The sequence below is a fragment of the Corvus moneduloides genome, chromosome 6 (assembly GCF_009650955.1).
Source record: "Corvus moneduloides isolate bCorMon1 chromosome 6, bCorMon1.pri, whole genome shotgun sequence".
In the NCBI taxonomy this organism is placed as follows: domain Eukaryota; kingdom Metazoa; phylum Chordata; class Aves; order Passeriformes; family Corvidae; genus Corvus; species Corvus moneduloides.
This window is the reverse complement of record NC_045481.1, coordinates 59,800,215-59,872,303: the sequence shown is the minus strand read 5'-3', so window position 1 is coordinate 59,872,303 and position 72,089 is coordinate 59,800,215. Positions and strand designations below refer to the sequence as shown.

Here is a 72,089-nt window from a genome sequence, read left to right as displayed (position 1 = left end):
TTGAAAACTGGTCTTGAAAGCTTAGAAACTGAATTGGATTTAAGCAGACGGGCTGTTGTTAGCCATTATTAATCAGCATAGAAGAGGAGAGAGACTGCCATGGTTGAGGCTCCCTGGATTCCTGTCACAGCCCCACACGCCTGGATCTGGTCATCCTGACAGAGCTCCTGGGCTAAGCTGGCTTTTGATGTGCATCTGCAGCTGCCCGAACCCATGGCTGAGGAAATGGGCTACTGCTGTTCTTCCTTATGATTTACTCAGACTGCTGAGTAAGGAGATAAAGCTTGTTTATCCCTCCTCCCATATCTGAAGTGGCAATCTAGCCGCTAGTACAGAAAACTTAACTTAATTTGATACAACACTGAACAAAGCTTGTAGAGTAATATATGCCCTGAAGTTGGCGAAAGTGGTTCAGGTCCATGTTAACCTGGCATGCTTTCTACTTTCTCATAATTCAATGTTGTCTTCAGCTTTGCTTGTTAGGCATAAGAAATAATGTTAATTATTTTTACAGTGGCAAGGAATATTCTAATCCATTCAAAACTACAATGAAATGCAGCAGTAACACTGAGCTGACATGGCATTGTGATTCCCTGATGCTAATTTTGTCTATGTTGCATTGTGGACAAGACTGGCTTTGCTTTAAAACAGGAACCAAACCTTGGTTCCTACATCAAATAATAAGCAGTCACCTCCCCCATGCTACATGCTGAGCAACCTGGTCTAGTGCAAAGTGTCTCTGCCCATGGCAGGGGGATTAAAACAAGATGAGCTTTAGAGTCCCTTCCAACCCAAACCATTCTGTGATCCTATCCTGCTTATGGCTGTTTTGTCTGCCTCTGGAAAAGACATCCTGGGCTCCATTCACTCTTATTAGAAATAAGTTGTTTTCAAGGATCAGAGGAAATAAATTCCCTTGCATTGAAGGGTGTTCCTATATTTGGTGCAATGAAATTTTCTTCCTTACATCAGATAATAGACGCAGAACAAGGTTCTGATTAGGCTAGGAAAAACTGCAATGAAATGAATGAAGTTGCTTTAGGAATAGTATAGTTGTGATGCAAAGCAGAATATAGCTTTATCCAGGCCCTCTGTAATACATGTACTGAATTATAATGAACGATGATAAGTTCTTTTATCTTTAAGCTGATGTCCTGTAGGTCCAGATGTGGGACAGACACAGAGGTCAGAATAAAGAACAATTAGTGCTACTGTGATTGTGCTATATTTTGCACTAATTAAGTTAAAGGGTCCACCTTTATTCAGCTTACTTTCTTCACAGTGGTACATTCTGTCAAAATAGTGCTAAATAAATATTATATGTATTAGAGTGGCAACCGCTTGAAGAGTTTGTTGATGTAACCAATGAGATATGAAATTGCTTCACTGTATTTCACTGAGATATTGACTGCTTTTAAATTCAGTTGGCTGGAGACAGGCAAACAGTGTTTTCAGATTCAAGACAGAATTGGATCCATGCACTGACAGAAACTGGGATAGTACTGGTATTCGTTGTATTATGACAGGCAAGATCCAGTCCTTATTGGCATGGAATACACTGATAAGCCAAAGATGTGCCCTTTGATGTATGCACCCTGTGACCTTACCTGGGTTGCTCTCTGGCAGTTTGTGGTTGACGTCAGGGCAATGTGTCCTTGCAGGATGGGAGGATTTTCTGCCGGAGAACAGCCTGTGACTGCAGGAACCCCAGCGCTGACCTCTTCTGCTGCCCAGAGTGCGACACTCGTGTCACCAGCCAGTGCCTCGACCAAACTGGGCACAAGCTCTACCGCAGCGGGGACAACTGGACCTACAGCTGCCAGCAGTGCCGTTGCCTGGTATGAGTAAAGCAGTTTGGGTAGGAGTAAGAATAATAAGGATTATGACTTTTAGAAAAACAGACCTGGAGGCAGGCTCACAGCTATTTCTTCACCTGCTTTTCAGACTGGGGGTGATGGTAAAGCACTTACCGAGCCCCAGAGAACTGAAAGCTACACCATCAGTTTTCGTCTTACTGCTGAATAAGTAGGTCTAATGAGCAAAATGAAAAGCTTGAGAAGAGCTTGGAAACCTTGGCACTATATTAATTTTAGCATTAGTCTACTTTTGAGAACTTCTGTAAGGTTGTCTGATCTTTAAGTGACATTTTCAAACCTTTTTCGCATGCGATGGAGTTAGTTGGAGAAATTTCAGTTTTTAATTATGTCTGGTGGGCCTGTCTTGTCAAAAAGGGACAATGATTTTTTTATTATTTATTTATTTATTTATTTATTTGAATTCTGCAAATCTGGAAACATGGAGTACCAGTGCCACTGTGTAAATTAGAAAAAAATAACCACATAAAGAAGGATAAAGAAGACTGAAATTACTAGAAAAACATACAAAATAATGAAAACTTATTTTCTCATTAGACACTATAGATTATTCCCTTAAAGCTTTAAGTTTTCCATAGATATACTAATTAGTCCATCAATGAAGTTCATTAAAATTACCAGTTTTCCATTTATAGCTGCCTGTATAATATGGTCTATATGTATGTTACTAATCAAGAGGTGTCTGGGCATCAGGAAGGAAATTAGATTTGAAGCTAAGTTATTGTCATGAGGTAATTATCCATCATGCATAGAGTAAGTATTGAGGTTGTGGCTTACAGTTTCTTGCCTAATTTTATGATTGGGATAACATCCAGAGCTGTAAGACGGTGATGCCCTAAATCAGTGTTGTATTTAAGTTTCTGTGCAGTGTGTGATGTTCCCAGCATCTGAAGTGTTTACAGAGCAGTATAATGCAAGTTATTGAAGCCCTTTCCAGGTTAAATTTAGTCATACAGAGCAATACTCTGCAGAAGTGACCTGATGTTTCTGTCTTCTCCATGTCTCTATCTACTAAACTGTTGCAGATTTTTTTTTAAATAAAAATAATAATAAAAATAAGTAAATAATGGAATAAAATGAGTCAGTGGAGCACAAATGGTATTGCTCTAACAATTCCTTTAGGAGCTGACAAAGTTGGTATTGGCTGTTGCTGCTTAGATAGATGTTCAGTGCTTCTCAAACGTACTGACCTACATCTATCTGCAGTGTCAATTTTCTATTTAAATGTTTGCTGTGATCCTGCAGAGATGTTTATGTGACCAGGAGTAAAAAGAGTGCATGAGTCTGCAAGGCAATCACAGCAAAAATTATAGTCTGTAGAAAATACTACTACCCAGTATTTAACCCTGCCTTCAAAAACCCCAAAGAACTCAAGTTCCCCTGCTACGATGATCACAGTGTTGTTGTTTAGTCAAGGATCAACCAAATGCTACATTTAGGAAACTTCAGCTCAGTATTCAAACATGTATTTGTGTGATCAACCAAATGGAGATCTGAACCATTCAGTTTATTGAAATTTTTGCAAAACAATGATTTTCCATTCAAAAGCGTACAAAGTTACTTGGTGGTTCATAAATGGCAAGTTCAATGACACTGGCTTCAATTTTTATAGGAAGGAGAGGTGGATTGTTGGCCTCTTCAGTGCCCGACTCTGAACTGCGAGTACACAGCTATCTCAGAAGGAGAGTGCTGTCCTCACTGTGTCAGTGACCCCTGTCTGGCTGACAACATCACCTATGACATCAGGAAAACCTGTCCAGATGGCTACGGAGTCACGAGGCTTGGTGGCGCTGTATGGACGATGGTGGGATCTCCTTGTACAACCTGCAAATGCAAGGTACCATGGGCCAGCTGGAATGGTCGTGGAATGTACCTGAATAAAATAGGGGTCCCTTTCTGCCCTTGGAGGCTCAGATTAAGATCTTGGGGAAGTAAATGAGACCTGAGAGCCTGCAGAAAACCCTTGTGTTTTCTGTCTGGCAGAGTGTAAGCAAAACAATTCTCTCCTTGTTGAAAATATTGAGCACAGATATGTTAATATCCTAGTGCAACCTTCAGGCATTCTCAGTATGAGTCAAGGGTAACATTTCAATAATTACCTAGTGTGGATGTTCATGAAAATGTGTATTACAGAGCTGGTAAGCTGAGGGAAAAACACTAACATAAAAGTTTCACCAGCAAGTACACAAGTAAGGCATTGCAGCTCCAAGAGAAAGGCACTCCCACAATAGTGATGGGGAGGGAATGTCACGGTTTCTGTTCCCTGATCTCATGAAGATGTGTTTTATCCAATGGCTCTCATGAAGGAGTGCAGTCTATTTCCCTTGCTTTGTGCAGTGATGACCCCACTGCGCCAATATCAGAATTATGTTGTTTTGAGTTATATAAAATGTTCTTTTGTTCACTCTGGGAAAGCAAGCTATTGCCCCAGGGCTTTGAATTATTGAAGGTAGCTTTACTGCCATTTTTTTGAGGTTTTTTTCTGTAGATTTGTGATGGATTAGAAAAAGAAAAGTAAAAAAAAAAACTCATTTGGGATTTTAGTGGTTGCTGTACTTTTTTATTACATAAAGTAGCTTTATAAATGACTGGATGTTAGAAAAAGTTACCTAACAATGGATTAAATTCCAAAGCTGTGTGGTGTTTATGTTGCCCCCATCCCCTCCATATCTGCCATGAACCAAAATCCTGAACTGTTTGCTAATTTCAGACAAGCAGAAAGCTTTCCTGTGTGGATCACATGAAAATTCTCTCCATTAACTTCCTTGCATGAGGGAAAAATGCAATCATCTTTGTTGCCATTGCTGTGCTGTATTTTATTATGGGGACCACATTCAGGTTTCAAGTTCCTGTGGTAGTTCAGGCCAGTTCAGTGCTATTTGGCAAAGTCGGCCTCCTCAAAGAGCCACCATTGGGAGCAGTGCTGACACTCTGGATGCTGGGGGCAGGTGATTTTAGGTGGTAGATGTGCCAGGGATACACCTATCTCTGCCTGCCGCCAGCCCTTTGCTCTTTGTGACCTGTTCTGCTTGTTTGTCTGTGCAGAATGGGAATGTCTGCTGCTCGGTGGATTTAGAGTGTCTCAACAATAACTGACCTGGTCAGACTGGACTGTGTCGAGGGAGGAAAACTACTGGAGTTCACACCTGAAAGGAAGCTGTATGCATTGGCATTTTATACAACAGACAATTACCAAAGTCTCCAAGCGAGGAAGATGTTTGGGAGTTGCCTTTGGGACCTATCACGATGCTCATCCTTGCTAGCCTTGTCCGGGTGACTTCCAGTACAGCGCATAGAAATCAATGGTTGCTACAAGTTTTCAGTGTTGTATATTACACACCTTTCCTGTCAAGAAATTTGCAAATATGTTTAAATTATTTCATGGGTAAACTAATGCTGTATTTTTGTTTTAATTTGTGTATTGACAACATTGATAGAATTCAGCTCTTCTTACTTTGAATCTAGATTTTACAAATAAGACAGCCTGTTGTGATTTTGTCCCATGATATTACATACTTGGTTCCAAGGTCCCTGTTAGATGTATTTATGAAAATATGTATGTATGTACAGTCAGATTGCATAGTACTTATATTTCACAGCTGTCCAACATTTTAAAGCATTCAAAGGTATGGACAGAATAAAAGTAATCAAAATAAGTCTGTCTTAAACTGTGAAATTAAATGCCATGAACTGAATGAAATGGCAGAATAAGCACTTTCTTCTCCAAACATGCAGAGCAGCAACAAGACTCCTATAGTGAGAAATGGAACTAAAACCCCATTTCACTGCCAATTCAACACATAATCAAGAAAGAATCACCAGTCATTATCAGTGTTCTGTTGAGTATAATTCCTCTGGATTATACTGTGAGTATATAAGTAAAACAGTCAGAGACCCTTAAGATGATATAGTTTAAGTTGACTAGGTTAGAATTTGCTTGCATTTGTAACATCACTGATGAGTTCAGAATTTTTCCTCTTTTGTATTTGCAGTAATAATGTCTGTCGTCCTCAGTTACTGCTGCCATAGTGACAAAGTGCAGAGGCACCTGTTCCAGCAACATGCAGGACAGGAGACCTTAATGCTTGGTAACTTCCATTACCTAATTAACAGCTCAGAAACAGATTTTATCTTTTCATATTTTATGACAGTCAAAAATACTTAAATTTACTGTGTTGTTGAGGACCTAAGTTTAGACAGAAATATAAATTAAGACTCTTAGCCCTATATGGAGTTTAGAGCTTAGATTCTCTTCAGCTAATGTCTATTTTTGTCATGAGGCTAGAAAGTTTGTGGCATTACAACAAGAATATATTTCTATGGCAATGCATCTACAGCTTAAATGTCACATTTTTAATGTGCTGTTGTGTTTTGTTCTGCTCATTCGTGTAGTAGTTTTTTTTCTTTTTTTTTATTTAATTAAACACACTGAATATATGGAAAAGATTGCAGAAATAAGTATAGTGGCTACAGTTTGGAAAGTCTACATTTGTGAGTTTTTCATAGTTTCATGCAGAAAATGTGAAACTGATTAATAAGAACGATGTGTGACTATACAGTGAAAAAATCAGTTGTCTTTTAAATGAATTACTATTACGTTTATAAGGGAACAGTGGCAAAGAATATAAAATTACTTTCAGTCATTCAGATAACTTTATTCCAATTTTTTAAACACTTTTTGTTTTAGTTAACATCTCTGTGTGGTAAAGTTAAATTTATTTTCTTAAAATGCCCCATCATTTTCAGCTACTAATGTATTGACTCTATTTGCATTGCCCTGATGACTGTATAATAAGGGAAAGAGTTGTGTTTTATATGATAATCAAAGGATGTTTGTAAATCATAATTTCAGCTCATTTTGTATATCACATTGTAAAACCCAATGGTAATTCAGTTGGATAAGATACCCAGTGGGCTGAGATACGAAGGGGAATGATTTAAAATTTGTGGGCATCTAAATAAACTCCTATGTACAGATTGCTTTCCCTTAGTTTTATTAGCAGAGTTCTAAAGCACTGAACAATGTCCTTTCCAGCTTGAACTCATGATGTTGCAAAAAGGAGAAAAAGTGTTTGCCAAGAGGTGAAGTATCAGAGTGGTAAGAAATATGTCATTTATAGTCAGACAGAATCATATATTCCAGTCTGTCATACTTAATTTCTGAAGCTCTGTAAATGGATTAAAGACAGTGCAAGCTCTGAAAATCATTATTTTCCCTTTTACCATGTAGTAGTGAAGCCCTTTCCCAGGATGCCTTCTGGAAGCTCCAGGTCTTGTTAGGATCATATTTAACAGGACCACAGAAGACTGCACTTTTCCACTGCAGACCAATTTTATTCCAGAACTCAAATGCAAATTAATTCAGTAAAACCCTTTCAGAGCATTTTATACAGCATTATGTGTCATTATCTCCAGAGTGATGCAGCTTGAATTGTTTACACAAAGTCAAAATATTGACACAGACCTGTTTATGTTGCATTTTAAGCAGTTGCCCTGACTGTGATGAACTTTTCCTTATGAAGTAATTTGATCACTAGTCACATCACATGTACCTTCAGAGTACTCAGAAGCCCCAGCCCAAAGAGCACATTATGGAGGAAAACTTAATTTCCTGTGTGACCAAGGTAAGTAAGAACTTTCAGAACTTCTTTCTTGATGAAATTCCCTATTCCCTATAAAGATATAGGCACTAAAATTAAAATGCTGAAAATACCAATGTTTATTATAATAATTTTAGAAAATGTTTCTTTTTGTTTGTGATATGGACATTGTCTCTGCTCAGTAGGATGTATATATATGTTGTATATGTAGTGTATATTTGTAGTGTAGTATTAACTTGAGGAGGGCTACCACTACCTTCTGTGAAAGGAAACTTGCTGCTAGTTAAGGGGCTTGGTCAAAGCTCTGGCTACAGACAGTTGGAATTTTTAGCTGTTTGTACTTACTTATCCTGTGAAAGAGTATTTTCTCTGTAACCCTTCTGATGACAAAAAAAAAGTAAATGAGTAACAAACAGAAAATGAAACTTCCAGCTCTGGTAAAATGTGTTTGCCCTCCTCCTTTTGGTCAAAACCTCAGCCTAGGTTCTCTAAACCAGAACCGCGTGTTATGTTTTGTGAGGACCGTGACTTTTCAGCTCTGCTCCCTGTGTGTTTGCAAACTCATCTCCTGAGTTAAAGCACATGCAAATATTCCTTTGTAGTGGTCCCTAGAGTCATGGACCACTCTGAGCCAAGGCAGTCACTGTGAAAGGCCAAAGCTGAATTATTCCCCACAAATGCTGAATAATACCAGCCTCACGCACAGGAATGTGTGTGGGATTTATTAGTGCCTTGGTGTTGCCTCAGAGACCTAAGTAACAACTGTCTTCCAGTAATACATCTTCCCTCAAGAGCTGTCAGTGAGTTTTCAGGTATAACTGTGTATAAGATTTAATTAATAACATCTTTTCAGTCAGATTGCAATGACAACCAAAATACCATATTTTTTCTTTTCCTGTGACAGACAATAATGTTTTACAAAACAAAAGGTAAAATGGCAGGAGTGATTACACAAATGGTAGAGTAGATTTTAGCAGAATTAAATCATAACTCCTACGAGCAATATGGGAATGTCTCACATCTAATGGTACTTACATAATCATCATTAATGAGGGGTTTTTAAAAGGGCCCCATGATACAGTTTGATATAAAATTTTAAGTGAGTGTTGTGATAAGACATAATTGTTTGAGGAACACATTCTGCCAGCAGAAAAATGTGCCTGCCAACAGCTCCTCTTCTTTTTAAGGTACATCTTTGGAGCTCACTGAAATTTAAACTGGTGTAAGGAAGATTCATGGTAGTAGAAATTAAAAAAAAAAAAGGAAATTAAAAATACCCAATTTGGGGTGTCTGAATGCTTCATATCCAGTTCTTCTCTGTTACTGGTAGAAGTCAGCAATAATTCTGATTCAGCTGTCATTGACCTCGGAGGTGTTACTGAACTGCTGGTATTGCATGTAATCTGCAAATTACTTGCAGGTGCTAACAGGATTATTTTTTGCTACTAGCTGCTAGTGGATAGTCCCCCATGCACAGGGTTAGGTGTATATCAATAAATTTATCAAATGATAAAAAGGGTCAAATTCAGGGGGTTTTTTATGAAATCATCATCAGGAGGTTGACAACATGTGGATACATGATGCCAAAAATCAATCCCAGTCAAAAAAAAAGTACAAGCAAACAACCAACCAACCTAAAATAAGGTTCCCCAAACCATGTATCTGTCATTTAAGTTTTTTTACTGCTACTTCAACTGTGCAGTATGAGGGATGCACTGAATTCTCATGGGTGGATTTCTGACTGGGAGCCAAATCTTTGCTTCAGCATCACCTTACACTTGAATTTTTAATTTCCTCCATGTGTACGTGAGATTGTTTCATTTAAGTGTTTTGATTGAAATTGAGTGGTTTGGAGAAGTAAGTCTTAGTTCTCTTTGAGACAGAAGTAGCTGCAACAGGATCTGGACTGATTTAGGCTTCTTTCTTGTATGTGCCTCTGCCCTCATGGGGAGAAACCCCTTTGGGAAAGGGGAAAGGGCACAGAGTTACCTGGCCAGGGGCCTGGTGTTCAGGTGGTTCTGTGTTTACAGCCACTGGTTCTACAGGGCTGAACACTATTTTACAGGAGATAAACAAACACGCTGATAGTTGTCCTTCTCTCTTCTGTAACTTCTTTCAAAATGACTCCTCACGTCATCCCTACACATATCCCAAAGCTCTTTATTATTGAGTGCCTGGTGGTTATTCATGGAGATCCACTTCAGTGAGGAAAGGCTTAGAGGTTCTGCAGCCGATCACACCATCACTCAAACACAAAACAGAGCCAAGGCCTTTTCAGAGCTGAAAAATCCTGCCTTCTAATAATGCAGTTGATTGATTGCCATTTGATTAACTCTAAATCTACTTTTCCTTGAGCAAGAATTGGAAATGTATTTGATGTAATCCAGTGCTTCTTTGCACTGGTTTTGACAGATTCCCTTTGGTAGTATTAAATATGCAGATTTGTTTTCCTACCTGAATATTATGCCAAGTGTTCATCCAGGTGCTAGAATGTGTGGTTTTGCTACTGCTGTGTCTCTAGAGTCAAAATAGGAAATCCTTACTTAATGCCTATGAAATTAGGATCAGAGAATCACCAAAATATGTTCAGGTGAGCACTAATTTTAATGGTAAGCTTACCTGCTAAGGTTAAAGAAAACCAAATACGTATTTTTAAAGTACATTTTCAGCTGGAGAGGTGATTTTTCAACCTGAAGACAGTTTTGTCCATTTACTCATGTTTGTATTAAATAGTTAGCTGATTATTTCACTCATTAGCCACACAAATTTAATTTATGATTTGCAGAGTAGAAAACAGCTTTGAGAACTGCTGCATGAAGTCACCTCTTGTGCAGGTTTCCATACAAAAATAGTATTTGTTAGAATCTACGGCCAGCACTTTCTCAGAATCAGAAGGAAATACCTCTTGTGTGGTCTTAGGCAATGTACTTCACTGTATTTTTCTCTTTTTCTACTGTTACAGCATTGAAAGCCTTTGGAGAATGTCTGGGCTGCTGAGACTCAAGCCATCAGCTGCCACTGCCGGCAGAGGGGTGGTGGGAGGAGGTGGGTGCCGTGGGCGGGATGTGCTCAGGGTGGGATGTGGTGGTCGCAGCACTGGAGCGCCTGGAGGATGCCCTCACAAGTGAAAGCAACACTATGGCAGCAACTGTGTTCTCTGTGGGTGAAGCAGAGCAGGGCAATGAGCTTGATTCCTCTGCATCTTCCCAATTAAAATCAGGAAAAACTCTTTGGAAGGTGTCTTCTGCTGGTGTCTTAAAAATGCCAGAAATGCCAGGAATTACCTGCTTTTCTTAGTGTTTTGGACAGTAGTGGTTAAGGATGAGCTTCCCAGGACCAGAGGGTAAGTAAATGTATAGCAAAGCAGTTCTTACCTCAGTGGGCTAATTAGTAATGTCAACAGGTATTACTATATTTTCTTTTGAATTTGGAAGTATTTTAATTCTACTGACAACAAAAAGTGATTGTTATTGTTCCCTTCTTTACAGTTTATTTTACTTTCCTTGATTATTTTGCTGATCTCTCAGGCTGTCTTACAACCTGAACAGGGACTGAGCAGATAATGTGAGGACTAAGCAAAAGAAGTTTGGGGGGGGGGGGTTTAAGCCTATAGTAAAAGGAAATTTGGAACCATAAGTGTTTGGGGTTTTTTTTTTCATTTAAATGTCACTTTGTTTTATACTACCCATACCTAGAATTAATGCAGAATCTGGGCCTCAGTCTCAAAAAATCTGTTTTTACTATTAAAGGAAGGCAGTTACCTGCCTTTCAGGCATCCTTTTTTTTAATGATGTCTTGCTTAAGTATTTACTGTCTCAGGGAACAAGGGAACTGTATCTCTGGCATTTGAAAGAGTGACTCCACACTGTCCCTGAGAATGGTCTGTTCCATGTCCTTTCTGCCTGGAGTTCTCAGAACTGGCTCAGCAGTATCCAAAAATTCATGTAGTAAACCAAGAACACAGTTGTATCTGAAGACATGTTGATAGACTGGTAGAAGGGAGGACAGATGAGCCTGAGAGCAGTCTCACATCAATCCTTAACAAAGCCTCAGGCATCACCAAGAAGTATTTTGGGACATGCAGGATGGTGTAAATCACAAATGTTGGCCGCAGTTCTGTAGGCCTGTGGAGTTCAGGGGAGTTAAGCTGAAAGTTTCCTATGTCTAAGTATTGCTCAGCATGAAAGTTCAAAGCTATTTCTCTTCCTGAATTAAAGCATTCCTGTAAGATAGATGGGATTATGGTGTGCACATATATATCCTCTAGAATTGGGGAAAAAAGAAATTATCCCCAATGACTTTTTCACCTGAGTAGCCATCTCATTCTAAGTCAATTGTCAATGTTTGAGATACTATTTACAGAGGAGCTTTTCTAGTGTGAGTAATACTATTTCAAGTGAAAATAGATGGATGTCATCTATTTCAGATGAGTTGATCCAGTGCAAGGATAGCAATGAGAAATGTCAGTCCTACATGTTCAAAAATTATACCCCAGCTGTGCTAAAATTAAAAGCTAAGCTTTAGAAAAATGTATGTGTTTGAAAATGTACATTTTTCAGTGATTCGGGATTGTCAGTGCTGAACTTACATTATTACTGCCAGTAACTCTACACCCTGCCAGTGCTGTGGGCAGATGCCCAAGGAGGCAGGTCCAGCGTCATGAGGGGATAGCTGGTGGAACAAGCTGATATATAAGTGTCTTATTGCACAGGGAAATAGTGACAGGACAAGGGGCATGGTCTTAAATTAAAAGAGGAGAGATTTATATTAGATGTTAGGAAGAAATTCTTTCTCAGTGGGTAGCAAGGCACGTGGGAACAGCTCAGTGGGAACAGCTTGCACAGAGAAACTGTGGCTGCCCTATCACTGGAAGTGCTTATGGCCAGGCTGGGTGGGGCTTTGAGCAACCTGGCATCCGTAGGTGGTCCCTTTCAACCCAAGCAAGCCTTTCTATTATTTCTCTGAGGATTTCTTTGGTGTGTGCCTCTCCCTTCATGTCAGCAGAATAGCTGAGGAGAGCCCAGGTTCCAGGGGTGGGCTGAACTGGGGGAGCCCAGCTGCCCCCCCAGGCAGGCAGTGTTTGGGCCACTTAAGGAGGGTCCAAAAGATCGATGCTTCTGGTCCAGACCAAGCTCAGTGTGTGTCTGAGCTTTCATTGAAAATAAGGGGTTAGAATCTAACTCTTTTTATGGGAGTTTGAGAGCTTTTGGGAGGCAGCTGATGCTGGAGATGGGTCTGTGTTTGGAAAGCAGTGGTGCCTGTACTGACCTACTTCCCTGTCAGTGTTTTTGCCCTGAATTTGTGCCAAAAGGTGGCCAACCCTGGTGCCTAACTGTAAGCTGGAAAAAAAGAACCTGTGAGGACCCTGCCCCCAACACCCAGAAAATAAGGAAGAGACCCAAAAGAGAAACACATTAAGCCTTTAGCACTGAATAAACAAATACAAAAGTGTGTACATTTAGTGATTTTAGTTCATAATGGGAATGCCATGGTCTAGGAGTAATGCCAAATTCATAGCACTAGCTCTAATGCAGAAAAACTACTCACCTAGCACTCCTGCCATTAAGTCATGGTGGGGTCTAACTGCACCATGGCCTGTTGTAACAGTGCATGCAGACACATTTTTATGCAGAAAATACATCCTATCCAAAATGCATCTTTCAGCAAGTGTAATCAAAGTGAAATAGACTGATCAGGAAAACAGTAAATTTATAAATTTGTGATGTGTGACTGGCCTGTGTGATTATCAGATTGTACTTTAAAACAGATAAAATGATTTGTGTGATAGCTTAAAAATAAGGAGAGGGTTAAGAGCTTCAATGAAGCCTCTCAGTTCAGAGGTGGTCAAAAATTGCAGCTTTTACAATTGCAGAGTTGTAAGAAAGATCCTGGTTAATGAAATTTTCTATATATGTAGGGTGATGTTTAGTAATTGAGGCAAAAGAAATCATTAAGTCAAAGCTTGCAAATGGAAGGAAGAGAACCAAAAAGAAAACAAAGCATTATGTCAAGTAAGCAGGAACTTCAGAATGAGATTTCTGCATTTTTTATGACATGAGAGTACTGCCTATAGCAAAAATAAATGGTTTATTAAGCTTAGGCTGGCACCAGATGCAAAGAAGTGGTAGCAGTTCAGGAACTGGAAAACCATTATCAAGTATGTAATGGGACATCACTGAGTAATCTAGGTTATAAACATTCCTTTGGCTTTCTGCATGAGAGAAAAGTGAAGCTAAAATCAAGCAAATAAAACTAATATTACTTAATGTTGAAAATACGATGTCATTGGGCAGTTTAAATGGGAAGAGGAGCATGCAAGAGAAACACATGGGTGGAAGAGCCAGGTGATATCAACACAGGCGATGATGCTTTTAGCAAAGACAAATGAATTTGTGAAGCTGGTGACACTAAATGTGGAAGTGATTTATAGGAAAGGCTCCTAAGCCAAGGAAGCAAAGAAAAGGAATCCAAAGGAGTCAATACACTAAATACGATTCGATTTTTTTATTTATTTGTCTTTAGAATGTGGACACACAAGATTGGAAACTACTTCTGCCTTTTATGATTTTATTTAGAAAAGAACCTGATCCTGGCCACTGGGAGAATGTCCAAGAGCAGGAACGTGGATCTTGGAGCTGTGACTGGCCAATGAGAGTGGGGCTGTGCCAGGGCAGGGGGCCGGGAAGGCAGAGCAACCAGCCAGCAGCATGGCATTTCCTGGCTGGAGTTGTAAAGACAAGATTTATTGCAGAAGCAAAGGGCTGTGGGTAAAACAGAGCAGGACTAGGATCCCAAGTCTACACTGCCCGTTTCTTTCTAATGAGCAGCCAACTCGATGACTCTAGTGGCAGCCTAAAAGTGATTACTGGAGGCTTGGAGCTTGGTGAACTGCTTGCAGTTCTGCCTTTCCCACCCCACATCCCCACTTTCATCCCCAGTAGAATGTTTCTTGAACATTCTGTGGGATGCATGAGACTTTACAATGACAGTATAGTTCTTCCCAAGTTGTTCTCAGGTGTTAGATATTTAATGAAACTGTGCCTTGAAAGAGTACCGGGAGCAGGAGCTCTTTGGAGTGAGGTTGGAGCACATTGCTCTCAGCTACACATCTTGAGCTTGCTCCAATTTTGTGATAAATGGTAATAATAAAATTGCCATGTAGGATCTAATAACATAATAGACCATATAATCATAAACTCTGAGTTTGAAAGGTAAACAAACTATTTTTCTGGCAAGGGTGTAACAGGGAGTTACAATTTATCCCTCTCTGCAAAATCTCTGTACAACCCAAACATTCCATTTATTTCAATGGTGAGGCGATTAGAAAGCTTTTGATACAACATTGTCTTTAGATATTATAAAGCAAATTGTTTGTTAGTATGGCAGTAAAGGCTTTGCTGCAGCAGAGCATGCTTTGCAACGATAGAAGCAGATGGTTTACAAAGTTACAGAATAAGAACTGATTATCGATTTGCTATCCTCTAACAACATCAATGTCTAGTGCTAATGTACTCTACTGCTTGTTACTGAGTAAATAGCTATTTTTATATTACTTGCTTTCTTGCAAATTGGCTACTACCAGGAAAAGTAAAATATATGGCTGTCTAATATCCTGAAGCAGTAAACAAATTGCTTGGGGAGAACATCAGTGAAGCACTGAAGAATATTCACTGATATTTATAATTTTTGTATCTGTCAAAAAACTCCAAAAGTTCACAATTCTCATAATACCAGAGATAGCAACTCTGTTGCTTTACCATTTCCTTCTAATACATACAGGTAATTTAGTAAAACACTGAACATATTTTATGTTAGCAGAACTCGAAATCACAGGATTTTTAGCAATCACTGAGCATACAATGAAATATTAGCTTCTTTATTGTTCTCTTTTGGCTTGAAGAAAAGAAGATTCCAGAAGGTTAAAAATGCAGCTAAAAGCAGAAGCGATATTACAATTCAAGGTGACTATGTAGCATGTATAAATAACCATGCAATAAATATTTTGCCTTTTATATTCTGGTAGCTTTTAATAGCTTTCCCCAGTTCAGGCTGGGGAAAGGGAGGCCTTATATTTTGACAAGATTGTTTTCACTCAAGCTGTTGTTCTTCAATGAAAACAGACTTCTTACAGGTCAGTGACACACACCCGCCGTGATTTATGCATCCAGAGTGTGGCAGGCATGGGAACTCTAATAGGTTTTTCACTGTCAATTTAATTCAGTTTTTGATCATTGCCTCTTTTGCAGGTTAGACTCTTCAACTTTCCAGATGCCAATCCAACCTGTGAGTTGTTGCACGGTGTTATCCCAGTGGACATTCCTGGAGGCTGTGGTGTGGTCCATGGAGCCACGTGGTCTGGTGAGCAGTGGCAGTTCCATAGCCAGAGAACTGGTCTGGCAGTGCCTGTGCCCAGCTTCCCCTCCACCCCAGCCTGGGGAGCTGTAAGAGACAGTCTGAAGATCCCTCATCTGCCTCACGATCATCGCCAAGGACAGAGACTGAACACAGGAGTCCTGGCCTGGCTGAGGTGGGATGTCTGCCAACTGTTGCCTGCGGGTGTGCCCGCTGGGAACTGGTACGCATTCCTGAGGAAAATTAGTGCAGGTCACGGTGGACTGCACCATGCTTGCTGCCCAGGCGGGAAGGGCTGCACTGATGCGGAAAGGAATGACCTGTCCTGTACACCTGTCCTGTACCTGTTTCCCAAAGCAACGGGCCTCATAACAACGGCTGTAGATTTCCCCACCTCTTGGGGAAAAGGGGGAGATGTGGAGATACAGCCAGAAAGCAGAAGCGAGAGCACTGCTAAACTCATGCCAGAAGTAGACACGCTAACGCTGCTAGGCCGCAAACCACGGCAGGCAGTACGGCCTATAAAAGGCATGCTTGGTATGTACCTGTGGTAGTGCTGGCTTCTAGTTTTGCAATGCTATTACAAAACATAGATATGGTCTTGGCCAGTTGCCCCTCGCTTCAGAAAAGGGCTATAAAGGGACTTTCTGAGATAATGGAGATGAGATCTCCTCACAGAAAGAAGGTGAATCTATTGGCAGAAGACCACGAGGATTTCGTCCCATCCGTTGGTAGCTATCTCCGCCCCCTTCTTCCTCTCTACTCTTACTTTGTTTTCTTTATCTCTCTCTCCTCTATCGCATTACCGTGTTGTGGGTACTTAATAAAGGTGCACTGTTTTGATTAGAACTGAAATCCCTTGTGTCCTTTTGCACTCTGAGATCTATAAATGAACCTTCACAACCCTCGCTTGTATTAGCGAATCGTGACAGGAGCCCCCACAAGGCATCCCCAAATGTGGTTCCTGTGTCTGAGAGGTAAATGGCTTGTTCTGCCTGGCACAGGCATTTTAAAGCTTAATGAGGCACTGAGTAAACAGTGGAGAAGAGAGGAGAGAAAAAATTGGGTTTGCAAAAGAAGAAAGGATCTGTCTTCTCATGATATTAATCCAGAATGAGGACCAGGGTCTCTTGTCTTGTACGATTTCTTCACTAGTGTTTAAATAGGGTGGTTTACAGCTAGCTCAGGGAGGCAGTTACCTGTCCTCTGCTCCTGTGCCAAAGGGAACACATACAAGTTATTAGGATATAGTATACTCACTGATTAGGTAATAGCATGGCAAAGCAAGTGAAATATTTTATGACAAACTTAAATAGCAGGGGATTCAAGTTCAGGAGGACTGGGGATTAAGAAAAGGGACTTCATCTGGTGAAGGTAGATAGTGGCCATTAAACTGCCCTCGGGAAGATGAGCTGAGCCTTGAATAACAGGAGTGTATTTGTGTGTGTATGAGTTTCCATGCCTTGTTTTTCCTAATCAACTGCAGTCTCAAGCAATTCCTAAATTGTGCCTTCCTCCTTCCTTGCCTCACCCCCTCAGCACCCCTCCCTACCCCATTTGTTTTCCTTTAGTCTGTTTATGGGCTTATAAGTGGAAAACAGAAATTAATCGACTGCTTATGCTTTATTTAAAATGGTGACATACCTAAATCTAATTATGCAGGAGAAGATAATGAATGCCACCTCACTGGTGCATTGCCATCAGCAGTGTCCACCTTATTTTCTTTTCTTTGCATTTCCTACAGGGACTACAGTATAGGTGGGGGAGGGGAAAACTATTCCATTCTAAATACTGTAAAAACACCTTGTGCTATTGTGAATTTAGAGTGCTCAAACTTAGATAAGATCTGTGCTAATTAGAATGCTGCAACAAAACCTTCCCTACTACTGGTACCACACTGATAAATCCCAATGCAAATTTGAAAAAAAAAAGTGTTGATTCACTTCTTAAGTGCATCTTTTTTAAGCCATGCAGTTTTTTGAAAGTGTACTGGGATTTCTTTTGAAGCACATCTTGACTTTTAATAAATATATCAAAAGTACTTTAAAATGTATCATAGCTAATTTTGCTCTCCCACAAATCCATCACTTTTTATTACCTTTTAACTAATTCACTCTTTTCCACAGCAGAGAGGAAATAGTTCAAATCTCTTGATGGTATGTTTTTCTTTCAATTTTTCTGGTTGTAAATGTGTGGGAGGAAAAAATCACCTAATATATCATTCTTAAAAGAAAGGACAGAAATGTGTTCCCTCATGACACCTTGGCTAACTGGACTATAATACATCTAAAGATACCAGGTAAAAGGGCAATACTGGGGCAGCTTACAGTGCACCACGTTAATTTAGGAAACCAACTTCTTACGGCTGGCTGATTCCTGGGATGGAGAGGTGCAGGACTAAAACCAACCCTGACAAAACACTGGGAGCTAACCTGGAATTTGTTTGCATAGCAATCTCTTGTATTTCCGCTGTCTCCTGTGAGCTCTTCATTGTTGCTTGTGCAGGAAGAGAAATACCTGCAAGTCCAGCTGAGGTGCTTGGGCCTTTAACGGCATTCAGTTAATGCTTGGCAAGTATGATATGATTTGAAAAAATCGTCTGTTGCTTAATCCTCTTCAGTGCCAAGGGTTATTAGGAAGGGACTGCAAACAAGATGAGAAATTGGAACGTTTGTATGTTATGGACCGAATGGGAGAATCTTCAAGTGGCTTAAAAATAATTGAAGTTTTACATTTAACCTGTGGTAAAATTTGGATTATCAAAACAAGTATTAAAAAACTGATGATGACCTCTAGCTGAGCAAACCTTTCACTTAAACCTTGAGAAAAAGCACAGAAAAATCACAGCAGAAGCCAACTGCTTTCTGTTGCCACAGCACTGAGCTGGATGCACAGAACTGTGCTGGGGTTTAAGAAACAGTCTGAGTGAGTTTCTTTCCTCATATGCACACCTAAGACATATCTCCAAGGTACATATGTGAGATTTCCCACTTTTTGCTCTCCAGAAACTTTGCAATCTGTTACATAGTTCACAGGGGGAAGAGGAAAAGCTTTATTTCATGAAAAGGAATGAGGCAATGAGTTAAGAGCTGTCATTTTGGGCTTGTCATCTTTGCTCTTACTGCCCAGGCTGAATAGCTGCAGGGTTTCTGAGCTGTTGCAAACAGCATTTGCAGCTGGATATGAGCTATGATAGACAGCTGATAGGTATTTCAGAAATGAGCTGCTCCTGCGTACTGCTTTTTTAGATGCAGTCTCTGTGAGCCCAGTTCCAATGCTTGGGACGATGCGTGTGAGAGGGGAAGGAAAAATGTCAGCAAGATTGCTGGATACACACGTTAATTTGTACTAATCTGTCTGGGAGGAGTTCTGCCTGCAGCTACGGAGCCTGTGATCCACAGCGAGAAAGCTGCCTTATCAGGCATTGAGCCACCCCGTCTCTGGCGGTATTCCAGAGGCATCTCACTGATGAAACGGGGGCTTCCACATACGAAGCAGACGGCAACTTTAAAGGAAGATATTGTATGTCAGGGAGCTTTAAAGTTACTCCCTTTCTCTGTAGTTACACAATTACGAATTCTGTAACATGCACCGTGCTACAGTACAATGACACTAACGCAGTCTTGCTTCAGCTTACAGGTAAGATGTGGTAGGAACTGAGATTTCCAGGACTCCGACACGCTTCTGAAATATCAGTGGGTTACCAAAGCTGCTTGATTTACGAGAAGGTCAGAGTAAAGCATGGGACACCTGGACTAATTACCTGAAGAAGGCAGCCTGAGGCTGCTGAAGCCCGAGCTGATTAGCATTCATCATCAGCGCTGGCAAACGAGAAAGGAGTTCACAGGGAGAATGAAAGGGTTGTGTTTCCTACGTGTCCTTCGGGCTCTCCCCGCAGTGAGGAGAGCAGCCCTCCCCTGCAGCGCTCGCAGCCCGTCCCGGATGAGCACGGGACACGGTGCTGGCTGACCCCGGGCGTGCGCGGGAGCCTGCGGGTGCCCATTGTGCCAGAGCCGCATGTCCAGCGGGCTCCGGTGACCATCGCCTGCTTCGGGGGGGAAGGAGAGCCTGAGGGATGGAAGGACGCCTCCCATGAGAGCAGCCAGCCAGCATGCTTGGTTAAAGAGGATGTCAGGCATTGCAGAAGCCAAGTAGTAAATGCAGGGCCAGGCAAAATCAGGATAGCTGTTGAAGGAGTTGGACTTCCCCAGTTGCTTCGGTGTCCTCAGTTCGTCTGGAGGAGGATTTCTCAAGGAACACAAGTGCTTTCTGTCCAAAATGTGAGGTTAAAAAAAAGCAGTCGTTTTCTTTTACTATTAAATAATTTTTCACTGTTATTTTAAAAATCTAATAACTGCAGCTTTGACCGGCTAGTAGGAAACAGAGGCCCATGCTTTGTGCAGGATGATTATTTATTTATTTTATAAGCAAAATCAAGGCTGTCTGAGATTTGGATCTAATTTCACATTTATTTTTCATAGTTTGTTTGCTTAGTAGCTCTGCAGTAAGACGGTGATTAGTTAAACCAGTTATACATAAATTCAAAGACTTGCTGTTCATTTTAGATGTTCAGACTTAATTGGATTTAAATCAGATTAAAAAGTGACTTCTGAGGGAAAAATACCCCCAAGCATGCAAAGATGGTTGCTTCTTTTAACTTATCACATAAATGGCAATAGAGATTTCTATCTTTATAACATTTATTCCCTCTTACAGCTTACAATTCTATTTAACTTTTAAAGAGAATACTTATATATTAAAATGTTAGCAGGGCAGAATAGGAGGAAGCCACTGACATTTCTTTCTCAGAATAACCTGTTTTCTACTCCAGAGTATTTTCTTTAGATTGTAATGAAATTTAAAACTTAAACATTATGAAAGGAGGTCATTCTACTATTTTATTTAATATATTAATCGCTGTGAAAATCACATGACACAAGCTGTATTAAAACCATGGAAAAGACTTGGTGTTTCCCCCAGGAGATGCCCGGGTAGATCCAGATAGTTTCTCCCTTGGGGTTTAAGGGACTATCAGGGATTAATTACAGGCTTGGGCCATATATGTAAATAGGAATTACTGAATAATGAAAAGCAGGGTTGGGAGAGTTTGAATGAAGACAGAGATGGAGTATTTTCAGTGCTATGGTAGTAGTTTGGGATATCCAGAAGTAACGTGTGTGAATCCAGCAAATAAATATCCTTGCAAAGGAAGAGAGCACAACTCAGTCCCAACTGTCAAGCACAGTTTATGCTGCAGGGCAGTAGCATTTTGCTGCCTGGCCTTTTTCCTAAATTTGAGCATTTTTTGATAGGCATTTGGACAAACAAGGCTTCTGCAGGATCAGCTATCTGCAGCTTTGCAGCCTCCTCATGATGCAGAAGATTGAGGAGTTTATGCAAAATCAGGTACTTAACCATATGCAAGGCAGGATGAAGGTACAGCTTTTGGAGGACAGAGCAGAGATTTGTATTCAGATAATTTCCCCTCTGGACTGATACAAGGGGAATTCAAGCCATCTCCCCCAAAAGGTGTGTTTTCTAGGGGGCTTGACAGAGGCTACTACTGCAGAGATATGAAGAAGCAGAAGGAATAACAACTGCTGACTCCAAATGCCTCTGCTTATCTTTCCCATCAATTATTTAGACAAGAAAGATCTACATGAAAATTAATCATTAAATTTTGAATTGCTGCTTTACATCAATTATGGAATAGTTGTGCCAAATAAGAGAACAGGATAAGAAATCATCATGAATACACAAAAGGAAAAATAGTATTTTAATGAAACTATAAAGCTTATTACTGCTTTATGGCAGAGGGTTACTGTCAGTGACCTAGAATAGACAGCTTTATATGCCAAAAGTGAAACCTCCTGTTTAATCTATCATAAGTGATGTTGGCATATTAAAATTGTGTGAGCTGATCCTGCTATATTCCATAAACAAGTCTTTTTTGGTACAATAGATTTATATTTGGTACAATATAAATTGTACCCCAAAAAAAGAAATTTTGGTGCAATAGCTTTACAATATTTTGGTAAAATAGCTTTATAAATAAAAAATTTATTTTGTTTGTTTTATAAAATAAAATTTTACAGATTTTAATACAGTCTTAATTTTAATACAGGTTGTCTTTCGGGTGTGAGCATCCAGAAGTATCATGGTAGACACAAAATATCAATATTTTAACTGTTTGAATTGTTTAAACCAATTTTGTCAGGTATATTTCTGGAGAAAAGAGACTGAATCTGAGACTGAGCCTACAAAAACCCATTTCATTGTTAATATTCAAGTTATTGCCAATTGCTACAACTGTATCATTAACCTAAAAATGCTGGGCGGAAGGGCTTGGTATGCTTCTTGAAACATTGAAACCTCAAATTTTAGCTTCTTTCTCCCCTACCCCCAAGGTAAATTTCTAAGGCTCCTGTCCAGAGAAAGGAGTGTGGAAAGCATGGAGAATAAACAACCTGTATGCATCAAAATCTGCAAGTAAATAAAATGAACTCATTATTTATTTTAGTAACATGATGTACGTGTTATATATAGAATTTCTGAGTGCTTGGTGATGAGAAAACTTCAAACTAAGTCAGATACAGCACTGACCTAGAAAGCATTGAGACCCTGCAGTATATGTGATAAGTACAATTGCTTTTCTAACTTTATTTACTTATAACTTGCTGGTCGATCTTCTCAAAGCCTCATATGATAGAATCAGCTCCTAAGGCATACTGTGGCCTACATCTGTGAATATAAAGTAGGGAAATGGTAAGTATGATAAAATAACTTATATAATTTTTAACGTTACGCACTATTCCTTGACCTGCTCCAACTCCTTCATTTACTGTTGTTTTCATTTTGATATAGATTTGTCTTGCCATTTCCCTTTTGTATTTCACCAGATTGCTACCTGTAGTGAATTAGAGGGAAGACAAGCATAAAGTCAATTCCACTTGCTGTAATTCCCCAGATTTTAAAAGGGAAAGACATTTATTTCATTTGCTTTGCAACCTATGAGCTCATGGGGTTCATTAATTTCTCAAGAAGTAAATAAGTTCCAGTGGTTTGTTCTCCAATTCATCACTTTTTGTCTGTTTCCATTTTAGCTGGTAATTCAAGCTCTACCTCTTGCTTGAATGAACTCTGTGAGAGAACACATCTGGGCTTTTTCAGCTTGGGGCACAACTGTGCAGAAAACAGGCATTTTTTGCTTAATTGCTCTTGTAATTGGCACCACATGGCTTCAGAGCACAGGTAGCACCGGAGCCTGGGTTATATTGCACTGACAGAGACCAGTAGGGACTGTCCCTATGCTAGACCATGTTTAACTGGCACTGGGGTGGGTTTCTTGGACATAGACATTCCTGGTCTTGCATCTCCCACTGAGTGGTATGAGGAGTGCTCCTGGGCATGCCAGCTGGGCAGGCATTTGTAGACATTGAGAGGAAACTGTAGCTTGCTTGTCTGCTGTTTTAGGCAGAAGGGAAACACAGTTGGGTGAGGAAGTCTCATTAATGAGGCCACTTTATTAGCAGCTTTTGGTGGGGTGGGGTGTGGAAATGTTAGATTTAGAAGATAATCAGCCTGCATTTTTATCTCTACTTCAAATAGTAGAATGGAAAATTATCTTATCTCCATAAACTGCTGTTTTTCACTTATTAAATTATTTTACCACCCAAAGCAGACGCCACACAAAGAGTTGTGGTTGGGAGGCATATAGTTATTTATCTTGGTCAAAGTGTCTCAGTTAGAAAGCTGTCAGTAGGAGATAATAATAATAAATACATATGACATTTGGCTAGAAGAATACAAGATTATACTAAATAGAAACACATTTCTAAAAGAATAATTGTAACTAATTAGAAATCTCCGGTTATGCTTAGAGTTGTAAGAAAGTGAAATCAAATTTAATTATGCAAGGTCCCAGTTGTGCCAAAGGTGTTATAAAGAATATCTTTATGGAGACATTCAGTATAACAAACTGGCTTCTGTTATTATTAGCTGCTCAGTTGCACATTTTCTTTATATTAGTTTAAAGTTTAATGATGGTGTTTGTAGGACTAATTACCAAGAATCTGCACAGCACTCATTTGGATAGTCACCCAAAAGGCTTACATTTTTGCAATGTTAAGTTATTGATGACTCCAAAGTCTCTTTGACTAAATTCTTTGTATTCTGTATCTGTAGAAACAGGTACATAAAAGTGGATATGTTCACAGCTCCTTTGGATGCATAAACAGTAAGTTTGAACAGTTGTTCCCTCCTTCCTGCATGGTAGCAGAGGATTGCTGGCCAGCATCAGGATTTACTAGGATGAGTGCAGCACTGCTCTGGGACATTGTCAGTGAAGGATTGGTTATCTTGGGTGATAGCAATGGTCCAGAGGCTGGGAGCTGGGAAAGGGAAATGTGGGCAACAAAGACACACAGTAGCCATACACGTTTTCTGACAACTAGTTGTCTAGGCATGCTGAGGAGGAAAGCTAATTCTTCATAGTAACTCCAGATAAAAATCTTAATACACAGCGAGAATATTGAGGAAAAGGATTTTGGCTGGGCAAACCTAACAGTGAGCCAAGGGCTTTTTCAGTAGCACTCACTGTGTCTTCACCTGGGGAGTCATTATCTCCCATGGTGAAAACAGATCTTAGGTACCAATGGTCATGGGGGAGCAGTGATCATGAGAAAAATGCTGTGATATTAGAAGGATGTGGGAAGATTTGATGTAAAGAAACCCTGCTAATTTTGGAATTGACACAGAAGTCAGGAATGGTTTCTGGATTAGGCTGTGCAGTCCAAACCATTTTCCCATTCTTTTCTGGCAGCTTGGTTTCCCACTGCAGCCTCTCTGGAGATGACATGGTGACATGGATTAATGAAGCTTTCAAATTCATGCAAGTCTTCCCAATTATTTTTTCAGGCCCTGCAAAGTTAAGTCTTTTCTTCTCTGTTATAAGAGCATTTCTTTCCAAGAGCACAATTTGCTTCTCAGCCCCAAAGGTGACTTTCCTGCCAATAAAGATCCCTCCAGGTCACCACCAGGCAGTTTTGTCTTTAAACCACCTGGCCTGACACACTGGGACTCTCTTCTTCCCCACCTACCCTGAAGATAATCACAAGGCAACCATCTCTATTCCTACAGCTCCTCTCCCCTGCTTTGCAGGATCACAATGAAGTATTAGTCTTGGGAGCTGACTGTGGGACTGACCCTTGATTATGGCAGGAGGAGGCTGGTAGGAACAACAGGAACACCGTGTTCCGTGGCCACTCATCTGACACGTGGCACTTAGCTCTTCTGCAGCATTGCAGGTGTAGAGCCAGGGCTGAAAGCCTCGGCTTGAGTAGCTCTGATCTCCAGGAGGGGCATACAGCTCAAACGTACCTTAAAAGAGAAAGGAGCTGTGTCGTGTGTCTCAGCCTTGACTGTCATGTTCCTGGGCTTTGCACTCAAGTAGGGGGAGGCAGCCAGAGAAAGGCAGCAAAGCACAGCACAAGTATTTGTTCCAGTGGATCTGCAGGCACTGTTGGCAAAGGAGTCATTCCTGCTACTGACAGTAACCTGGGATAGGATTCACTTCTCTCCACCTCAGACACCTGTGATGTACATACATTTGCAGCTGAACTGGGAGCTCCAGGCTTCCCTTATTAGTTAATGGAAGTGATTCTCTATTTTTAGGCATGACTCACCTGTCCTATTTTAGCTCTCTATTTTAGTGCATGATGAATTGTATGATGTCCATTAACAATTCAGGAGAGAGTCTAATCCAAGTAGCTCAGATGTGGACCTCTCAATTGATTTATTTGGATCAATTCTACCCCATCTGCCTAGGTCCTTAAAGCACTGGGTGTCTTCCAAGGCTAAAACTGAGGCAAACAGTGAGAGAGGGAGTGCAGACAGCACTTTTGCTTTCTTTGCCCAGATAGCAGCATATTTTCAGGTGTGACTTTGGCAGCTGAATACTTGAATTGGCTGTGGTCATTTTGTACTGTCAAAGGTATCATTGGTCCTTGTCTAGGAGCAGTATGGTCTCCATCTGTACAAGCTCCATCTAGCTGGAAAAAGAAAAGCAATTTTAGCTGCCTTACCTCTCAAGTATCTACTGTTTTATTGACAAATTCCTCTCCCTTGCCCTATCCCAGCCCTCCTTTTCCTTATGGTTCTCTGTCTGGACCCCTCTTGATGCAGCCAGACCTGGAAATGCTGTGTTAACTCCTCCGAGGCTGCTGACCTTCCTTACCTTTTGCTGACACTAAGCAAAGATGCTCCCTGGCATAGAGGCAAGAATGTCAGCTACACCTCAATATTCACTACTGTGGGACTTAGGATAACAGATCCCTGCACGTGACCCACGCACCTCTGCCTCCCACATCATAAGGAGAGCTTGCTGTGGGTTGGAAGAGGCAGCAGTAGGGAAGGCTGGGTCCTACTGAGCATTTCTAAGCTGATGAAAACAGCAGGAATTCCCCAGTGGTTGTCCATGTGCAGGACCAGGTGTAGGCAGCAGAGCATGTCCATAGGGATGAGAGACTGCTGTGTCTCCCACACCATTTTTCCACAGCTGACATGGGCTCAAGATGTTTTCTATGGGAACAGAACTCATGTGTAGCACATCTGTGAGCCTCTGGGTACTCAGGTAGCTGCACTCCTTGAGGACACCACAGGCCAGAAGCCATGAGTGACTGCTGGCTGCCCACACCCTGCTTGGCAACCTCCTGGGAAGATCAGTGGCCCACCACTGAGGGCTCTTACAGGTGGGGTGTCTGCTATGACAGTCTCAAGGTGAGCTGGCCCTAGGGGTGGGTTATATGGAGACTGAGGAATGAGACATTTGTGATCAGTTCAGATGTCTAATAGAACTAGGATTGAATTTCTCATTTCCAAGCCTTGCTTGCAGCTTAATATTGATGCATCTCTTCCTGCCCTAGCTTTTTAATCTGAAGGGTTTCTTTTCAACTTGTTTCATCCCTATTCAAACCATATAGTTGTCAGTGGTGTACAAATCTGCTGGATATTTATTTTAATGTCAGTTCTGACCTGAGTGTGCATACCAGCTGTCTAATGATGTCATGAGCTCTGATATCTGCCATCCCTAAACTCAGTCTGAATCCAGTACCTGTTCTAAACTGGAATATCTGTGTACTCACACACATAGGATGGGTTTCCTTATCCTCTCTTGCCAGCTAACACAGTGAATCCTGGCTGGACTGAGAACACAGAATCACGCTTTGTTCTGCTCATGGTTTGCATTTTGTTTCCAGGCTGTCATTCCAAGACAGATGATGAACTTGGCCTGTGATGAATTGCAGAGGCTTTGGATAAAGGGTGAAAATGTTGATCTTCATGGGTAGGATTTCTTCGCTAAAGGAGAAGTGCAGATGTCCAAGGATATGTAGGATGCAGAGAATCCATCTTGTGACACTGATACTTTATAAGCACAAGTTCAGAGTACGTGTCCAGCTGTTACATCAGAACACAGCAATGATTAACAGCTTTCTGTTCGAGTGCAAGATGATCCTGTAGGATGTCATATAACATGGAGTGCTGATATGTGTCATGTCCCAGGACTGATTCTCAGTAATCCTTCTTGGCATAAGGAGAAAAGAGCAAACACAGCAGGTTCTAGCTGTATCAGTTACTGTACATCTGAAATGTGTCCTGATTCTAGAAGAATATATGTTAGATAGCATAAAATACATGAAATGCAAGTCATTTGGCACACTTAGGGAGCTCTGTCCTCCTTTCCCCTTCTGCTTCTCTTATTGCTAATGAAACAGCTGCTTTTTGCTTTCAGGCTTTAACCTATTTTTAGAATCCTTTTATGCTATTGGCCCTTTGAAATGCATGAATTGCTGTGAAAGAAAGCCAGTGTCATTTGCTGTGAGGCAGGAGGAAGGCCTATAGGTGAAGTCATGTCTGGTGATGAAAGACTGTCTCACCTATTCGTCTCCTCCCTTCCTTTATTTCTCTAAAGCAGCCCAGTTCCCCATGGCCCATGGTTCCATACCTTTTATGCTTTTATTTAAGATTACAATTATATCAGCCACAGCCCTTCATTAGCACAGCACCAGCAGATAACTCCCCCCTTTGGGGGAAATATTTTTTTTCACATCTAGGGCCCCGTTCCCACTGCAGGAATGTGCTGGTGCAAAGTAGAAGAGGAAGTGGAGGAGCTTGGTTTCCAAGGAGAGAAGCTGGAGAGCAGTGCAGAAAGAAGGAAGCTGTGAATGAAAGAGGGCAAGTGGAAGGTAGAATCTATTGATTGGATGAGAAACCTTGTTTCTGTGAGCAGCTGTGTTCTCAGTGGGATGTCAGATTTTGACACTGTTCAGCAGGATTTCACTGGGAGGGCTGTGGGTTGGCAAGTAGAGTATATCATCATCTAAAGAGTCAGGTTATCTTAGTGACTGAGGATGCCAAAGATACAAGTCCAGAATCACTGAATTGGTACGTACTCTGATCTGCCCAATATGACCATAGGTGTGACTTTAAATGTGAGATAAATCATTGCATTACTTCATTAGTTACTTACCGTCTACAATTAATTAATTCAGCACTAAACTAGCTTAAGCAGCAGTTCCTTACAGGATTTGCAGTTTGTAGGCTGGAGGCCCATTTGTGTCTCAGCTGACACAAATGAACATGCTGTGGTTAACTGAAGTGGGAAGAATCATACATAGTGTCTTGGTTGCAGTGTTGACAACTTACTCATTTCTTTTAAAATCCAAGCCATGCTCAGCTCATTTTGGATGATTAAAAAAGGAGTTTTTATTTTTGTTTCCTAATTTCTGAGTTTTCTCCTGAAAAATGTTTTTGATCTGATCAAACAGATTTATCCTTCCAGACAGACCTTTATTCTCATTGCTGCAGCCATTTCTGCCTTGAGGCAGTGAAGAGGACTCCTGTTTCTCTGCATCCCTTCACGGTTTCACTGCAATTGAGTCATCTCCAATGTATCTGCTAAACCCTGGCTAAAGACAAGAAGGTCTGAACACAGCAAGGTTTGGCTTTCCTTTTTATGGTTGAAAAATGTGTTTTGAATTCTGTGCAACAGAGAAGATCTCTGTATGTAGTATTGCATGGACTGCAAATATCTGCCATGTTTCACTCTGCTTAGAATACAGCCACCTATGACACCTGTATAGTGTCTTGTGTTCTTAGAGCACAGTAGACAATGAAGTTTAGGAAGCACATTTTGTTAAACAGACCATGGTTAAGGAGGTAGATGGTTGGGAAAAATAATTCTCCCTAAGATTATAAGTATTAATTCCTATCTGTTTTTCTTGCCCTTACTCTCATTTTTTTTAGGAAAAAATCAGGCATTTGCTTTCACACCATATTGCAGTTGAAAATACAGTGTTAAAATAGTGTTGGATGACTGGAAGGGACAGCCTAATGAAAGTGATGGATGGGAGCAGCTGGAGAGATAGTGAACATGTCTGTGATTTTTGAAATTAATAACCATGGTATAAAATAAGTTATGTGGTTTTATAATAATGTGTTTGACACTGTCCTCAGCAGTAACTCTGCTTTATGTCTTTGTACAATGCTCAGCAGAGACTCTTGTTGTTATAAATGAATCGCTAATTTGGTGACCTCAGCTGATACCCTGAACAAAGGGCCAGTGACTGTTTGGTCTCAGATGACCCCAAGCTGAAATTTTGGGTACAGGGGTAACTCTGTGTGATAATTAGTGACTTCAGATGACCATGAGCCAAAATTTTGGAATAAAGGTGACCTCTAGTAACTCCATCTATTAATTGGTGATCTTAACTCACTCTCTGTGCTAATTAGCAACCACAGATGATGCCCGCATTGTAACTGCTGACTTCTTCTGCCCCTAGACACACATGCTGTGCATGTGATTTTGGGATCACCACATTAGCACCTAGAGGTCAGTTCCAGATGCCCATACACCAAATCTAACTCCACAGATCAGCTCAGGCCCATCCTGTCCTGTATTTCTTTCTCAGAAGTCCCCTGAGATGTCCCTATGAGCCCACAGTGTCCTTTGAAGTTACTTGGGGACCAAATGTGCTTCAGGACATCCACTGAGATCATCCTGATATCCAAAAAGACCTTTGGGTTCCACTGGGGCTCAAGAATTTGGCCCTACTATCATTTGTCATCCCCCACTTGGCTTCTTGGGGTCATTTCTTACAGAGGTTACAGAGGTACCAGTTATATCCCTTGAGCTGACCCAAGGTAAGTTCCTGCTGAAGTGTAACATTCTGGCTGCTTTCAGAGGCTCTCCAGATCCAGTGTCAGTTGGAAGGAGCGTGAGTGGGATGAACCCACTAGAAGATTTGCATTACATACTTGTCCTGAGTGCAGCTTTCAGGCAATACCCTCTGAGAGGAGCATGTGAAGCGTAAGAATGGTGACCCCCATGCATCTCCCCCTCTATTTCCCCCTACAGAAAGCACCATGTAGCAAAAACGCAACGTTGAAAATGGAAAACAGGGAGCAGCTGTTTTATTTCGGGAGAGAAGAGTAAGAGGCAGCTGCTTTTCCTTGGAAAACTGTTATGGAGTTGATATAAGGTGTCTTCCATCTCTTTACATCATATGGAGTTTTAGCAGAGTCTTGGCCCCAGCAGGACTCTGATGTCTTCCATCACCTCTCACCACAGTGCCCTCCTTCTCTGGGCCTCTTGGAACTCATTGCCTGAGATCCTTCAGCTCCCCATTGTTCACTTTATGGTTTTGGCTACTAAAACCAGTTAATGGCACCTTACTTAGCAGTTGCCTTTCAGGAGGAAGCTACAAAGAGAATATACTTCTCAATGTCCATGCACATTTCTGTAGGAGCAGCAACATCTGCTTGGAGACTTTCTGCCCTGTGCAAACACATGGGGCCCCAGTGGCAAACCCCTGTGAGTTCTGAAAAACTGGATTAATCTTTGCTTCAAGTATTTTGAGATAAATTGTCCCAGCTTTCATATGAAAAAAAACCCCAACCAAACAACTAAAAAAAAAAAACCAAAACCAAACCACACACAAAAAAACAAAAACCAAAACAGTGAGGGAATTGGATGGGGAAAAAAGACCCAAATTATTCCAAGAGAGGAGGGAGACTGGGCTATAGGGAGAAAATGAGACAATGCAAAGTCCAAATGTGCAGTTCCAAATGCCCAGCTCTAGCTGAAGCCAAAATAGTTCTCTTTACACCTTTTACCTCCTCTCTTTTTTGTAACCTACATCCTGCTGGGGTTACTCAGAACATGGAGACAACAAAATGCAGAAGCCCAAGCTGACCCAGCTTCTGTCCAGGTACCAATACACATATAAAGGTGCTTCCACTTGGCTTTAACGTGTTGAAAAACCCGAAGGAGACCATACGCACCAGCAAACCCCCAGGAACTCCTAGGGGTTGTCCCACATGGCAAAGAGCTGGGGCAGCAACAGGGCAGGCTTGGGGCAAGGCACCATCCCATACCAACCATGCATGTAAAAGAGGCACAACTATGCTAAAGACAACAAATAGTGGTGCTGCATTTCTTTGATGCCTCTTAGAGGATGAGTAAACCAATACTTGGTGCTTCCCTGCAACAAAATCCAGGGCAAAAGACCAGATCCTTCTTCCTTCAAATCAGTGTTAAAACAAGTACTGAACCTACTGCAACCAATACAGAACCATTTTATAAAACACCGTCAGCTCTTGGGACAGTCCCCACTCTGTGTTTAATGGGTTTGCTCATCCTTTCAGAAAAAATTTATTCTGGTGTGACTCTGTCAAAACCAGTGGTCAGAGCAGAGCATCAGATAGTGTCCATGAACTTTGAGTCTGCCAGAATGCCAGAAGGCAAAATACCAGGTCGTCGGGTAAACTCTGGGAAAGCTAGGTAATACCAGTAGTGTTGGTCTGATTGAAAATGTTATTTGGGCCTTTATTTAATAGTTTTCTTTCAGAGCAGACTGCTTTTCATTACCATTTTAAATAGACACTACCACCATAGTTAATAACTTTCATGGTATTTTTACCCTCCAGCAACTTTTTTATTTATTCTTAAATTATAGATGTTCTGCTTTTCTCTGGCATGCTTTTTTTTTTTTTTTTTTTTTTTTTTGCGCTAGAACTCGATAATAAATTACCCAGGAGAACCATGCACTTGTGAAAGAAAGAAGCAATGGAACTGAGACTGAACACCTACCTGGTCAGCAGGAGATCAGAAGTCATGTTCAGCTCCCAGCAACCTGCCTGTCAGCCTGGAATATTGCTGTAAAATCCATGCAGTTATGCTGCCTTCACAGTGAAGCCTCCAGCCAGATGACATTTGTATGTGTGAGGAGTTTGTGCTGGGTGGAAATACCTGAAATACTGCAGTCACCTGTTGGCTGAAGAACAAGCATCCACGAATAAATGTCATTTTGAATTGTCCCATTGACTCACCAACACCACACAATAAAACAGTCCCTTTCCTTCCGGGGCTTAGCAGTGCTGCTGTCTCCATGTCTGCACAGACATCTGCATAAGCTGCGAATTAAATGAGAAGACAAGAAATCACCTTAAACATCAAATGTTCCCTACTGGTTTGTGTTTATGCAACAGACAGAGCCAAAGAGAAGATGTGACCCATATACTCGGGTTATAGGACTAACATCTTATAGAAATTCAATGTTTTGGTAATCCTAGGTACTCCTTTGGGACTCTGGCCTAAGTCTGTGTTGATATCTCAACCTGCAGGAGGTGAGGCCTAAAACAAGTTTCTCAGATAAAATGCCATAACATTGCCAAGCCAAAGGAAATAGTGGTGGAAGATACACAGAAAAGCAAATTCAGTGAGTTACTTGTAGGGAAGTTGTAGCTACTCAGACATGTGAAAGGAAGAATATTCATTGAAGGAGCAGAGTGGAACTCTCTTCTATTTAAATGTATTGGTTGACTGAAGTGGGAATATTCAAAGCATATTTTTCTCCTATTAAGCAAGTACCAGCTGCTGGAACAGAAAGACATGCAGGAGAGTGGATCCAGCTGGTTTCCTCCCTTGCCATGCTCTCAGAGCACCTCAAAGACTGCTCTAGGCTCTAATGTCTGGTAAAAGATCCCAGAGAATGAGAATTGGTGATGACAACTCCAGCAAAACAAACACCCATCTCCTCTCCTGCCTGGATATAACTTCAGAGGAATTTTCTTAGGGATGTGAGACGCCTTTCAGATATAACAAGAATATTTTAATATATGGACAATTCAGTCAAACCATGGTATCTCCAACACAAAAATAGCTAGTTCTTCTTCTCTACCATGCCTGCATCAATAAAGCTACTATTGAACCATTGGTGTGTATTCAAAGAGCAGCAAAACTTACAGGGAGCCAGAAATTATTTAATAATAACAGAATGAATGTGACTAAGTAAAAGGCCTAAAAGAGAGCTCAGACAGCTAAAAATACAATCAAAGAGAGAAGATTAGAAACAACTGAATGAGTTCAAAAAACAGTGAAGCATTGGTTTTGGAGCAGAAAACCTTTCTGAAAAAAATACCAGTATGTTTACAAAAGCTGTTTTCTACACAAAATGCTGGAAGCATCAATGGAATATTCAAATTTATGGAATCACTAGAAATTCAGTGCAAGCCAGAAAAATTGTTTGGTGAAAGTCCTCTAAGAATTGCATGCCATTTCTAACTTCTGTTAGTGCTGGGTGCTGTGGGACCTCGAGTTCTGAGCAAGATGTAATTAGAAAGCAACACAAGCCTTAGAAGTTGTTCCTATTTCAGCTATTTCTAAGGGCACTTTTAATTGGCAATATTCAAATATAAACTCCTCCAGATATGAGTAATGACACAGTCTTCAACTCTCTCCTAAATTATTCCGAGTTTCTCAGTGAAAGATTATTTTAGTATGAACCAGTTATCTCCATTTAGAATAATAAGACAGCAATTTTGGTAGATTCTGAGCTAAACCTTCTTGAGACTGGTGTGTAATGAAAGAGAGAAAAGTAGCTCAGTAAAATAATCAGCAACAGAAAGACTTTTAGAAAGCTTCAATATGTTCAGAAGACTCTGAGCACTGAAATATATGTATAAATACATATATTTATATCTTCATAAACACCTCAGAAGGGAATGAAGAACCACTTCTTGGGTTGATGGTCTGGCTGAAGCAATGCATTGGAGCCATGAGCAGAGAGCTGCTGTTTGTATCGCTCTCAGATTTAAAACAGCACATTGTCCTGACTAAACATAATTTGTCAAGGATGTCTGACTATCACCAGTTTCTACACTTAATCAAAATATACCATTCTTTCATTAGTCACTTGCATCAAAAGGATGAGAAAGCTTACAACAAAGTCCTTATTTTCCAGAGAACTCTCTGTTAGGTAGTTCTTACTATGACTACTCAGGATGCAGTGACTTTGAGCAATGACTTTCTCTTACTGTATATTTATGAAACAAATTCATTTCCTGATGTAAATTAATAGTGGTGGCTTGTAGGAAGAACAAAACCTACACATGTATGTTATTATGAAACATGCCAGCAAAGCATTTATTTTATTAAGCTACCAAACACCCTGCAAGACACTGAATGTACAATAAGATAAGAATGAGGGGGGGAAAAAAAGCCTGTCCCCTAATCAGCTCAGAAGTTCAACAACACTGAAATGTTGCAGACTCATGCCATGTACCATTTCACAGAGAGCTGCTGCAGAGGAAACAGCGTGTGAGACAGGTAAGGCTGGGTCCCCACTGGAATTCAATTAACAGACTGCTTGATGTTTTCTAATTATCATAGAATCATAGAATAATTTGGAAGTTGGAAGGCGCCTTAAAAGATCATCTCTTTCCAACCCCATTGCCCTGGGCAGGGACAACTTCCACTAGACCAGGTTACTCCAAGCCTCATCCAGCCTGGCCTTGAACACTTCCAGCAATGGAACATTCACAGCTTCTCTTGGCAATCTGTGCCAGTACCTCACCACTCTCATCCTAATTATCTGAAACAAATCTCAACAGCAGGCACTACTGAAGGACATAGAGCTATTTATGTTTTCTGTAGAAATCCAAACGTCTAACAGCTTGAAATAAAGGTGCCCTTTGTGGATTTATTGACAGCCGATGAGGTTCTTGCACTTTCAAAACAGGCTGTGAAATTCCTGACAGAGGAACGGGCACTGGCAGTGTTGCTGGAGCCATCAGGAAAAGCTGAGGGCCACACTTCTGCTGCATCGTCCATTTTTCACCACAACAGGGTCACAAGGACCAAAATGCAGTTCATTTACCTTGTTTTCCCTTTTGCCATGGGATAACGCATCTTCTGAATGCCATTTTTTCTAAAAAGGCTCTCAAACAAACTGAAAACAATCTCCTGTGGAAACTCCATGCTCTCTTAGTATAGTATTTATAATATAGTATTTGTGGAATAGGTGATACATCCTTCAAAAGGTAAAACACCCCAAGTATTATATGAAAAAACATACAGTGCTTGCATTATGTTTTGGCAATATTTTTAGGAAATCTCTGAAAAGCTAAAGAATAATAATAAAAAAAGTTATGTTTTGAACATCTATTTCATATAGACTTCCAACTGTGTGAGCCCCACAGTAGTTTACAAAGCGTCTCTATGCATGGGCATGTGGGAGGTCACATCCTCCCATGACTGACATGACTCTGTCTCCTTTTTCCCAAGAAGGCTTCAGAACCTGAGGAAACACAGGCTGGTTCTCTCTCAGGTTTCCCCTTCCCCAAAGATTTCACTTTGCTCTTCCTTGTTAACTGCCATAAATGGCTCCTACAGAAAGAATGAGAATTTGATTAGGATGCATCACACAGGCCAAGGAACAGGAATCAGCATCATTTATCCTGCTGCAGCACAGCACCTCACAATGAAAACCACATGGGAAATCTGAAAAGTGACAGTCAGGGCTCCAGATTAAAATGATTCTTGAAATTTCAAGGAAATTAAGCCTGAACCTTAGGTTTAATTAATTAGTCAATTATTACACACAAATATTGCTTTCAGCTCCAGAACTAAGTATCTCCAAAATATCAGAAGCTGTTATTTTGGTTAAGGTATGCTTCTGATAGCAACTTATACATTTTAAATATTAAAGATTACAAAATAATATGAGAAATAAGAACTTATAAAATAGGTGTTCATTCTCAGTATTCTTCTCAGTGCAATGAGGTACAATATTCTGATATCAAGGTCAGTTCTTTGATTCAGTGGTGTCAAAGTGCCTCCAAAATGCTTCTAATTAGGCACATTTATCAATAAAATTCATCCATTTGTATTGAATCCTTTTTATAGTGGGTAGCTCTGGTTGCCAGCAAAATGAGGTCAAAGTGAACAGAGGGGCAATGATGTCTGTATTCCTGGCCTCCACTCATTTAAAAGCTCATCCTATTTCTACTTCATTGTGTTTAAAATAGAAATGAATTTCACAAATTAGATTGAAATCCATGAGCAATTAAAAAAAAAAATTGTTAGTCAAACGCTGTTATCACTGTTAGAAAACTGGACTATCATTGCTTCGGTAACACAGCAAAAAATGGTCCCATAATTGACACTGGATAGATAGCTGGAAAGCAAAATAATGAAGTTGCCCCGGGTGAATTTGAAGAAGTGAAGTCTTTTAACTAAAGACAAAATAATTGGAAAGTTTTAGCTAAGAAATAATGGGGAAATGAACAGAACACTACCATAAAAAAAGCTTGTGTAGGCTTAGATAAAAAATAGAGCAGTTGAGACTTGAAGACAGCATTGGCAGTGATTAGAAAAGAAAATAGAGAGAATGACAAAATGTTATGCATAGATGTTGCCTTCTTTAAAGTCAGAGTTTTCTGTGGAGTTGTTTGAAAAGAGAGGTAGGAGTTGGGGTGAAGAAATGTGACCACATGATTGCACAGGCAATCTTCCTTTAATGAAGAGCAAATCACCTGTGGATTAATGGTTTCTGCTGGGGCTGGGGTGCACAATGCACTCTGCACTATCTTTCACCAATTCTTCTTCTTCATTAAGGATATGGAAATTTTGCAGCAAATAAACCCTCCTGTGCTCCAGCTGGTCCTTAGTAATCAGAGGGGCTGGGTGTGCCTGCACTTAATTTCTGATTGTAGCCAATTCGGCACTGTCAGTCTGGTGGAGATCAATAAGAACTGGCATGATTACAGACTTACAAATAGTGCATTTTACTAGTCCAGTACTATAGGTCTGGCTGAGTTCAACGAGAGCTTTCACAAATACAATGGTTTATTGAAGCAATGGGAAAGGAGATTCAGGATTACTGGTTAAAAATGCACTAACTTGCACAGTGTTACTCTGTATTGAGACAGAAGAGATATTAGTGATGCATATATGGAGACAGATAGATAGATAGATACACAGGTCTGCTTCAATATGGGTGGAGCTGGAAAGCCCACCTAAAGACATCCCATCAGGAGAGAAGGAGACACACAGTCCATCAGCAGACCCTGAGAAAGCAGAGGTGTTTCCCCCTCTTAATTCTCCTTTTTGTTTTCTTTATCTGTCAGAACTTGGATGGCACTGCAGGCACACACCATGGTGTGCCCAAGAGCTGTACACGTGCATCACCAGTGTTAAAAGGTCCCAGGCACTGGAATTGGCTCCAAGGCAGACCAAGGCAGTTGGCCACAAATGTGCCAGTGAGCCCTGCACATATATTGCAGCCAAAATCTGATGAATTTGCGGTGCAGCTCACATGGGTTCAGGTGATGGTATTTTCTTGCAATCCTCAGTTGAAACTACTGTCTCAAGTGAGTTGAAGTAAGTTGCTCAACATTCAGAAGAAAGGGGTTGTACTAGTTTGAAAACAAACTAGTGGGAGACACCAAGTCAGAATAACAATTTAATAGGGAAAAAAATAAGGAAAGAAAAAAAAAAAATAAAGGCAGAAAACACTGGGTTAAACTGACAGAGTCAGGGTACAACCTGACACCCTGTTAATCAGGGTGGTGGTAGCAGTCTGGTAGGATGGGGCTGCAGTCCTCCTGAAGAGGTGATCCTGTAGAAAAATGGGTCTGCTCTTCCTCAGAAGGTCCAGTGGTGGCTATGTAGCTCCTGTGCTCTGGAAATCCAGTGGAAAGATTATTTCTGGTGTTCAGCATCTCAGATTATATCCACGATGGGATGCGTGGTTCCTCCCTCTGGGTGGAGCATCTCACAATGGGGTAATGAGTCATGAGGCCAAGTGTTGATTAGGCTCATTAACAGAAGATAGTCCGGAGGGAGTTATCTCCGAGTCAGGCGGCAGGACAATGATGGGCAATTAACAGAAAGATAGTCTGGGGGGAGGAGGCAAGGAAACACTGCCCCACCTGATTTCAACAGCTCATGAGGATGGTAATAGAATACACTGCAACCCAGGACAGGGGTACATCACTAATTTAATATCTGTCTTTTTTTTTCCCTGGGAAAATTTCTGGGATCTGCAGGTTTCTTTCACTCTGTCATCACCACTATTTTGCTTCTCACATCTCTGTCTTCCAACCAGCTAAATCATTGAAACAAACTGGGTAAGAGAAACAGAATCATGTAAGCAGAATATTGTTCTGTACTCTGCAACCATCTTGCAAACAGATCACACTGATTAAAATACCAGACTCAGTGTTCTGAGTGGGATGCAATGGTGATTTCTTCTACTCTATAAACATTCGTTTTTCAAGAATAAACCATCATCTGTTGTGACAGTAAACAGCTTCACGGAGTCCCTGTTCTTTGTTTCCTGAGGTACCACTCAGCTTGGTGGGAAGATGCACACTCCTGTTGCTGGGTACCTTCACCCGTACGAATGACATGGCCTGGTGCTCTACCTCTGTCATAGATCTACACCCTTATACTCCCCCAGGAAAGGTGCATTATCTTCCAATTTCATTCTTGCAGTCCTGCTAGGATGGCATGGATGTGCATTCAGGGGAAAACATCAGAGCCTGACTCCAGAGGAACAAGTAGGTAAAGTTCCACAGACTGCTTGTTTGTTATCAGAGAAGGAAAAACCCCCAACCTGCTGTTACGTCCCTTGCGCTCCTTCACAAAGGCAATCTAAACTGGAAGCACGTAAAGGGCAACATTTAGAAGAATGTAACAGTGTTGGTGCATTATGATTCTGTGAGAAACAGCACACCTAATCTCCTCATATGATACAGTTACAGCAGTAATATTTTTTAATCAGCTAATCCCACTGGTTCCAATTTTCTTCAGGTTGTCCAGTTTTTGCCTGTATTTTTCCTTTACTCCATATTCATTTTCTATTCTTGCAGAGGAATTTTTCATCAATTGATGCCTTTTCCTGGTCTTAAAATCAAGAGGCATACACAGTTAGAAGAGGAAAAGGGATTTTACCTTGGTATTTATTTTTAAGGATCCTTAGGTGTACACGTCCAGGTCATATGCATCGAGATGTACCCCCCCGAGTCTTTCCCTGTGTCTCTGTGTCTCTCCTCTCCTCCCCCCCCCCCAACATTGGGTATAACATTATAGGTTTTACTAATTAGCATATCTATCAAAGATTCCCCAATGAGAGGCTCAAGTGAGCCTCCCCCCTTCCCAAGGAACCTTCCCCTGGATGGTTCTATCTTGGTTTACAGAATGTGTTCTGGAGAGGACCTTGGGGTCTGGGGCACACTGACCCCTAGCTACGAAGCTTCCAAAATGTTTAGTCTCTTAGCTTGACAAACAAGTCCAAGAATGTAGGCAAAAAGCACTAGGAATACAGAAGTTGTAAAAGGTATAACAGGGGTATAAAAGAAAAGGCAAAAATCTTCATGGCATCAAATATATGCTATTAACTCACAACTAAAATGTTTTCAGAAGGAATATATCCTTTTTAATAGATGATCCTGTCATAAAATATATATGTAAAACCATCAGCGATACCCAATAAATAAATACCCAATTAATACCCAATATATGTCACTGTCAAGGCAGGTCACGACACATATATACACCGACAACTCCAGGCAGTGGCAAAAAGCATCTTTAATTCTACAAAGCTTCTTTTATACAGTTTCTTGGTACCTGTGCTGTGTCCCCATTGGCTTCTATGTTAACACCCCACAAAACTACTGGTTACTTGAAATTAACACCCATCCAAAATAAATCTAAACCAAATAACAGCCTCCCCAGTGCAGCTGTGCATTCTTCATCTGTTGTTTTGGGTTCTTGCTTCTGTTGATGTTAAAACTTCTCACAGGTACAAACCAAATTTGCAAGGGTACAAAGTGATTGTGTCCAAGTCGAGGTCTGTGAAACTTTCAGAGCAGCTTGTTGGTTTCCACAAATATATACCAAATAAATATAAAATATACGTATATAATAGAAATATCCTTTCCTACACAAGTTAGGAAAGATCTCAAATAAAATACTCTAAACCTTTAGCTTGGTAAGATGCATATCTATCAGCATCTTAGCATATTTGCTCATTCAGCATTAAAATTAATTGAAGGTGGTTTCTAATAACCACATCATTTGATCCTCCCCCTTCTCTTCACTCTTTCAAATACCATTTAAATCTTTAACATAAGATTTTTCCTTTGCTGTTTCTATCCCAAGGTTAAAAGTTTTTATTTCCATGCAGTAGCTGAAAATGGGCTTCTGAAATAAGCAATGTGGTTGCAAGGATTGCAGCAAGGTTGGATGTACAATTAAGATAATGGTGGCAATATCCATCTGAATAATCGTTTAGCTAATGATTACTGTGTTGGAACATTTTATGAGGTACAGAATAAAAGGAAAATCAAAAGGAATTCCCTTTGAATAAATATTTGGCATGGCTGAGTGCTGCAACAGCATATCTGAATGATAAAGGATGTTCACTAAGCCAAAGCTGTCTTCTCTGCTAGAGAAGAGGAGGATTTAATTTGTTGCTTTTTTCCCTCTCCAGAGTTATATTTTAAATGAAAAGTGTTGCTTTCATGAATGCTCAGTTATTTCTTGAAAGGACATGCTCCAAAAGGAAAATAAAATAAAATAAAAATTTTTAAAAAAGCTTTTTAACCTTTGTTGTGCCAGGGAATAGAATAGAAACAGGCTGTTTCAAGAGATGATGTTCTGCACAGGAGGAACAAATCTCCCCAAGGTAACAAAAGGTGTCTTGAGGCAGAAGGCTGTTGTGTTTGATTACTTGGCTATCTGGGCATATAGAGTTCCAGAGCAGGGCATATAGACTTCCCTGACATATACATTGCTATTGTATTCCCTGATTTGAATTTGTCAATCCAGTCGATTTACATTCTCTGAGAAGTGGGACTCCAGACACATTAACTACACCTATTCTCAGGGAGCCAGGTCATAACCTTTCAATTACAGCTGCTGTGAGTCACCCAAGTGTCACAGTCAGAAATGAATTTGGATCCTTAAGTGTTTATTACCATAGCACCATCTTTTGCAACCCTTTTCTCAATTACATTTGTAGATTTTTATCACTTTGAATAGGTTTTGATCTTGTTTATTGAACTGGTCTTAATTTCTTGGTTGGTTTGTTGGGTTTTTTTTGTAAGAGTTTAATAATCAAATTTCAGGAAGATCGTTGTTAATACAGTAGGTTCAACTTATAGTTTAAAGATCTGCTACTTTGGACCAAAGGGTAAAAATATGCACTGTTTTGCTTCAATGTCCAGGAGAACCAACCCTCCCTGTTTCACTAACCTTAATGAGGCAGCAGTCTATCCCCAAAGCCCAAATGACATTTTCTGAAATAGTTCAGGCAAGAATGTATGGAATGTGCATCCCTTGCAATATAGTTGCTAACAGAAGTAAATATTTCAAATGACCTTTGCCAGGCCCTGTGTTTACCAGGGGTATTAATTAAACTTCCATGAAAAAGTCCACAAGGATTACATTAGAACCAGGAATAACATCCCTCTGACATACCTGGCCTATTTTGGGTGTCATTTAACCAACAGTAGAAGCTACTTGTGACCTGTCATCCCTTTCATTAGTCAATCTTAACATCTACACAGAATTATAGATCTCTAGTTTTGCAGTAGCAATTTTCCATTTCACTCACCATGACACAAACAATCAGATGCTCTGAAGGTGCTTGGATATCTGCTGTGGCCACTGTGCTTCTTGTGGTCTTAAGCAGAATCACAAGAAAAATGATTGTGCCAAATGATTTGTCAAGCCAAGGCTGATTTTTCAACAGTTCCATAAATACAGTCTTTAGCATTTATTTACAACCTTATAGTTTTGGATTAGATATGAAAGCCTTACATGCCTGAATATATGCAAGCCTTTTGATTCTGGGAGGTGTATCCACCTATTCTACAAAGCAATAACTTAACATATATGCTCAATATAAAAAGTGTATGATGTCTGTCACCACCACAGACTTAAGTGAGTCCTGTCTTTGGGAGCATCTTGCTTGTATCACGTGGCAGACTTGCCTTGCTGGACTTCGCAGAGCTGGTTTTGGAAGAAGGAAGGTTGATTTTGTGAAAAGTTAATAATTAATAATTAATAATTAAGATTTCTATTTAATTTTGCATTCCAAATAAATTCATAACTCACAACAGACAGGAGTACATAGAAGCTGAACACTTCATTTAATACATTAATCCAATGGTTTACATTTTTATTTGAAAAGGAGTGTCAAAGCACACTAAAGCTGGATATAGAGAAGACAGAGGGTGAAAACAAAATCTTAGATAAGAGTAGATAAGCTACTTCAAGATAGGAAGAAAAGCAAGCCTCCTGCAAATACAGTGGAAAGAAACATACTGGAGAATTTAAATGACTAAACGAACATGATTTCTTTTGTTATTTCTCTCCATAAGCAGAGAGATTTTTTTGTTTGTTTTCCTCTCCCTTCATGTGTGTATGGAATACTCTTAGTGGCAATTTAAAGATACTTAGACGTTCTTCAGAGAAGTTGGAATCATTGGCCTCTTTACATTTATCCAGTTTACAAGAGAAAGGAAAATTCCACAATAGGGACAAAAGGAATTTTCTCCTAAAATGATGCCTTGTTGAATCTTATAAAAATGAAAGAATGATTAAACCATATTAGAGAGGAGATATATGTGTACAGGGACCCACATTCTACATAAACACAACTATAACTCACTATATTTTATTTGATCACAACTCTAGTACAAATGTTCTCCTGGATGACAGCTTGGATCCAATAAGACATAACTGGGGATAGGTGCTAATGTCTTGTCAAAGTTATATAGTTTCCTTCTGAAAAAGACATCTGGTTTAATTGCTCAATGCCAACTGAATCCTTATAACCAAAGGCAATAATTGCTTGCTGCTGAATTATGTCTATGAATAATTGAAGGACTTGCCTTTCTCTATCCTTACTTTGGCTCCTGGGATTGAAGGGACCCAGGCTTTGCATTTATTAAATAGACACAATCTTGGTTTATTTAATTTCCATTTTTATTTTATGTTCTCTATTCTCACTTATGTTAAAATTCTTCCCCATTGTTACACACGGAGTTGTGTGTGTAACAGCACCAAAACACAAAGGTGCCTGAAAGCATGTCTTGTTTCTAGTTCTTGCCTTCCTTTAAAAAACACAGCTTAGTGGGTTTTTCAGGGAAACCATGTCTGAAATGTCTATTGAAGAGATCTTCAAATGACAAAGAGGCATTTACAACAAATCACACTCGTCAGTAGGGTTTTCTTCTAAATGAAGAAAGTCCTCATAACAAGCCCTAGTGTTACATTTCACAGTACTTTTTTTATGCCAAGAAACTGCAATTATGATGATAAGTTAAGCTTACTTTTCTTTATGCAGTCTTAGAATATTCTACAGGCTAGAAAACTGCTGTTTTCCGTATGTTTATTAAATCCAGGGGTCAAAGAGGTATGCTTATTCTTGAGAGACAGCTTATCAAAACCTCTGCGTGGGAATTTTATAAGAGCATTTTACCTTATCTGTTGAGCAACACAGTCATTTTCATATTCAAGATTATAAAAGTGACAAGATAATTTTATTTACACACACGCCCATGCACACACACACATCTATATGCAAAATACAGGAATGTTTTCCTTTATAACTGCTTAGGCTCAGACAAGGGTTGTTAACAGGTAATCTTCATGGCATTGACTAGACAGCCAACTATGAATGTCAACAGTGGGAGGAATTTCACCCTTTTCTAAGCACACAGTACTAAACAATTGACTACTTAGCTGAGGCTTGCTCCTGCTTCCATTTAACTTGGAGTCAAAAGAGTCAAGAGGAATAATATTAGATTCATTATATCCTTAAAAAAATATGCAAAATGATGTGTTTCAGCTTTTGACCACTGCTAAATGCAATTTAATAGGCTAAATGAATGCAGTATGCAATATTTATATGTCCTTACAATTCCTTAAGAATATGCTATACATTATTTACAGAGTAATGTTAGACTTTGTTAGCCATTATGAAGGATTAATTATCTGCAATTAGCAAATAGCTGAATATGCCAACATACTTGTTCATTCCTTTTAATCAGTAATTTAGGAGAAGTTTTCCACCTTAATTAAAACCTTAGTGTATTTTTGCACATATTCAGCATTCCCTTATCAATACAGGAAAGAAAAGCTCTAACAGAGCAATCTCTAACTCATCCCTTCTTTTCACCTTATAAATTCTCAGTTCCACATGCAAGAAAGAGATGTACAATTCCTAGTTAAAGAGGGATTAAATAAATATTTGAGATTTTTTATCTGTTCACAAATAATCTGCAGGTGAAAACAGAAGTTACTTCACTGGCTCTGGAAGTTGTCATGAGCTTCCAATGGCTACTTGGTTTAATACTCAATAGAGTTATTTCTAAAGTAGATGCTCAAAAGGACCTCTGCTCAAAATTATGTGTAACATCACGGTTGGAACATTCACTTTTAGTATTGGACCACTTGGTTCCAATCTCTGCTCCTGACCAGGTAAGAAAGGGATATCAAAAGATCAGATAAGTATTGTGCCATGTGAGTGGAGGAGTAACACTGGCTGCCTCCTTCACTCCAGTCTCATTTCTGAGGAGGGATGGGAGCCACTGATACACCTCACCTGTTCAGGAGAGGACTCCAAGACAGTAAAATGGCACAAGCACAGAAATAGCTACTGTGGGACACAGAAAAATTAAATGCTCATACCCCTGATCAGAATGGCATGAAAAAGAAATAAACTACTTTGCATTCACCAACTTTATCACAGGAAATGAGCATGCACATGGAAGTTAATCACAAAAACAGCTACTTTAGTACATCAGCAGCAAGTTACCTCCCAGTAACTCCTTCTACCTCAAAGCCCTCCTTACTTTCATGGGTAGGATTTAATCTGCAGCCTCTCTTTCATCTTTGGGGGCTATCTCAGATATCTCTGCTCAATTCAGGTTTTTGTTCATGCACACTGGTCTGGCAAGTACCATTCTTGCTGTGTATAGGAGAGTCCACATCCCTTACACAGAGGTGTGCAGTCATCAGTGCCTCCTGTGCTTCTTCAGTATTGCACAGAGCTGCTGAAAGCTTAATCTGCCACACAAAAATCAAGCAGGCTATTCTCATTCTGCACAGCATGCCTACAAAAAGCCATTCAGGACCTGCTTTTAAAATGCTGAGTGTAAACACATTACATTAACAAAAGTGGAAAACAGTATTTTTGATGGAGCTTATTTTGATCTGGTCTTGCCTTGAAGATCTGGAGCCTATTGATAAGAACAGTCTGTCCTTGGGTTTAAAACTGAAGACACTACGTTTTTGTTAATCCTGTTAATCTCATTAGATATCTGCCCAGAAGTTTGTCTACAACAAAATGAGTCAGAGAATAGAATGGTAATGGGTTTTTTGTTAACTTTTGAGAGTTTTTTCCTGGCTTTGGAGCATTCATAGCTACTAAAATGAAACAGCTTATACTCTGTAGAACCCTGTCAGGCCAGTGTAACTCACAATGTAAGGCAATTCCAGCTGATTCAATAACGTGAAGGCTACTTTCAATTTGTTTGAATGGGGCCTACACTGCTTTCTATACAGGAATAGCTTGACAATTTAGGCTATTTCAATGGACTGTTCACATTCAACTCAGTTGTCACCATCTGTTCCACCTTGCCATTATAAATGCAAGCAAGCATTGTTCACAGTTTCAGCTTGGGTACATTCCTTACCCTGCACAGTGCAAGTCTTCCATCTGTTTTCTGGCAGGGAATGTAGACACAAACTGGGAAAAATTTCCTCTTCTGATACTACATATTCTTTGAGAAGACCATAGTATTTTTTAGATTGTAATATGGTGGGTTTGATGAGGACTAGATAAAGTACAAAGTGTTTAAACGATGTTTGAGAGCACCAGTCCCCTTCCACGTTCCCCCTTATATTCCTGGCTCTCTCTACTCATGTGCCTGCTATATCATAAAATATATGGGTTTTCTTCCACTAGTGAGGAAAAAAAGTATAATGTGAAAAGTATCAAAGGGGATACTGTGATATATTCTCCTTGCCTTTTCTATTGTAAAATATAAAAAAAGGGAAATGTGTGATCTCTCACTATGCTGAGATTCAAAATAATGTTCATTTTCTTTCTGGGATTATGATTGCTAAAAGAATGAACTTCAAAGCACCAGTCCAAGTAGATCTCAGCCCTTTTATACCAAAAAAACTGTTGTATAGCAGAATCAGCATCTATGCACATTGATACACTTTCTTTTCTAAAGGAGCTTCTCTTTAAATGTACAAAATGAGCTGTCATAAAGAAACACAATAGGATTTCCCTGTTCGTAATTTTTTTTCTTTTCATTGCCCATGCATAGTATTAACTTCTAGCTGACTCTGCTTGCCAAAAGCAGCCTTACAAAATGATAGGTGGGTCACACAGTACTTCCACTTACTGAACTGTCAATATTCCATTGTTAATTAGTTGCTAATGATGCAATTTACCCTGACAATATTTCAGCGATAGAAACTCTTCTGTTTAAACATCCTTGACAAACTTATTTTCTTGATATATTAAGACCGGAGCAATGAAGTCTCTTATTATTTCTGTCTATTTCTTCACCCAAAGATTTCCTTTGAGACAGTGAGGTGATGGGTAGTTAGAAACAAAGCCTCACATCTGTAGGACTCTGGCTTGAACTCAGACAGTGATGCTGGTAACCAGAAACCTGTGATTTTCCATTACTAGATTTTAGTGTGTCTTGCAGCACAGAGACATTTCCAGTACAACGTCTATCACAAAACCTTGCCATTGCAATTGATGTCTATCCTAGGCAGCCTTCCTATCTAGGTTACAGAATTCACTGCCTTGCCAGCATTACAGATTACAGACAAGAAAAGATTGGGATGTGTCCTTATGGTCCTGCTGTTCTCTGAGGACACCAAACCCAGAGCTAAGCAGAAGTGGGCCATGCTGGAGCTGACTGCATTCTCCATCTTAAACAGAAGAAAATCGGGTCTTAGGCTACTGTGACAGCTCTGTCTTTTTAGAGGATATGACATGCTGAATTCATCCCAGTTCTCACAATCATCAAGATACAAAACTTAAGCATAAACAGTTGTGTTCACCACCATGTCCTAAGCCGTTTTATTTTGTATTTCCTCTCCAACTCTAATTTATATTGGAAACATTGTTCTATATTTCCTACTACAAACTGTTGTATAAGTTTTGGAGATACCAGTTGGATTTTTAACAAGGGAGGACTGAAGTAATCATCTCAGTGACTTGATCCACATAAGAGAACTAGGCACAGCTTCACCACACCTAACCCTAAGTGCTATTGTCCACACTATAATCTTCTCGATACAAGTGCTAAAATTGTGTTAATCCAGAGATGCTTGCAGTCTCTATTATCTAAACTCTTGGCAGGGAATCCTAGAGAGATGGGCTTAAGTTTCACCTCCTAAGAAGGAAAGGGCTGCAAGAAGGCTTTGATAGAAAAAATGGTAAGAAGTTTATCTCAGACTTTAGAAGTGCATGCTCCTAGAAACAAATTCCTGCTTTAAACAAACAATAGGAGGATTTTAAGCTCACTTTCTTATCCTTTGGGTGAAACCTATAGATACCAGGTTCTAAGTAAAAAATAAGGAAAATGCACAACACGTTTCTTCTTCCTCTCCCCTGTGTTCAGCATGAAATCTCACCTGACTATATGCTCTAAGTGTATTCATTTGATCAGTCTTTGCAGATATTATAGGAAAGGAAAAATTTGATTTCTGAATCCTGCAGGAGATTAAACACCATGCTGCTCACTAAGAAAAGACTTCTGTGTTGGCTCAGTGGACAACTACTATGGTATCCTAGTTAGTGGACAAGGAGGTGTCTGCAGGCTTAACTAGTCACCGGGAAGGCTTTTGGGAATCTATATCTTGGATTTAGCCATAATAAAAAATCTGTTGAATGTTGTACATTCCGTGGCTACAAAAATATTTGCCAAGCACTGTTACAGGCAGTGGTTGCTGCAGTGCTTGACTTTCCTTCTCCTGCGGACACCAAAAATTAGGGGCTAACACAGTGAGTATGTCTGTCTGTCCCTGTGCTGCCCATTTCCCCATCACAGTTTCCTCCATAGCTTTCCTTTCCTGACTTCCTCTGAGATACATTGTCTTCAGACCTCTGTAAAAGAACCTAAAAAGTGGTTTCTCTAGTATTAGGATCTGTGTGTTGCTGAACACTGAAAAGGTAATTTCCCATGCACCAGCAGGCTTCCTCTGTATTTCTAGACTCATTTAAAATGATTCCATAAAGTGATTTGGAATCCTGTGTAGTGAGATGCATTTCTGAAATTTATTTCATATCTGTTTTGATAAGTACTGTAACATCTACCCCAATGTTATGGTAACAGGTGCTTTAGAACAGTGACTGTATGTGGTTGTAGTAGTCTAGATTGCACATATCCTGATGGAAAGGGATCAAAGAAGTTACTTGCTAGTGTTTTTTTCAGTGATTTTGTAATGTTGGCTGGTCTCACCCTAGTACCACGAAGCATGTCACAGAAACTTCCCCTATCTCTACTGATTTTCTTTCTCACTATTCTTTACAACTTGATTCTGGAAAGAGATCAAGGAATTTTCACACAGTAATCCAAATAGCCCCACCGGTGTGCTCATGCTGAGGAAAAAAAAAGGTTTATTGTTTTTTGGGGTTTTTTTTTTGTTTGGTTGGGGTGTTTTGGTTTTGGTTTTTGGGGTTTTTTTAAGTTTTTAAAAAGTAAAAAAAAAAAAAAAAAAATAGGTCTTTCCAGGAGCAAAATATGACTGAATGAAGATTTCCAAACCCAAATTAAAGATTTTCAGTCACAAAAGGGGAAGTGATAGGTGGCAAGAAATTAACTCTTTTCTGTGGTGATGCGATGTTTTTATTGTATTTTGTATGTTCTTTGTACCCTAATGGTTCATCCCTACCTTCCCCACTTCTACTCCCAGTTGGTCTGTCCCAGATCCAAGCCGCTCCCCCGGTGCTCCCAATATGGTTATCCCCTCCTCTTGTTCTGGCACCTTCCCTGCCAATCGCCCAAACCCCTCCCGGAGTTCTGGACTGTTCTGTGCCTATCACCAAAGCCCTCCCTAATTACCCCTATATGGTCCCCATCAATCCCCCGAGACCCTGCCCCCTCGAGTACCTCCCCTCTTGGAAATCCCCTAAACCTCGATGCCTCATTGGTGCATGTGACCCCTCTCCCTCCACCCACCAAGACTATTGGACCATATGTGAGTCTTTCCCTCCAGCATCCCTCCCTCCTAATCTGCCTATTGGTCCCTAGTTGGGTTACTCCTCCTGTTCAACCCCCCTTTATTAAGTGTAGCAGCACTGCAACTGTTGCTTGTTCACTGTGGATCCTGTTAAGTAAACCCTGATTACCTCCCATGGCAAGCCTCCCCGCTACTTTTTATCTTTCCCTTCATCGAGGGCTGCTGACTGCCACAGTGCCTGGAGCCTGTGCTCCCCTGCGTAGAGCAGAGGCTTCAGATGAGCGGCCTTAAAGCTCCGTGCCTCCAGCTGCTCCCCACTCCTGCCGCACACTGCTGGAGCTGCCTTGGGCAGTGGACAGCAGCGGTCATTGCGACACTTATCCCTTGAAATTTTCCTTCTTCAACCATACAAACAATGTGAACAGAAATTCAGATTTTTGTTCACGTAGATCTGCCATCAAGGACTGATAGCTTTCAAAAGAGTCCACAAATACTAAAATTTATTGGATACATATATATATTATTATTGTCGTACATAAGAAGAGAAAGAAGATTTTGGTGACACCATTTTCATCCGCTACAACTTGGCATAAAGACTTTTTTTGTTTGGGCCTGTCCAGAGTCTGCACTTTTCACATTTTAATACTTCTTTTTCTAGTTAAGAATTCCATGTCTTGTTCTGGTTGCTGGTCACTTTTCAGTCTTTCAGATTCCAGATCAGTTATCTCCTCCTTTACCTGTATTTTATGGACTTGATTACTTTTTAAAGTAGTGGAATTAAAGCATATTTTCAACAGTTTAATGTATCCTGACTAAAGCCATTTTAAAGAGTGCTGTGCCTTACTATACCTTATCAGGTCAATTTTAATTCTAATTTTGTATTTTGTACTCCAGATAGCATTCTATACAGTCCTTTATTGTAAATCTAAAGTCATCTGCATTTTAAAATCAAAATCCAATGCTATTAACTTGGGGGATAAAGGCCAATTTTTAGGATGAGGATTCGTTATGTACTGCTTACAATTCCATTGTGAGGCCATCAAAAAAGACCTTTTAAAGGGGAGAATGGTGCTTTTTTTTCACTCCCTCATGAAATGCCTGAACATATTGTTTTGTGTAGTAGGACTAAGGGTCATTTCAAGATCAGAATTTAATGAATTACCATTAGTCAAGGAAAAACCCCAACTACTACTAAAACCTACCTCAAACTTTTAAGGTTCAGCCTCTTTCTCATTTTCCACGTGAATATCCTGTACTTCACTTCCTTGTGCAATGGACAGTCTGAATTTTCTCTTGGTTTATTCATTCACTATATGATCCTTTCTAGAAGACAAACCAGGACATAATTGGTGGGTGTGACTGTGACACCTTTAGTTAAAAGTAGTTATTTGGAAAAAAATAGAAAAAATATTTATATATACACATACAAGCTTCAGATATATCTGTGAGGCAATAAAGCTAGATGTGAATTTATGAAGTTAGATTTTAAAAAATGCATGCATAGCATCAACGAACAGTAATTGCAATATGTAACTACATGCACAAACACAATTAGACACAGAGACTTGAATGTGTAAATACTCGTTTATTCAGGAAGGGTTTGTCTAAATGAACAGCAAATAATAGCACATTTGTTTTGCAATTATGTTATGAATTTTGCCTCTGACTCATTAACCAGGCTTTGTTCAACGTTATGAGTCAAATTTCATTCATATATATACCCTTGCTCTAGTACTGAACATAGTAGTAACTGATACATTTTAAAATGCAACCTCTGCTTTTATATTTTTATGCCTTTTTTTGCACAAATTGTTATGTGACAAAATGTGACAACCCATGTGTTAGGTTAGGTGCTGGAGAATGTCCAGAGAAGGACAACAGAGGTGTGGAAGGGGTGGAGCACAAGGAGGGGCTGAGGGAGCTGGGGGAGCTCAGCCTGGAGAAAAGGAGGCTCAGGGGGGCTTTCTCTCTCTCTACAATTCCCTGACAGGAGGCTATAAACAGGCTGGAGTCGGTCTTCTTCTTCTGAGTAAGAGGTAGTAGGATGAGAAGAAATGGTCTTAAGTTGTGCCAAGAAAGGTTTAGATTTGTTATTAGAAAAAATGCCTCACTGGAAGAGGGATCGGGTACTGGAACAGGCTGGCCAGTGAAGTGATGAAATCACCATCTCTTGGCGCCCAACCATGGGGCCTGAGGGCATTAAGAGAGAGAGGTGAAAAAGGAATATCAGTTCCTGGATAACTTAATTTTGTGTGCTGGATATAGGAACCTTGCTAAGCAGCCCTGTGTGGTCTAGTTTACCCTGGTTCGGGTGGCAGGTGGTTGTGGCTATATTCTTCCCCTTTGCAGCTCCTTACCTAAACATGGGTCCTCTGACTAAGGCTACCATTGCTGTTATCCAGTTTGCGCTATGGGTCGAGAAGGTGAGGAATTCATGGGTTTTTAACTTCCTCCGGAATGCAGGTACATGGATAAAGGGTTATCACACACTAAGTGCATGTTTTTTGGGGTTATGTTAAAAATGGTACCTTCTGTGAGGAAATGACACCAGGGGAAGTTTTCTCACAACCCCTCAACCAGTTCTTTGGGCCCATCCCACCAATTTTTGAAGGGTTTAGATTCCCTCTGAGTACTAACCATCTGGTGCTCGTAGACCTACTCTATTTAGCACTCAAGGATAAGTTGAGATTGGCTTGGATAACTACCCAGACACCAGCCCCAGAGACTAGAGATCCTACCCCAGAGCCTGATCCTGCCCCAGAACCTGACATGGCCCCAGAAAGTAGACTTCCTACCTCAGAGCCTGATCCTGCCCCAGAACCTGACACGGTCCCAGACACTAGAGATCCTACCCCAGAGCCTGATTCAGCCCCAGAGCCTGACACAGCCCCAGACACTAGAGACCCTGCCCCACAGCCTGATACTGCCCAACAGCCCACCTCAGAAATGGACTACCCGAACTGGGTGGGGGTACTGGTGAAAGGGATGCAGGAGATGTGCCAGGAGATGGGCCAGGTGCGCCAGGGGATATGCCAAGTGCTAAGGGAATACACCTCCTCAGCTAGTGAAAAACCCTCTCCCTGTCCCAAAGAGGATGAGTCCGATAGTGCAGCAGTGGAACCCACGGATGTTACAACCATCCAGGTTCCAGCTGAACCACAAGGACAACCACAGCCAGCAGCAGTCGCCCCTGTGCAAAGGAGGAAGTATAAGACCAAATCAGTACGACCAGTTAATGATGATGGGGAACCAGGGCCCTCACAACCAGCAGGAGAGCCAGAGCCGGAAATCATCACTGAATCCCCATCGTACGACAGTCTCCGTAGTATGCAAAAAGACATTGTGTGAAGGGGGCGTGAGCCTTATACAACCTGTCTGCTTCAGGTTTGGGACCTTATGGGCACAGGTGTGCAACTGGATAGTGGTGAGGCAAGGTATCTGGGATCGTTGACCCAGGAACCAGGTGTGGATCAGATATTTTTGAGGGAGCCAGGGCCCCTTTCTCTCTGGGAGCGGCTCTTAACGAGTGTGAGAGAAAGATTCATTCACAAAGAAAGAATGCAGGAGTACCGTCATAGAATGCAGTGGAAGACACTCGAGGAAGGGATCCAGCAGCTAAGAGAGGTGGTGGCAGTACTAGAGGTACTCTTTGGGAGGGATGGATAGCATGATAATGACCCCGATAAGGTCAGGTGCACAGGACAGATGATGTGGAACCTGGCAAAGCTAGGGCCACCACAATACACCACCTTCATTGCAACGATTGATGCTGAAAATAACCGAGAAACAGTGGGCTCTGTCGCCAACAAGCTCAGGAATTATGACAGTATGGTCAATGGCCTGCTGAAAGCTCATCTCTCTGCTGTGGTCCAGGACCTCAAAGAGGAGATGAAGGAGATGAGGAAGGAAATGAGGGAGGAGATGAGGGAGGAGATGAGGAAGGTCAGTGTGGCACCAGTGCGAGTCACAGGCCCTCAAGTCAGAGCCCGTCGTCCCCCTGCCAGAGAGAGAGGGTACACCCCACGAGCTGAGCTGTGGTTTTTTCTGTGCGAGCATGGGGAAGACATGAGAAGGTGGGATGGGAAACCCACCTCTGTCCTGGCAGCGCGGGTGCGTGAACTCAAGGAGGGAGGCACTAACCGAGGGGGTTCCGCTAACGTGAAAGTAGCCTCAGCCTCCCGTGACCGAGCTGCCAGGTATTACAGAAGGGAGGATGATATGTTGGATCCCCTTGAAGGTACCTCGAGCATGTACGCCCAGGGAAAGAATGATAACCAGGGCTAGAGGGGCCCTGCTTCTAGCCAGGAAGAGACACGGGAGAACCGGGTTTTCTGGACGGTGTGGATCCGATGGCCTGGCACATCAGAGCCACAAAAATATGATGCATTGGTTGATACTGGGGCACAGTGTACTTTAATGCCATCGGGACATGTGGGGGCAGAACCTGTATCCATCGCTGGGGTGACCGGGGGATCACAGCAGTTGACCCTGTTGGAAGCTGAGGTGAGCCTGACTGGGAAGGAGTGGCAAAAGTATCCGATTGTGACTGGCCCAGAGGCCCTGTGTATTCTGGGCATAGACTTCCTCCGGAATGGCTATTACAAAGACCCAAAAGGACTCAGGTGGGCATTTGGGATTGCTGCTGTGGAGGCAGAGGGCATTAGGCAATTGAACACCCTGCCTGGACAATCAGAAAATCCTTCTGCAGTTGGGCTCCTGAAAGTGGAAGAGCAACGAGTGCCAATTGCCACCTCAACAGCGCACCGCCGGCAGTATCGGACAAATCGAGATGCTGTGATCCCCATCCACAAGATGATCCGTAAGCTGGAGAGACAAGGGGTGGTCAGCAAGACCCACTCACCCTTCAACAGCCCCGTCTCGCCTGTGCACAAGTCTGACAGGGAATGGAGATTGACTGTGGACTATCGTGCCTTGAATGAAGTGACTCCACCATTGAGCGCTGCTGTGCTGGACATGTTGGAGCTGCAGTACAAGCTGGAGTCCAAAGCAGCGAAGTGGTACGCCACTATTGACGTTGCCAATGCATTTTTCTCCATTCCTCTGACAGCAAAGTTTGCCTTCACCTGGAGGGGTGTGCAGTACACCTGGAATCGACTGCCCCAGGGGTGGAAGCACAGTCCCACCATCTGCCGTGGACTGACCCAGGCTACACTGGAAAAGGGTGAGGCCCCAGAACATCTGCAGTACATTGATGACATCATTGTGTGGGGGAACACCGCAACCGAAGTGTTTGAGAAAGGAGAGAGAATAATCCAAATTCTACTGGAAGCTAGTTTTGCCATCAAGAAGAGCAAAGTCAAGGGACCTGCTCGAGAGATCCAGTTCCTGGGAGTAAAGTGGCAAGATGGATGACGTCAGATTCCCACCGAGGTCATCAATAAGATCACAGCAATGTCTCCACCGACCAACAAGAAGGAAACACAAGCTTTCCTAGGCGCCATAGGTTTCTGGAGGATGCACATTCCCGAGTGCAGCCAGATCGTGAGTCCTCTCTACCTGGTTACCTGCAAGAAGAATGATTTCCACTGGGGCCCAGAACAGCAGCAAGCCTTTGCCCACATCAAGCAGGAAATTGCTCATGCGGTAGCCCTTGGCCCAGTCAGGATGGGACCAGAGGTGAAGAACGTGCTCTACTCTGCAGCCAGGAACAATGGTCTGTCCTGGAGCCTTTGGCAGAAGGTGCCTGGTGAGACTCGGGGCCGACCACTGGGATTCTGGAGCCGAAGCTACAGAGGGTCTGAAGCCAACTACACTCCCACAGAGAAAGAAATCCTGGCAGCTTATGAAGGAGTCCAAGCTGCCTCAGAAGTAATTGGCACAGAGGCACAACTCCTCCTGGCACCCCGACTACCGGTGCTGGGGTGGATGTTCAAAGGAAAGATTCCTTCCACGCACCATGCCACCGACACTACTTGGAGCAAATGGATCGCCCTCATCACGCAGCGCGCCCGAATTGGAAACCCAAGTCGCCCTGGGATCTTGGAAATAATCACAAACTGGCCGGAAGGTGAGACTTTTGGGTTATCTTCTGAGAAGAAGAGGAGCAGGTGACACATGCCAAAGAAGCCCCACCATATAACGAGCTACCAGAGAGTGAAAGACAATATGCCCTCTTCACTGATGGTTCCTGCCGAATTGTAGGCACTAGCTGGAAATGGAAAGCTGCTGTATGGAGCCCCACACGACAAGTTGCACAGGCTACTGAAGGAGAAGGTGGATCGAGCCAATTTACTGAACTCAAAGCTGTTCAATTAGCTCTGGACATAGCCGAAAGAGAGAAGTGGCCAAAGCTCTACCTCTACACCGATTCATGGATGGTAGCCAATGCTCTGTGGGGTTGGCTGGAAAGGTGGAAGAAGGCAAACTGGCAGCGCAGAGGAAAACCAATCTGGGCTGCTGAGGAGTGGAAAGGTATTGCCACTCGGGTAGAGAAGCTATCCGTGAAGGTCCGTCATGTAGATGGTCATGTCCCCAAGAGCCAGGCTAATGAAGAGTATCATAACAACGAACAGGTAGATCAGGCTGCAAAAATAGAGGTGTCCCAGATAGACTTGGATTGGCAACACAAAGGAGAGTTGTTCCTAGCTCAATGGGCCCATGATGCCTCAGGCCATCAGGGCAGAGATGCCACCTATAGGTGGGCATGAGATCGAGGGGTGGATCTAACTATGGACAGTATCTCCCAGGTTATCCATGACTGTGAGACATGCGCTGCGATCAAGCAGGCCAAGCGGGTGAAGCCCCTGTGGTATGGTGGGCGGTGGTCCAAATACAAGTATGGGGAGGCCTGGCAGATTGATTACATCACACTGCCTCAAACCTGCCAAGGCAAGTGCTATGTGCTCACAATGGTAGAAGCCACCACAGGATGGCCTGAGACCTACCCTGTGCCTCATGCTACTGCCCATAACACCATCCTGGGCCTTGAAAAACAAGTCCTTTGGAGGCATGGTACCCCTGAGAGAATCTAGTCTGACAATAGGACTCATTTCAAGAATAGCCTTTTAAACACCTGGGCTAGAGAACATGGCATTGAGTGGGTATACCACATCCCTTACCATGCACCAGCAGCTGGGAAGGTTGAGAGATGTAATGGACTGCTTAAAACCACCTTGAAGGCACTGAGGGGGGACTTTCAAAAACTCAGAGGTGCATTTAGCAAGAGCCACCTGGTTAGTTAACACCTGAGGCTCCACCAGCCGAGCAGGCCCTCCCCAATCCGAGCCCCTACAAACAACAGATGGGGATAAGGTTCCAGTGGTGCACATGAGAGGTATGCTTGGAAAAACTGTTTGGGTTAATTCTGCCTCAAGCAAAGACAAACCCATCCGTGGGGTTGTTTTTGCTCAGGGACCAGGTTGCACCTGGTGGGTGATGCAAAAGGATGGAGAGACCTGATGCATACCTCAAGGGGACCTTGTTTTAGGGTGAACTACCCATGGCTCTGTACTTCTATCAGTATCAGCATGTATATATGTATATAATTCAGGTGATGCATGTATTTATATGGTTCAAAGGGTTAAGTTTCATGTAACATGTTAGTATGGGAAAAAATTCGGGGTGGATAATGTTGGGGTTTTAAGAGGTCTAGTTTTTTTTCTGCTAAAGGCATTTTCCCCCAAACTGTTACTAAGATACAAATCGCTGGCTGCTTAAGAGAAAACAAAAGACCTGCCTTCTCCGTTTGTTTCACCTGGGTGTGTGGGCAGTTGGGTCTCCGCGTTCAGAGAGAGAGGAACTGCTGATTGTTTTTCGGCCACTTTTCTTTCTGCTGGAAACAACACCAGGATCCCAAAGCCACTTCCCCTGCCCCGCTGGAGGTCGGGCTGTGGCCGCCCTGCCCCGCCGTTGCTTCGAGCCTTTGCTACGTTGTAGCCGTGCTCGCCCTGCCTGCCCAGACCTCCGGGGGGTTCCCCGCTTGGATACATCGCATCTGACACCCGGGATTTGTGCTTGTGCCTGCCGCTCCAGCCTGCCGTTCCAGCCCACTGTTCCAGCCTGCTGTTCCAGCCTGCTTTTCCCAAGGGTCCGGCTAGGGGTTTGTGAAGCCTTTGTTCCATCCTTCCCCGGGACCCCAGACCACCGGTGCCACGTGTTTCCCGAGCTCGCTCCAGAGCGCCCCCTGCAGCCGCGGGGGAACCATCGCACCTGCCCTGCTCACCGGGAGCCGCCAGCGCCCCTGCCGGCTGCGAGCGGAACTGCACCCGAGGGGAAAGGGCCTGACAGCTGAGAAGGCTGGGACTGGGTTTGTGATTGTTTGCTACCATAGTTAACTACCATAGTTATTGTTCTTTGTTTGACTGGTTATATATATAATACTAAAGAACTGTTATTCTTATTTCCCACATCTTTGCCTAAAAGCCCTTGATTTCAAAATTATAATAACTCAGAGGGAAAGGGGTTACATCTGCCATTCCAAGGGAGGCTTCTGCCTTCCTTAGCAGACATCTGTCTTTCAAACCAAGACACCATCCCTGGAAGAGTTCAGAAATGCATGGATGTAGCACCTGGGGACATGGTTTAGTGATGAACACTGGTGGTGGTGGGTTAATGGTTGAACCCGATGAACTTAGACATCTTTTCCAACCTGATTCTCTGATTCTGTATACCGGAGGACACATAATTCTGATCTGGTTCTGGCCCAGAAAAAAGCAGGTGTTCCTGTGGAGCCCCAGGGGATAAGCCTGTTCCACACAGTGGAGCAAATGTACACCATTTTCTTGAGTCCAAAAGTCCTCTGTACCTACAGAAGTGAGGTCAAGGGGTCAGGCTTTGCAGTGCTCTCTGTCAGTGACTGCAATGTGCATATCAGGTTTTATTGTGCCAAATGGGGGAACATCTTTTTTTTTCACTGTGCTTCTGATGAAAAAATGAAAGCCACTGACTGTGAGTATTACATTAAATCCAACTGAGCTAGTGTCATAACCCTATCATTAAGGGCATGTAGCCACCACATAGAAAATATCAACAATTATATATCAAGTTCAGTTAATGAGAAAAGAGGAAGAAAAGTAATGCTTGGTTTTACAAGATAGTTGGAAATCAAATTAGCTGCATGGATACAACTCAATTTTGCAGGCAGAGGAAATACACTGTACATATGAATCAGATAAGAAGTACATTGCCAGAAAGAGTCATTCCAACAAAACACCTCTATCTCATTCTTCTTACATGTACAATGCAATGAATTTGAGAAAACCTTTCCATCCCACAGCATGATAATCTCAGAAAGTTCAAGCATCTTATTCAGACTGGATTCAAGCCCCAAGTCTGGGGGCATAGGATGATTTTAAATGACAAATTTACTGAACTAAGCTCTCCTGTCAGTGCTGTAAAACTAGCATTTTGCTCCCTTCAGTCACTGACTTAAATTGGAAGCCTAGAGAGAATAAAGAAGTCTAAAAAGGGGGCCAGATACAATGGTGAATCTAGTTTAACAAACTGAGAACATCACAAAGGGTAATAGCTTACCTTTGCTCCCTCCCTTCTCCTAGAATGTTTTGAAAAGGAGAACAGCTGGATGAGTTTTAGCAGCTTTTTGACCTTGAAAAGCTGTGTCCTGGATGTCACCTGGGGAAAAAAAGGTAATTTTGCTTAGTGTGCTGGGCAAGCTCAAGCATCCTAGAGATCTGCTGGCTTGGGTTTTCATTGTGAGCTTTTATTCTTAGGAATTAATCATTCCTGTACATTTATTCAATCTTTTAGTTGTGACAGGCCTGAGCTGTGAAGCCAGAATTGTGAATAAGACCTGAAATGCATCTCATATGCAGTTAAAATAGGAGTCTTACTACTGCATTTAGAGTTATCAAATAGATGTGAAATTATTGAAAGAAAAATCAGAACCAAGTGTTTCCTGGCCTTGACAGATTAAACATGCACAGCTAGCAATCCTGAGCCACTGTGCTTCCCAATTCTATCATTTTTTCATTATTTTCTTGGTCTAAGACAAGAACAAAACAATTTTCTTTCTTTCCTTTTTCCTTTCTGCCCTTTTTGCAAGGGCAAAACACTGAGTCCATTTAAAACCACGACGCCAAATCCTTCCAGTAGAAGAAATCACACCACTTTTCTTGGGAATGCCTTTAAATCTATGCTGTCACAAAATACCCAGAAGAACTTGCTTTGAAACTGTATTTTCCCTCCCTCTGCTTTCAGTAAGAATTACTTACAGTACCTTTTGGGGAAGCAAAACCATGACATTTTGTACTTCTATTTGATAGATATGAGGAATACACATATGAAGAGATTAGGCAGCTGGATTTACTCCTTCAGAGTGATGGAAATGATATATATATTTTTTTAATATAACAACTTGATGGGACTGAATTGTGTGGTGAAGCAATATACTGTGAAATGTAAACACTTCTCTGCACTGTTCTTTGGAGGAGAGAGGACCCCAGTGCCTCTGTCCCTACCACAATGCTGAGCACTATAAGTATCCTCACTGCCAAGAGAGCATTTTGTCAGGTTCAGCTCTGCAGGAAAACACAGAATGTATGTTAGAAACTTTGAGATCTGTTTTAGAAAACCCAGGGGAGTAATCGCACAGTTCCTGCAGTTCACAGACATGTTTAAGTTGTACAGTGCTACAATCAATTGCCGTCTTAGAGTCTGCTGCACGGCTGTCAAAAAAAATTTGGGTTAGAAATACAGCCCACATGTCTGCCTTGCTCTGCCAAAGATCAGTCAGAATAATGAGAGAGGAAAATGAAGACTCAGAACAGGCCTTAATCTGCTGACTGTACTCTCACCAGATTGGTTTTCTGTGAGTTCTTGTTCTTATCTTCTGTGATTGTTTGAAGAAGAAAAAAAAAAGGGAAGGGGAAGGGGAAGGGGAAGGGGAGGCGGAGGGGAAGGAGGAGGGGAAGGGGAAGGGAGAGGGGAAGGGGAAGGAGGAGGGGAAGGGGAAGGGAGAGGGGAAGGGAGAGAGAGGGGAACGGGAAGGGAAAGGGAAAGGGAGAGGGAAAGGGAAAGGGAAAGAGAAAGGGAAAGGGAAAGGGAAAGGACCTTTCCAATGAGATCCAAGCATTTAGATTGTCCTAAAAACCTGCATAAGAAAACTGATATTTAATAAAATTGTTAGAGAGATCTGGCAGGTTCAACGAAGTGTGACATGGCCTAGTACAGAATAAAGACTTGTGCTCTTTGAAAGACCACAAGATTGAGATGAATCCGAAAAGCAAAGAAGCAAATGCTCCATGGGGGACTAGTACTGCAACAAGCTCTTCTGGGTTTATGAGCCCTGCAGCACTCGTATTCCTTGGGAGCTCCCACCACACTGGATGCAACAATTAGAGGTGATCTGGAAATGAGCAGGAAGGAGCAGCACATGTGATGCCAAACCCAGCATTTCAGCCCACATGGTGCTGAGTCAGTATGCAGGAAAAAACTGAAAAAATGCAGCAGAGCAGAAGCTCTCAAGAACCTGTTGGTCACTCAAGGTTTTATGTAAGACCTGCTAATTTTAATTGCAGCTTTCCATTGCTATTTTTTAACTTTACAACAACTACAGTGATAGTGTTGGAGCTGGGGAGGACCCCCATAATGAAATTATTTTGGATGTCCCCACTTTTAGCCATTCACATTTTTGCTAGCCAAGTAAACTCATATGAGAGCCAGTAGAGAGAAATGAGCATTTCTGAAGCACAGTTCATCTGCCTGTATTTACATACCCACTACAAGAAGAAATAAATTGTGCTCCATAAGTAGCTTTTTCTTTGCTCAAAATACAAAAGAAATCTAGACAATTAGTTCAGATGCTGATAACAAGAGATATATCATTATATAAGTGATACATCATGATATATCTAAATGATACAACATTATTTAAGTCCTAACTCAAGCACTTTATTTTCACACCTTTTCACCTGTAGGTTACTTTCTCCTTCCCTCCCTAGACTACTCTAGGAGGTTTTTTTCTTGTTAAGTATTCAAACACTATATAGGACTGCACCTGTGGGAAAAAGGTAACCTGCGGGGTTATAATGCAAGAAAGATGGAAAGTTACAGACACAGTTATAACAGTATGGAAAATATAGGGGGGAATGTGGTTGCTACTCACTGGATGGAATGCAGTCAGCATGTTCTACTTCCCCCACACAATAAAATCTAAAGGGGACTAAAGGGAGGATAGCAGAGTGGAGACACCAAAGCCAAGCTCTGTCAAAACCACTGCAGAGAAGGAAACTCAGTGGTACTTTTAGCTGATAAACAGCGCAGCAACTGAAAACCAAGGGACATAAAAGAGGATGTCTTGCTGTTGAGCCAGTAAACGTGGTGGAATTCCTCTCCTCAGGTTAATACTGACACATATCTCCATCCCAAGCTTACCTCAGAGGTAATACTGACGTTACCTAGCTCCAAGGTACAACCACCCCTCACTGAGCATGATGTGTGACTAGAGTCACTCAAGCTCCATCCAAATGTAAAGAAATAGTATAAAAGTGAGTGAAGAATGGGGAGAAGTCAGGGAAGACTCCATTGTAACTTCTGGGATCGGTCAACAGGCTGAACATGTCTTCTCCCCAGTAGGGATGCCTTGGATAAGAACTGTCCTCTACATGTGCTGAATGATTATCTCGGGCTAACTTTGAATTATTGCTTTATCACAGGCAATCCTTGAGCCTTAACCTGCCACAATTTTATTAATAATGTCATTCCATAAACTGTTAGTATGAGCCTTTCAAGGTTGCTGGCAGTTGTTGGCAGCAGGTAACACACTCAAAGAAAGGTGTGGAGACCCAGGAGGAGGTGTCTCTGTTGCTGCGTGACCTTGCACAAGTCAGTCAAACTGCCCTCTGAATCCAGCAGGACTGCTCAGTGAAGGGTCTCCACAATGGGATGCTGACAGATTGGTTGGGTACAAGGGTCTCAGCTTTCTGGAGTGCTGACAGACTAATCAAATACTAAGGGCTTGAGGAAATCTCCCCTTTCCTTGTGACAGCACCACTTGATTTCCCCATCACATATAATTTCCCAGCTCTGCTGCTTCTAGACTCCTTCCACATTCTCTTGCACTCTCACCTCTCTCTAATATTGTTCTGGTTACTACCTTCTCTGTAAGAGTTTATTTCAGAATATTTTGATTGTGGCAAAAAAAAAAATTATTTTGATCAGGAAAGCTCAAAAGTCAGTGCAGGATTTTATATAATCCAGAACTGTCCTGCACTGTGGTCAGTGCTGTACTTCCTTTACATTTCATAAACATTTACAGAATGAAACAGCATTGGTTAGTGTCTTTTGATTGTAGATAATGATAACAACCAGTGCATAAGATTAATGTATATTCATGAGCAGAATTATAGCTGTGCATGAAAGCACTACATTAGTGCTTGGTAATCAACATCTGCTTTACTTTTTTTTTATTTTAAAGTTAGCACAGTCACTAATCAAAGATAATTACATCACTGCCATGTGAAATATTTATCACAAGTTCTATAGTAGGAAGAACAAGAAGTACAGGTTTTTTTGTACAGTTACATGCAGTACTAAAGCTGGGCCAATAACACTGTGTTTGGCTTTGAAGAACTTCGTGCCAGAGTTTTGGCATGGAAATAATAATTGCAAAGAAGTAATATTTTTTAATTTGAATACAACCTTCTACTTAAGAATCGCAAGTTGATAGTATATATTAATAAGCTATCTGCAGTAGGAAGTACAGAATCACTGAATCCCCTCATAATGGTAAAAATAAGGCACAAAATGGAATAAGCTTCTGAAGAAGTGACAAAATCAAGAACAGCATTCAGATCCTCTTGCTCTCACTCCTCAGATTCAGACAACCTTCTGAAAATAAGAATGAAAAGGAAGGATCAATTCCATTCTTTTCAAACCACAGAAAATATGACAGTAATGTTTCCTTGTGGATGACAACATATTTATTATATAAGTAGGATAAGTAAGAGGACAGCATAACAATAGTTCATTTAAAACTAAAAAATGCACAAATTCATACATAAAATTCATACACAAAATACATAAGGAGGAAAGTTTCTGAATTTGGATTTGAATTAGATAACATTTATGTCTGCTCGTATTAGATGGGTAAATTCTTTACAAAAAAAGAACAAACCTCAGCCTCTCCTCATAAGGCTTCTCCTCCAGACCCTTCACCATCCTTGTGGCCCCCCTTTGGCCGCTCATCTATGTATTGTAAAGGTTCATATATGTTTGCTCATGTATGTAAATTATTTAATTTGGCTTACAAAATTATCCACATATTAGTTACCTCTTATTTTGGGGGGATTTTTTAGCTTTTTTAACTGAGGGCAAGAATTTTCCATTTGTGTAAATCATTGAATAGGAATGTGCAATCATAATAGGTGAAAATTATAAACTCTTAATATTGTCTATTGTACCAGGAAGCCTTAAACTTCCACCAGCACTGAGATGGGATACACTGCTTTTAAAGAGTCCCATCTCATCAGTTAACACCAAAACGATTTTATCCCATTAAAACCATCAGGCCAGGAGCTAGTCACTCAAGGTGTACTGTACTGCAGAGTGTTATTATGTCATTATGGCTTTATTGGCACAGCCCTGAGGCTCGCATCACCTGGGCCCCTGCAAAATTCTGCTTCAAGTCCTGGCAGTGATGCCTCTTCCCTGTGGCTTTCTGGAGCAGTAAAATCAGTTCCGTGCAATTTACTCGGGAAGGGTCGTTCAGGAAGGATCCTAAACCCAAGATGCTATCAACAATCTGTGAATGTAATGATCTTCTGGCACTTTTCAGATCAGTCCTGTTTGAACATCTAGCCATAAAATTAATTTGTGAGAACTGTGCTCCAACTCTGGTGCCTTACTTCTTCCCATTCTGTGATTCTTCTTTTACTAGCAATTCAAACTCCAATAAAACCCCAGTGAAAGCCACAGCATGAAGTTTTGTCTAAAATGTGATGTGCTGCGTAGGTATCGGTTCAGATTTCTCAGTGGCAGACCTTGGCTCTTTTCATGTTGACCATTAACAAAGCAGAGCAGTTTAACACATCACCTTGGAAATCAATGGCTACATGCAGCAAAAGCTCAAGGTCTGTTCATGGGCACAACATGCTCCATGACCTGCCTGACAGCCATCCAGATGGGTGCCTTGTGACAGACTGCACTCTTCTGCTCCAATGGCAGAGCTGCCGCAGCTGCCACGGGCATGGACTTCACACTGCCATCCACAGAGAGCCTCCTTACCAGAGTGGCTCTGCTTTAGAGGGTCCCTGCTTCTCCAGACAGCAGTTTTGACTGAAGAACTGCCCTCACAAATCAAGGTTAAGCATCTTTCTGAATCAATGTTTTAAGGGAAATTTTCACTGTGCTAATGCAGAATGAAAGAGGAGTCCACATCCTACTGCAGCATGGACTAAGAAGCATCTGTGTCTCAACTAGTTGCCGTATTTTGGCAATGGAGCCAGGTCTGGCTCTTCTGTCAATGGCAGTAGAGGGACATCTGCCTCCAGCAGACGGCAATTGCAGCAATTATGAAGTCCTACACAGAGTCCATGCTGGCTCAGAAGTGGCTAATACTTACTGGGAAACGAACATGGATGATGCATCAGATAGGCAGGAAACCAATGAAGGGTTACAGTGCCCTACCACATTGTTTTTTAGGATTAGTATCTTCTCCATCACATTTATGAGAACACTTAAAGCTCTCAGGTAGCAAGGAATACAACTGTACTCTTTCCCAAAGACAACAATTAAAACATAATCAGCAATCACTGTTTGAAATTGAATAATCCTTAAAAATGCTTATTTTGAAACAGAAATTCACACAACTCTCATATTAAGGTCTCTCACAGGTCTGAAATACTGTGACTGCTTGAAAAATTAGTGACAGAGAAAGTTTGTTTCTCTAGGCATCAACTTCTTTAGGTCTCAGAGCAGCTTTGCCTATCTGTAGCTATTGAGGTGGTGATCAGCACTGCAAAAAAAGATGAGAAATAGTCCTGAACTCCACTGCAGAGCAATAAACACACCAACATGCCACTTATAAGCAAAAATTACTGCAATCTCAGTGCTTGAAAATTAATGATGGGGGGAGGTGACACATGCACAGCCATTGAAAGCAGGGCAGGATTTTTACTGGCAGTATCGACTCATTTATGCTGGAAGTTCACATTCCTCATATGCTTAAGAATTAGGGTCCATTAAGTGGGAGGGAGACAGAAGAAGAATCATATTCATTATTTGTCACAACACACTGGGGGGTGAAGAAGAGGAATACACCACTTTTTTGTTTTCCATAGAACAAACCCTCCCATTTCCATGAAAATGTGTTTAATTAAAAAAACCCAAAAAAACCTGTGTGTTCAGAATCACACTAGTCAGGGTTTAATAATAGAGCTGCTCTGTGGATCTTCATGTCCCCAAAAAGGCTAAAGCAGCTGCCTGTAAAAACTGGACTGGGAACAACCCACAGATGTGAATATACTATTTATAGCCTCTGAATGGGCGGGAGAGCTTCACAGAGAGCCTAGAGGCAGTGGCAGACCGTGGATAACTCTATTCCCTGGCACTGGTTAACCTCAGAGTGATGTGTAAAGCTACAGGAGGTCCTGGGAGGCATCTCATTGGGAAGGGGAGGGGGCATAATGGCACACAGCATTTCAGGAAGACCAGACTAAAGAAACAACAGGTCTTGATTTCTGGATATACTGGAACTTGATCAAGTCAATGCCCCAGTGTGTCCAGTTTCATATCATGAGCAGGAAAAATAATAACTTGATTAATTACACAGCTAATTGTGTTACTTAATGCTGCACTATACATTGAAAATATCCTCCAAATGACGTGAAATGGTCCTAGCCAAGCCCCTTCCTGGTTACTGCAAAAATTTATCCTGTTCTGGCTGGAACCAGGACAATTATTCACAGCAGCAAAGCTTTTGGATCTGCTCTGTCTTTCTAGATGGACAGAAGTTAATTTGATGGGCTGGCGGAAGGTCTGATTAATTGTGCAAATTTTCTCACAACACTGGCATATATGGCTAGGTCTCAGTTAAAAATAAGGTATTGTGGTCCAATCAGTATGGAATTTATTTTTAAAAACAGCCTGGAAGTGCAGGATCCTATGCATAAAACTAAAAGTAGTTTTGAACCAGGGATCCAATACATGCAGAACAAATACATTTTGCTTACAAACTGAAATGCTTTTTGCCTGATCTAATGTGCCATTTATGAAGACACATCGTTTATGATGATACAAGCCACATGTATTAATTACTGCTAATTTTTTGCACTGTCCAGGGTAATTTGGGTCGCACTGTTATCAAGCATTTCAAAGTTTCTACAGTCTCCTAGAAGTTACACTCCCTGATGAAAGTTGTGGGGTTTTTGCCTGGAAAAGAGAAGGTTGTGTGGGGACCTCACAGCAGTGTTCCAGTACCTGAAGGGGCCTGCTGGGAAACCAGAGAGGGACCCTTCACCGGGAACTGTTGTGACAGGACAAGGAGTAATGGATATAAACTGAAAGAGGGGAGATTTAGGCCAGGTATTAGGAAGAAATACTGTACTGTGAGGGTGGTGAGACATTGGAGCAGGTTGCCCCTCCGCTTCCCCTCATGCAGGCGCGTTTGGGATTAGATGATCTTTAAGGCCCATTCCAACCTCTTAACATTCTGTGATGCTATAATTTTTCATTAGCTTAGTATGCCTTTCAAAGTGCAGTGAACTGTTTCTGTTTTACCATTTTGATTATGCAAGACTATAAGCTGCTTTATGAATTACATTATAAAAAGAATTTTCATTCTTAAATTGGAAATTAGATAGCAAATGTGAAATCAAATAAGAATGCTGGGGTCTGAAGTCAGATTAGCAGAAATACAGACATTTCAAAGCGAGATACCATAACCAGGGCCAAAAGATGCAAGTAGGTGCAACTCCTTGGAGTTAACTTAATGTCAGTAGTAAGTTCAGCCACTGTTTGAAAAGGAATTTACCTGTTTTGTGTCTGATAGAGAAAGGTTTGTGGCTGCCTGTAGGGCTCCTTCTTTACTCACATCACCAAGAATCCTTCATTCTCCATTTCTTTCGTGCACAGACTAAATAAAATCCTGACCTAGTTCTCTCCTGAAAGTTTGCTGCCCTTTGTGTGACATCTTCTGATCAACTGAGGCGAGGAGAGAGCAGAGATGAAGAGTGAACAGAATTACCAAAGCAATGCTCTTGCCACTGAAAGGAGAGGTACTCTCCTGCTAGTCATCACAGAAGTGGTGCAGGGAGGACAAGGATTTCATTCTGAATGCAGAACAGCAATAATGTCAAGATCTATTAAAGCTCTTCTTGGAACATGAAAATCTCACACAGAGAATCCCTAACAGTCTCCCACAAGTGAGGCATAACATCTTCACAAGTTGGAATAAAATGCTTAATTTTTTTGTACAAACCTTACATTTTCAGAGGATAATTCTCCACACCTGTCATCCTAGCTTCTGATAGCAAAGTCAAAGATTCTCAGAATAATACTTCAGAACGCATTAAAGGAAGGAAGTATTATAAGAAAATGCCCAACAGTTGCAGTGTCTGAAAGCAACAATTAAAATAAGGTCAGTGTGAAACAGAAATGTACAAAGGCACATCCTGATTCCCATGCCAAGTACCTGGGGCTCAGTTATACCAACCTATCGGGAAGACAGTGCCTAAAAATTCATAACTAGAGAGTTATTTACAGCTTACAAAAATTCCAGGTGAGCAAAACCAGAGGAGTAATTCCAAACTTTTTAGTGGCTTCCATCAGAAGTGAGAACAACATCAGAAAAGAGATGTTTGGCCAAGATGTGAAGAGGACATGGAAGAAGAAGAACAAATTAATCTCTTTTGAGGGCCACCACACTTTTTTGGTAGTTAAGACTCTCTCATTCTTCTTCTATATACATTAATCTCTTAAAGATATCTTAAGGAAGCAGCTTGAGTAGATGCTATAAATGAACAAGTGTGTTGGCCTTGTTGCCAACACAGCAAGGACTAAGACCAACCAATATGAAGGAATATAGCCCACAATGTTTCTGTGACTGAGCATTTACAGTGACAGACAGGATATAAAGCCTGAGGATTTCTTTCCATCCTTTCTTTTTAGTTCACTTTGTGGAAGCACAAAATAATCCTCTTATTCAGAAGGACAAAAGGAAAACAAAGACAAATCTTTATTCCAACTCCCCAACTTTATTCCACAAGCAGGAGCTATGCTAATTTATTCCCTTGGCTTTGACCTTTCTGAAGGAAATAGTCTTATTTTGCTACAACATTTATCACTGGGCCAAAATGTCAGCACTGTCGGTGGTGTTTTTTAACAGCACTTGTAACAATGGCTTGCATGCAATTCTGGAAATGGAGATTCTGCTGTGCTGGTGGATATGGTATCTCCTCCTCAAGGGGCACAAACAAGACGGAGCATCACAATCACTTTTCCCAGTACAAAGACTCACAACTTGATTAGAAAAAAGGTCATGGAAGGCTATGAAGGCAATATGTCTATGAAGGCAATATGTCTATGAAGGCAATAAAGGCAGCAGCAAGTTAGCCTAAATAGGTTTTCTTTACCAGTACTGTGATTCTGACAGTTTCCTTACCTATTTCTTGCACTTAGTACTGATTTGTTCAATAATCTGAATGGCTTCATTCATCTGAACCGTGGTGCATTCCCAAGACTGCCTTGTTCTTTTATTGGGTCCCCCTCACTAATGCTGTTTTTTAATTCATTGTCTGAAGTCAGTACCACAGTGAATCAATATAGTGGATGTTCTGATGATAACAACACAGACTTCATCAACCAAAAGGGGCATTTCCCACGTTAGCAGTCATCTTGCATACCACTTAATGAGGTACCTATATTATCACCAGCAAAACACTTATCTATGGGGAATTATGAGAATTGGGTTGTGAGCTGTGAAACCTCCCTGCAGAGGCACATGGCAGCACAAAGAAGCACATGGTGGCACACAGAGGCTTGTCTCCACTGGACCCTGGGGGGAGGAGGTGTCACACGGCAGACCCCTATGGAGAGGAGCCTGCCGGGAGCTGACGGACAGGTGAACAGCGAGTGATCATCCCATGGAAGGAAGTGTGCTGCTGGTGTGGCAACAGGGGATAGGTCATGTCATATAAGGAAATACTGTGAAACGCTTCAGATTCACTGCTGGTCTGGGTCCGTGATTCAACTGCCAACACTAATCTACTCTAATTGAGCTGTAAAAAGACTATGCTTTATACATATATATACAGTATGTTTTGTGGTTTGTCACCATCAGTAACCTTGTCAATATACTGGTAATGTCATGTTTCATTTATAAGTCAACAGAAAAAAATTTGAAACAAAAATTGCTGCAAAGATTTAAAGCAGGTAACAGAACATATCTCACAGGAAATACAAAAGGAAAGAGGTACAGAAGCTGGGGACAAGGAAGGAGATAACAACCAGACTGTTGTTTTCCCCATGTGAATTGATGAAGGGTTATGATAGTTCTTAAAAGATTTTACACCAACTTCTTGGGTTACTGTAATTTTATCATTCTGCAAGGGATTCCCATTTCTTGAAGTGAGTGCAATACTGGAACCCACTTCTACTAACTTGACACTAGTTTGACTAGATGGAGTCACATATGTCAGGTTTAACCAGTTTCAGTCAGTTCCTCATGTCTGAAATTAGGCCAGACTCAATTGTTTATGGACCCACTGTCAGGCTCTATTTGTGGTCACATCTTTTCAACATTAAGTATAATGATGACTGTGCTAAAGTATATTAGGTATATGTTCTATAACCTAATTGCTAGGAGATACAGCCTATTTTTAAGTCTCCTGAATCTCACCTCTTCCCTGGGTAGACCATTCATTCTTCAATGGACAGAGCCCTCTAAAAATTAAAATCTACTTTCGGGCTAACAGATGCCTGGTGACTGACTGAGAAAAAAAAGGTATGAAAATAATTGAAGTTTATATTACAGTTTGCCACAGAGTATCAATACAGAAATTAGAGTTATTTAAACACCTTTGTGTAAGGATAATCTTTGTTTCACTATTGTCTACAGGTTACGCTCTCAGGAGGGACATGTTTTAATCAATAAAGCCTCAGCATTACCAGGCAGTGTGATAAGACTCTACAGCATCTGCTTTTTTTGAGATCCATGAGCATATTGCGGAAAGCCTGTGTGTGCCTCCATGGGCCCTCTCCACTCTTCATCCCCACACCCTTGGTGCTACTGTGATTTTACAAGGATGCCAACAACTTCTTTCAGCTATCAAGGTGCTCAAAGCAGGGCTGAAGTTAATAGCTCAGACCATACATGCTAATGATTCTTAGTAAATTGATATGTTATTATTGCTTAATTTTGGTAAACATTCTTACAGGAAAGTAGTGTCTCAATTGCAGCCCATCTAAAATAAGCTCATTTATGCTAATGTCTTTCTCCTTGACACTCAGTAAATTCTTCCTAATGCATTAATTATGACTCCAGATAGACCAATGATTATTTCATATATGCTAATTAGGAATCATTTTATTCAGTCTGCCACACATATCAGTAAACAAGTGGAATGAATTCCCCACAGGGAGGATAAAAAGACAATGATTTTCCTTCCAATGAAGCTTAGAGAATTTACCCCACAAACAAGACGTAATTAGAGAGAAATGAGAACTTAGAAAAATACACTTACCAGGTGTGAGAGACACCAAGAACATGTTCTTTCTCAGTGACAGAATAAAGCAGATTCTTAGCTAATTCCTTAGCCAAATCTCATTCTCAGTTAATGAGTTTCTACTATATATATGATTAGGAAGTGCAACCACCTTCTACAAAGTAAACAAAAATTACAATCAAATTAGTTCCATTTTGGCAGAACAAATCGATACCAAAATAAAGTGTAATTTCAGCCCTAGGTTTGGGAGAGATAGAAGGCTGAAGAAAATGGTGTGACCCATCACTGTCATTTGCACTCACTAAATGTCAAGGTTAAAACATGGTGGAGAGAAGTTTTTGCTACTAATACTTGTTACTCTTACTGCTACTAAATCCCACAATTCTACAACTGGATCATGTACACCTCTTGTTCATGATTGCTGTATAACTGATAAGGATACCTCCATAAAAACATAATTTCAGGCTTGAAACCAACCAAAGAGAAACATAAAATGAATGATAAAATGTAACATCACAGGATTATAAATTGTTAATAACAAACTCTTAGAACCTCATGACATAAATGATAATATATTGTAGGATGAAAGCTGGCAATATTTATGTGCAGATCCCTAAATATATATTTAAGGTTGAACTTGGAGAAAAGTTTATTGTGTGTGGATATAACAACTTGTACTTGATTTTTTCTCTTTATGTCTTACATCAAGTTAACTCTTTGTAAGTTTACACACTCAGAGCCTGGAGTCCTGCTGAGTACTTTCTGAAAACATGAATAAATATTATAGAAGAGTGCAATCTAAATTCAACTAGCAATTTTGATGCGTGAGCCAATCTACAAGCAAATTTGGTCTTCCAAAATCAGCTGTTTCTGTGTTTGAAGGTTGACTGGTTAATATAGATCTAACAGTAACTCGTACAAATAGGAAAATATCAAAGTCTAAATGAACAGGCCACATATGGTTCAGAAACAGATGATTACTCTGAAGGTATCTACTTTTTGGGATATGCCATTTTCTAGAAACTCTTTTTCAATCATAAGCATAGACCTATATTAAAAA

General features: G+C 41.1%; 1 protein-coding gene and 2 long non-coding RNA genes across 5 annotated transcripts in view; 2 read left to right on the top strand and 1 right to left on the bottom strand.

The window, feature by feature from the left end:
• NELL1 (neural EGFL like 1) overlaps positions 1-6,854 on the top strand; it is a 366,267-nt gene extending 359,413 nt beyond the window's left edge. For all 3 annotated transcript variants that reach the window (XM_032112441.1, XM_032112440.1, XM_032112439.1), the window contains 3 exons: positions 1,662-1,838; positions 3,487-3,711; positions 4,920-6,854. In XM_032112441.1, coding sequence (XP_031968332.1) covers positions 1,662-1,838; positions 3,487-3,711; positions 4,920-4,970 — 453 coding nt within the window. In that variant the 3' untranslated portion in view covers positions 4,971-6,854. The remainder of the gene's footprint in view (positions 1-1,661; positions 1,839-3,486; positions 3,712-4,919) is intronic.
• A 17,874-nt stretch (positions 6,855-24,728) lies between these two features.
• On the top strand, positions 24,729-35,327 carry LOC116445958. Its single transcript, XR_004240967.1, has 3 exons — positions 24,729-28,821; positions 30,240-30,363; positions 31,897-35,327. It is a non-coding gene; the product is annotated as an uncharacterized LOC116445958 (long non-coding RNA).
• LOC116445959 lies at positions 32,069-58,979 on the bottom strand. Its single transcript, XR_004240968.1, has 3 exons — positions 58,884-58,979; positions 50,594-50,714; positions 32,069-32,150 (listed from the first exon to the last, which is right to left on the bottom strand). It is a non-coding gene; the product is annotated as an uncharacterized LOC116445959 (long non-coding RNA).
• Between the last annotated feature and the right edge of the window lie 13,110 nt (positions 58,980-72,089).